Source organism: Capsicum annuum, chromosome 11 (genome assembly GCF_002878395.1).
Source record: "Capsicum annuum cultivar UCD-10X-F1 chromosome 11, UCD10Xv1.1, whole genome shotgun sequence".
NCBI classification, from domain to species: Eukaryota; Viridiplantae; Streptophyta; class Magnoliopsida; order Solanales; family Solanaceae; genus Capsicum; species Capsicum annuum.
In genome coordinates this window covers 99,324,618-99,396,706 of record NC_061121.1, presented here as the reverse complement: position 1 = coordinate 99,396,706, position 72,089 = coordinate 99,324,618, and the positions used below count along the sequence as shown (strand labels likewise).

At 36.2% G+C, this 72,089-nt stretch overlaps 1 protein-coding gene across 1 annotated transcript; it reads left to right on the top strand.

The window, feature by feature from the left end:
* Nucleotides 1-11,880: 11,880 nt before the first annotated feature.
* On the top strand, nucleotides 11,881-49,050 carry LOC107847466 (F-box protein At1g70590). Its single transcript, XM_016691738.2, has 4 exons — nucleotides 11,881-12,610; nucleotides 47,598-47,731; nucleotides 48,121-48,303; nucleotides 48,669-49,050. The coding sequence occupies exons 1-4, from the start codon at nucleotides 12,061-12,063 to the stop codon at nucleotides 48,837-48,839; spliced, it is 1,038 nt and encodes a 345-aa protein (XP_016547224.2). The 5' UTR covers nucleotides 11,881-12,060; the 3' UTR covers nucleotides 48,840-49,050.
* Nucleotides 49,051-72,089: the final 23,039 nt, after the last annotated feature.

Here is a 72,089-nt window from a genome sequence, read left to right as displayed (position 1 = left end):
ACAGAGGTTAAGAATGTTGCAATTCAGCATTCCATCGATAACACCATAGCTAACTTTTCCTCACCAGTTAGTGCAATACAATGTATGGAGCTTTTACAGAAAGAAAATCTCCCTGATCTCATATTACCAATAAACAATATTGAAGATCGAAATGAACTGCAGGTACATAGAACATACGGTTGTGGATTATTTCATATGAAATCTCTTTCACCCAATTAATGTTAGTATAGTGCTATAACAGTTTGTAGCTGTATCTGATACATTACTTGACTATTTGATACATTACTGAAAATCCCAATTTATATTTTTCAGGTGTCCTGTACTGTGATATCATCTGAAGTGTTTCAGGAGTTCATAGATAATATCATAGATGACATGTCCACACCAATCATTGTAATGCTAGTAAATTCAGATGATCTTTCACAAAAAGTCAATCTTCCTGATCCGTTCTTACAAACGGGCAATGTTGAAGATCCAAATGAACTGCGGGTACGGATAACACACGAGATTTGAAATATATATGTTATTAATTAGGAATATCTTTGTGTAAAAAAAGATTAAGCATGTTATATAATTTACCTGATACATTAAAGACACTGAATTGATGTTTTATGAAATGTATTAGACCATTATTAAATATAATGATACATAACAGTTTCACTAAACTGTATGGCTACTTTCTTATAATATGGCCACACAGATATAATGTTAACGATGTATTTACACTATAGATGTCATATGGGTTATTATACACATTTAATTTATATCTAATAATTTTTTATTTTCAGGAGTCTAGCAATGATAGTTCAACTAATGCGTCTTAGGAATCGATAGATAACATTATAGCTGGAATTTCCACACCAGTTGTTGCCATGAAAATAAAGTTTGTTAGTCCCACTGAAATCAATGACAATGAATATCAAATCCATGATACTCAATTTTAATCAGTTCTTCCTGAAGCAGAAATGGGTAAACAGGATGCCATTAAAACACGTGCACCAAGAAACAGGAAGCGAACTACAATATTCAGGTCATCATTTACAACTAAATTTGGTTCAAGTTGTAAAGGCAAAGAATTTGCAACAGTTGATTTACCTCGAAAGCATCCGTTTGATGGTTATCTTATTTTCCATGATATGCCGACGGGACTAATTGAAGAGTACTTTGATTGGATTGTTGAAGGATTATTAAAGTTTCATAAAAAGAAGTAAGATATTTTTATTTTTTTCATTATTATTTTATAATTTTAAAATCACAAAGAGTAATATAATTTCATTATATTCATGTAGGAAATTGAAAGACAACCATTATAAAGCTAATAAATTAGGAATTGGTTTTAGTTCGTTGGATTTTGTTGTTGCACAACCAGATTCAAAGAACTGGTTCTACACAATGTCTCCACCAAATACCTGCTGGAATGATGAGGTATTACAAAAAATATTACTTACATGTACAATAAACAGTTTCTGATATATATATATATACATTATTATGCATTCTGATACATAAATAATATAAAAAGTACATAACTGTCATTCTCAAATTTTATATACCAAATTAATTTTCTTACTTGAAAAGAATTTATGGATATCAACAACTTATTTATTTTGTTATTTTAAGCAGCATGTAGATGATATATTCTACTACCTTCGGAAGAAATCAAAGCAACAAAAGGATCAAGCACGTTACACCGCTGTTAATTGCTTGTTCAACACATACATCGATGCGACATACAAATGTTACTTTGAGGATGCAGCGGGTGATTCTCTCTCAACTCAAGATGATTATACAAAAATGTATTTTGTTGCAAGCAACGAAAAATCACTGATAAACATCATTAAAGGGTTCAACATATTGGCTGCTTTGCCTTAGCACTTAGTCAATGATGTATACATTCCTGTAAATTGTGATGAAAATTTTTACTGGGTACTATCTGTGATATCTTTAAAGAAAAGATATATCCAGGTGTATGACTCAATGTTGTCATCGCAACATAGAGAGCCATCACACTAGATCAAAAGGTTGTCTGTGATGCTGCTAACATATATTAGTTACAGTGGATTACTGAAAAACACTAAACGAACTGTATGGTCAAGTCTTGAAGCTTACACAGATAAGATGAGTAAAGTGACCGGTGATTTGAATGACACCCCATTTGATGTTGAACACGTTGAAGATATTGCACAACAAGTCAGTGAAAGTTTGTAATTATATCCTTATAGTTTTATATATCTAGAAATATTTCATCTTATTTTTTATTGTTGAAAATTTTATAAATTTACATAATTCAAGATGACACATTATTATACATTTCTTGTCCATGTGCATATGTTTTGATACAAAAATAATTCCCATATTATTAAGCATCTAACTAAATGATTCGTCATGCTTAGGGACTCTGGAGTTTTTGTGGCAGCTTATGAAGAATTTCTTAGTTACAGTGGATTACTGAAAAACACTGAATGAACTGTATGGTCAAGTCTCGAAGCTTACATAGATAAGATGAGTAAAGTGACCGGTGATTTGAATGACACCCTATTTGATGTTGAATACGTTGAAGATATTGCACAACAAGTCAGTGAAAGTTTGTAATTATATCCTTACAGTTTTATATATCTAGAAATATTTCATCTCATTTTTTATTGTTGAAAATTTTATAAATTTACATAATTCAAACTGACACATTATTATACATTTACCATCCATGTGCATATGTTTTGATACAATAATAATTCCCACATTATTAAGCATATAACTAAATGATTCGTCATGCTTAAGGATTGTGGAGTTTTTGTGGCAGCTTATGCAGAATTTCTTAGCGATCAAATGCAGATTCCTTCATCAAATCTTGATGCAGAATATCTTCGAAAGAGATATGCAACACTCCTATGGAACGATGGAGTTAAAAAGGCTAAGAAGATTTATTCCAGTGACCATGACGATCCACCAAGACCACGACCATTTTATGTCCCTCGGACTGATAAGTCTAATATTCTAGCCATAGAGTAGATGCGAGGTTGTTCCATAGTTATGTTGTTAACATTGTTTTTGTTTCTATCTTATTGGACTATATTAATGTATTTTCAGACACTACTTTTAATAGTGATGTTTTTGTGGCAGAAAATTTTCATTAATTTTTTTGAATCAATTAAAATTTAATTTATGATATGTTAAATTTTCTTCGACACATGAAAATTGATGAATTATATATGTGCAAATTTTCGACAAGTTTTGCAATAAGTTAGTTACTGTAAAGACTGTATCATACATAATTTTCTCAAAACTGCATGCAATCTATCATATTAATTCAAAGTGTCTCAGATCAAATCGGAAACATATTTAAAGCAAATTAATAGGTAAAACAAATATAAAAAAAAAAATTCACATTCAGTTATGATACATCACATAATCATCTATCATATATTTTGATGTTACAGTACAAATATCAACAATTCAGTTATTATAAAGTTGACTAATATAATCAATGTTTCCAATTACTTCTTGCAATGTATCATAATACAAGCTACGTTGTATCATGAATCCTAAACTAGCATCATTTATCTTTGTAAAGTTTTCAGTTTTTAGAGCAATTACATACAAGTGTTGTTTAATGAAACTAATTATACCGAAAAAAGGATAGTAAAATGAATAGCCTATCATGATAGAGTTGCTTTCTAATTTGCAGAACAATCTAAAAAGTTTTTGTACGTAACAGATTACTTAAGAAACATATTCAATAGTAAATAAAATTAAAATGAAAAGACAAAAATAAGCCACTAAAAACAAGCAATAATTCAAATTAAACATTGTTCCAACATTATTCAAACATAGCCAAATCAAAACCAAACTAACAGTGATGAACTAAACATAGATCGTTCAATGTATCAGGTAACCAAAACATCAGTTCTCCTTTGGAAAGAAGTTGCAAGTACATATATTGTGACCTTCTTGACCATATTTACTACAATAGTTTGTACTGGAGGATAGTTTTTCACTTTCTTTCTTACACCTACCCTTTTTCGGCCTACCAAGTGGTCTTTTATATTTGGGTGGTAAGACTTCTTCTTCTTCGACACATATAGGCACATGTCAATCCTTCTTATCTGGCATAGGTACTACTGGAACTTCATATGTCTTTACTAATGTCGCAGGCTTATAGTAATCAGAGAACCACGGACGAAACTTCGTAATATGTTTACTCTTCAACACTGCAATCGCGTGCGGACATGAAATTTCATCAATCTGAAATCTACAACAGTTGCATTTGTTAGCATCCAAGTACACAATGTATATTCTCCCAGATTCATAAACTGAATAATGATACTTTGATGCAGGCTTGACCTAACAAACAAAATTCACACACAAAAAAAAAATATAACATACAAAAATTTTTTGTTCAATAAATAAAACATAAAATAGGTAATTATTTACGCATACCGTCATTCTAGATGCTTTAACTCCATTAGATGTGAGGATTTCGTCAAACTTTCTCCCTAAAGTTGTTTATGTATATAAAACAATTTCTCTATTTTTACAGTTCCATGCTCCAAATAATTTTCTGACTTCTTCCAAAAACCTAAAATCGGCAATTTACATGCCTCCACTAAACAACCATTTATACATTCTGCAATTTAGATGTCATCATCCGGCCTCTATTTATAGAAGCATGAACTCTTGACCACTTCTCATATCCTGCATCATATAGATAATCTTTCACCCGATGATCAATTTTATCAACCTTCGACATAAGGTATTCAAAATCTTCCTTTTTGTACGCTTTGGCCATCGAATAAAACAGGTCGCTAAGTTTGTCCTTCCTCTTTCTAAAATTTGTAGAAATGTTCTTCCAAAGATGCCAAATGCATGCTAAATGAGGAACATTTGGATAGACAATGCTGACACTTTTAATTATTGTTTCATTGCGATCTGATATAATACACATGTTCTCACACTCCTCAAAAGCATTCTTAAATTGCTCAAAAAACCATGTCCATGCGGAATCATTTTTCAAGTCAACAACACCATATGCAATTGGTAATATGCAACCTAAAAGATATTATAAAGCATGATTTTTAACAAATTATTGTATCAGAATTTGTAATGATGTATCAGAATCTGTAATGATATATCATAAACTATATAGTTATGTACCATAATCTGTAATATATACAGTTATATATCAGAATCTGTTATGATGTATCATAAACTATACAGTTATGTATCATAACATATTATATATGTTATGCAATGTAACATAACAAGTATTAAAGATTATTTAACTTGATTAGTCATACCTGCACCATCAAGAGTGCTCGTAGAAAGAAAAGTCCCTTGGTACGGTCCACTCAAATGAGCACCGTCTACTACAACAACTGATCTACAATGCTTGAAACCATGGATCATTGGTTGTAAAGCTATAAACAAATATTTGAATTCATTATCTACAGCCTTACGCATCCTGATGTGTGATTCCGGATACACAGAGTTTAGCATATAGATGTATCTCAGCATTTGTGTATATCCATCAGCAGCTCCACCCCTAAGCATTTTTATAGCACGCTCTTTCGCATGCCAAGCTTTCATGTAATTGATGTCAACTTCATACACAACTTTTATTTCTTCAATAATATCTGTTGGAGTGTGTTTCCTCTTGTAGTTTACTAACTTTGACTTTGTAAAATTGCTAACAAAGTTAACTGTAGCCTGCAACTGTTTTAACACCCTATCATTCATTGAACATGCATGTTCATCATTGAATTTCTGAATTTTAAAAAGATCAGAATCCAACAAGCAAGATGCTTTTATGTACCAACTATAATTTTCATTACGACACTCCAACTAATAGTTGCATATAAATAAATAATCATAATTTTCTTTTTATAAAATATTTCGATAAATAAAAAATTATGTCTCAGATACTGTAAACAGTTATGCTACTTTAAACAATTCTTATAATAACATTCTGGCATTTGTTTGGTTTAAATCAATTCACCTTCATATAAGATATTATTTATGAATAATACAATCAAAACATATTTTACAATGTATCATAACACCAATACATAAACACCTAACACACACAAAAAACCAACAACAACATAGTTTATAATACCTTTTTTTATCTGATCTTGATGCTCAGAAATTAAAATTATAATCTAACGCATACTTTTCCATTACAGCTTTCAGAGTTTTCTTATCCTTATACAACTGCTTCACCTTAACTTCAGCGTTTTGGCAATCAGTGATGAATTTTCTTGTTTCAATTTTTGGTACATACAAAGAGTATTGATTATTCGACTCAACAACAGCAAGTGCAACTGCATCTGATTCTGTTCATTCGACGCACATTATCGCACCAGTTTCAACATCAAATTCTAGATTTTTAGTCGATTTATCACTTATTGTAATGTATAATGGATACATTACAAAATATGTGCAGATTTTTTTCAATTCAACATAAACCTTAACACCATTGTCGTTTCTAATAACCATTGGAGCCGTATTTCCATCAACAATATAACAAATATCTATATTTTTCTTTGCTTGATCTATCTCAAGTTCTGTCGCAATAACAGAAATCAACCTGAAATATGAAACACTTTAGCTAACTACAATTCCATCGCTCTTGTAATTTTCATAAATAATTTTATTTTATCAGAAACCAAAATGTCTCAGCAAAATTGAAATATTCATGACAAAAATTGTATGAAAGAATCGACAAAAAATTATTTTTTGGAAGCAATGGACTAAAACACAAATGAAAACGACATTCAAAATTCAAAAACAAAATGGTCTGTTACGTGATTTATGTATTACGAAACAACAATTCCTATTTTTTAGGGATTTGATTAATCATCCTTATGCTTAATTACCGTTCATTAAATAATTAACCGCATTTAATATGCTACTTATGTATCATAATACAATGTATCAGATAATCAAGTAATGTATCATAATTGGGATTTTCAGTAATTTTTTAAAATATTGGGAGAGAAGGTAATTATCTATGAAACACTTGGACTTTAAGTAATTTATACTTTTTTTTATCCCTCATAAGAATAGTCTTATAAAATTAGCCTCTTTTTTTTTTTTTATATATATAATATAATTACTTATTTGTCACTCTATATCTCAAATATTTCTAAACAATTTCATACTTATTTATCTTTCAACTTTTACTTTTTTTTTCCTTTGTTTTTTATCTTTTTATTTCTCTCTTTTTCTCTTAAAGTTTTTTTCAACTCTTACTTTTTTTTTCCTTTTCTCCTCTCAACCTTTTTTCCCCCTCTTTTTATACTCTTTTTAAATTTTTTCTCAATCCTGACTGTTTTTCCTTTTCTCCTTTCAAATGCTATTTATTTTTTTCTCTTTTTTATTTTTCTTTGATTTCTTTCTTTTTTTATCAATCTTTATTTTTATTTTATCTCTTTTTTTTCTCTAAAACCTTTATTTATTTTTATTTTCTCCCCTCAGCTTCTATATTTTCTTTTTTATTTTCTTTGATTTTTCTTTTTTCTTTTTTAATAATTTTCTTTATTTTTCGCACTTTTTATTATTTTTTTTCTTTTCTTCAATTTTTACCAATCAAGTTATGTTTCATGGTCACGAGTTGACACTATCATATTGTAAAAGCAAGACTTACGACTTTCAAACAACAAGTTACGTTTCGTGAGCAAGATATGACACTACCACATTGTGTTTTGATTTATGCGATCTTCTACAACCCTTGCCTTAGAGGCAAGACTTATCTCAAGGACTTTCAAACAATAAATTATTCCCCACGGGTAGGAGTTGACACTACCATGACATTTTTTTATTTATGAGATGTTCTACAACTCTTGTCTTAGAGATAAGACTTGGCCCAAGGACTTTCAAACAACAAATTATGTTCACAGGCAAGAGTTGACACTATCACGTTATGTCTTCATTTTGTGAGACGTTCTACAACTCTTGCTTTAGAGGCACGGCTTATCCCAAGATTTTTCAAATAAGTTACATACATTGGGCAAGAATCAACACTAACACATTGTGTTTTTCACTTATGAAATGTTCTATAACTCTTGTTTTAGAGGTAAGACTCAACCCAAGGGCCATCATACTGTGTATTGATTTATGAGATGCTTTATAACTCTTTCCTTAGATGCAAGACTCAGATCAAGGACTTTCAAGCAACAAGTTGTGCCCATGACAAGAGTTAACACTACCACATTGTGTTTTGGTTTATGAGATATTCTATAACTCTTGTCTGAGAGGCAAAACTTAACCCAATGACTGTCAAATAACAAGTTATATCCTACGGGTAAGAGTTGACACCATCACATTGTGTTTTGATTTATAATATGCTCTATAACTCTTGCCTTAGAGGCAAGACTTAATTCAAGGACTTTTAAACAACAAGTTACGCTCCATGGGTAAGATTTGACACTACCACATTATTTTTTGATGTTTGAGATATTTTATAAATCAAGGACTTTCAAACAATAAGTTATGCCCTATGGGTAAGAGTTGACACTACTACATTATGTCTTGATTTATGAAATATTCTATAACTCTTGCCTCGGAGGCACAAATTAGTCTAAGAACTTTCAAACAATAAGTTATGCCCCATAGGCAAGAGTTGGCACTCCCACATTGTGCCTTGATTTATGAGATATTCTATAACTCTTGCCTTAGAGACATGACTTAGCCGATAAGTTATGCCCCATGGATAAGAGTTGACACTATCATATTGTATTTTGATTTATGTGATGCTCTGTTAGTCTTGCCTCTAAGAAAAGACTTAGCCCAAGAATCTCCCAAAAGAACAAGTTACGCCCAATGGACAAGTGTTGACACTACCATATTGTTTCTTGATTATGAGATGTTCTATAACTCTTGCTTTAGAAGCAAGACTTAACTCAAGGATTTTCAAACAACAAATTATGCTCCACAAGCAAGACTTGACACTACCATATTGTGCGACACTACCATATTGTGCTTTGATTTATGAGTTGTTCTATAATTTTTGCCTTAGAAGCAAGACTTATCCCAAAGGACTTCCTAACAATAAGTCATGCCATTAAATTTACTTTGATGTAAAAAAAAAAGATACTTTTGCAGACTATCCAACGTTTTATTTATTAACAAAATATAATAGAAGTTGAGAAAAACAAAGAGAACAAACGAAATAGAGAAATTAAAAAAAATGACTGAGAAAAAAAACAAGCAAAAAATAAAGGGTAAGAAAAAAACGAAGAATTAAAAAAAATTAAGAAAAAAAAAATGAGTAGAAAAAAAATAAAAATAAAGAAAACAAAAATCAGTGGAAAAAATAAAAATAAAGTTTGAGAAAAAATGAGGGAAAAAAAAAGAGAAATGATAAAAATAAAAAATAAAAGAAAAATAAAGGTTGAAACAAATGAACTAAAAAGGAAAGAAATGAAGAAATAGATAATACATGAGGAAAAAAATAATAATGATTAAGACAGATGAATTAAAACATAAAAAATAAAAAAAATAAAAATTTAAAAGGTGAAAATAATAAAAATAAAAATAGAAATTGCGAGACAAATAAGTATGAAAAGTTTAAAAGCATTTAAAGTGTAGAGGGGCAAAAATGTACTTGTATTATACCTAAAAAGGAAGGAAGACTAATCTTTAAAGACTTTTCTTATGAGGGTAAAACATTTAAAGTCACCCACTATTGAGGCTATAACATCTAATTTCCCCAACAGATTGTGTTTGGATAATTTTTTTTAAGAAGTGCTTTGATGAGATAAATAACTAACAACGACATGTATCAATAGATTTTTACTACTAAAATTAATTTATAGAGAAAATTTATTTTAAATATATATTATAATATTTTTAAATACCCCTGAACTTTGATAAATGGTACAGATATATCCTCCGTCATAATTTAGGTACAAATATACCCTTGTCGTTAATAAAAAAATACATATATACCCCTGAACTTTGATAAATGATACAAATATACCTTCTGACATACTCCAGGTATATACCCTTGTATTAATGAAAAGGTACATATATACCCTTCTCACTAATGGCACGACATGTGTCATAATCCTGTTCATTTGACCTTTTTAAATTTAATTTATCACAACACACCTCAAAATAATTCTAATTTAACTCATAACTCGATCCAAATAATAACCCAAACCCGATTTAGTCTAATAGAAAGAGAAAAAGAAAATGAATATGCATGAATAGAGATGCGTCTTGGAGGTTCTATTAGATGAGTTCGGTTTTGGGTTATTATTTGAATCGGTTTGTGGGTTAAATTAGAATTATTTTCAGGTAGGGTGAGGATAAATTAAATTAAAAAGGGCAAATGAACAAGATTGTGACACGTGTCCTGCCGTTAGTGAGTAGGATATATTTGTACCTTTTCATTAACGACAAAAGTTTATTTGAACCTAAAGTATGACAGAGGGTATACTTACACCATTTATCAAAATTCAGGGATATATACGTACCTTTTCATTAACGACAAGAGTATATTTGTACCTAAAGTATGACGGAGTGTATATTTGTGCCATTTATAAAAGTTCAGGAGTATATACGCACCTTTTCATTAACGAAAAGGGTATATTTGTACCTAAAGTGTGACGGAGGGTATATTTGTACCATTTATTAAAGTTCAAGGATATATTCGTACCTTTTCCCTTTATTTAATTAAAAGTACATACTATAGAATTTTACATAAATATTTATATTACATAAATTTATTAAAAATATTAAATAACGATATTTTTAAATTTATTTAAATAAAATGAATGAAAATTAAATAATAATATATAAATTATAAAATAAAATAAAGAATTATGATGTAAATATGAAATATAAAATTTAAAATTAAATTTTAATTAAACTTATATGATATGTTAATTAATTAATTAATAAGGGATATATATATGTGTGTGTAATAGGGATAATTTTTGTCATGGAAAAAAATAATTTTCTCCTTTTCTACTATTTTGAAAAACAGAAATTTTCTGCTTCTTTCGAGAAGCAAAACTTGCTTCTGTTTTTTTTTTAAAAAAACACTTTTACAAGTTTACCAAACAACTATTTTAAATTTTTTTTTTTTTTTTTTTTAAAATAAGTGCTTCTTTGAGAAAATAAGCAATCCCAAATAGACGCTATATTGGTAAAATTATTTATGTGATGCATACATAGTAGAGATAAATGATTTTTTTTTTTGCATTTTCTATATTTTTTCTAATTTTATATTTTTTTAATAGAAGATCTTTATTTTTATACGTAAGAAGTCTGGAAAATTTGTTTCCTTTTTAAGTAAGAAAACAAAAGATATCATTTCCTTTTGTAGTCTAATCTTCTTTCTAATTTAATTTATGTAATATTATTCTTTAGTAATTCATTTCAGAAATAATGCTATATGTACATATTTAAAAATAATATAATTTAAAACTTTATATTTATACTTTATGAGAGATTTTTATGATTAATCAAATATTATGACATAATTAAAAGACTTATATTCTTATTTCCTATAAATATATTCTATTTATTTAAAAATAACATTGCATGAATTTTTTCCTAACTATGTTAGGTATTACAATATATTCTATTTATTTAAAAATAACATGGCATGAATTTCTACCTAATTATGTTAGGTATTACAATTTGAAACTATGGCGTCAAACAAAAACAAAGAGAAATTAATATAAATAATAATTCATCAAAATAATAATTAATAAAATAAATATTTCATTCGTTTTATTTTATATAATACAATTTCCTTTGAAATTTATCTTAAAAAGAATCTCAAACTTATTATTTTAGATATTTGACTAAGTAAATATAATTATCGTTGACTATCCTACTCACCGTTAAATAAATTCAGTTGAAAGAGTTGTGCACCCTATACAGCACAGTTGTTATTTTTCAACAAACCAAACATTGTGCTAAAAATCTCCACCCTTTGTCTTTCTCATTTTCTTCTTGGATTCCTTTGCATTTCAACAACCTGAAACCCTCCACCTCATTTCTTCTTTGATTCGAATTATTTCATAGTATATATTCGGGGATTCCAATCCAATGGCAGCTGTTTCACCTGAATACCATATGATTAATCAAAGAACATGGCCTTGTAAATCAGACGGTGGTCCTCGTTTCACCGCGTTTTCATTTGTAACAATAAATGACAACAAGCCAAGATTAAGACATAGTCTCACAAATCATAATTATCAATCGAATCAGAAAACTCAAAATTCCTCAGATTTCTCACAATTACCTGACGATGTTTTATTGAAAATTGCAGCTACATTTACTTTGCCGAATTTACGTGCGGCTTCACAAGTATGTAAGTCTTGGTGTGATGGATTAAAACCTTTACGAGAAGCTATGTTGTTTCTTAAATGTGGGAAACGGTTTAAACGTGGGCGTGGAGGGGTAAAAGCTGATATCAATAAGGCTCTTGAGTCGTTTCTTGAAGGCGCGGCTCGTGGATCCACGTTGGCTATGGTTGATGCCGGATTGGTTTATTGGGAAATGGGAAGGAAGGAAGAAGGGATTGCTTTTTATAGAAAAGCAGCTGTACTAGGTGATCCTGCTGGTCAGTGTAATTTGGGGATTTGCCTCTTGCAAGGTAATTAATGACTCACTACCTCAGTTTCAATTTGATTGTTTGATATTTACTTGACACGAAGTTTAAAAGAAGTAAAGAAAATGTTTGAATATTGTGGTGTTAAAATATGTAGAATGTACCAAATTATCCGTTAATCTTGTGGTCTTGGAATTAAAGAGTAACCAAGCAAGGGAAGTGACATTGAAACTGGCTGAAAAGGATAGTATGAGAAATAAATTGAAATGGAGGGAGTACTACTTTTTCTCAATTTTGTTCCTGGAATTAAGTTCTAACAATTATATTGCTATGTGAATGAGAGAGAAACATGTATTGTATTGTATTGTATTGTATTGAATTGAATTGAATTGAAAGAACATGCAACAAGGGCGTGTTAGCTGTGAATTTGGATAAAGTGTTGCCCTGACATATTAAAAGTCTGCTTATAGTTGTCTTAATTTATGGTCGTAGTCAATACTGGTGTCAACGGCATGCTTAAGCCCTTAAGCGAGGCTCAAAATATTCAGTGCTTCACTTCGCTTAGTGTGCGCTTCAGTGTGGTCATCAAGGCTCCAAGACAAGCTTTTTCTTGCGAATGAGTGTTTCCCAAAGAGGCGACACTAAACAATTGATATTTCACTTTATCGTAAAAAAATCAATTTCTTTTTTCGTATATTAGTTATTCATGCTTATAATTCTTAGCCTTGGACTAAACATATATATGTATATATATACACACACACACACACGTACACACATACACACACACGCACACGCACGCACACACACACATCTGTATGTTTTCTCCATTTGCACTTTGAGCCCCAATGAACCTTAGAGTTGTTTTGCACTTTCCACTTTTGATAACATTGGTATTAACAAAGTCTAAACTTTTAGTAAAAACAATCAAATTGGGAGGATGATCTTACCAGTGAATTAGTGACTGTATCCAGACAGCGAGAGTTGAACACATAGAATATAGAATGTAGACTATGGTTGGGTGCTTGAACGAATCACCTGTGGCAATTTGTTGTATAAAACACATATTATACAAATTTGGCACCTTCTTTGGTGCTATCAATAAAATGAATATCTTACTTGTTCCTGTAAAGAAAAAGATAGTAATTTTTGTATTTAAATGAGCACAATTTCTTTGGTCTATATGAGATTTTGCAGCCTTTGTTGGTCTTAATTCACCAATCCCTGTTTTTGTGTCTAGAGGTCTATGCTTTTGCTTCTTAAGCTATGTCCCTTTTTGATTCTTATTCAACATTAAGAGATAGTAAATTGTGCTTCAGATTTGGCTTGATTTATTAATGACTTAACATTTGAATCTTGTTGTGATACACCATTTTATCATTATCAGTAATTGAGGTGAGTTGTCCAACATTGAGAACATTTGGTGTATGAGGGTAGGTGATTCAAGTTGTTCATTTCTCTTTCCGTGAACTTGATCTTTGTTGAACTAGTGGTTCTTTTAGATGATTTGGTAAATGCAATGTATATTTATACGCCTCTGCTGTTGGCACTTCTTTCTTTAACTTCCTTTACAGCATCTTATCCCCACAGCTTCCTGATATCCTTACTGAACCATCTCTTTCACATCAATCATGCCCTAAAGACCATCAAATGTGCTTTTGGAGTACAGCCACAAGCCACCAGTTAACCAATAAACTATTATCCCAGGCCCTCCAGCTAATGTCAGTGTTATCACTTCCCCTATCTGTTGACCTCAAGGTTGTGCAAACTGGCATGACTTGATTGGTTCTGACCTGAGAGCCATTTATACCGGAGCTGTGCAAGAAAGTTTACACTGTTAGTATTTTAGAGCGATCACGTTAAGATGGGTTAAGAGAGCTATATCAGAGGAGTTTTAGCTGAAAAATTCGTTATAGTGAATTGAAAGATTAATCAAGGCCGAGGATTAGGTTAGAGGGGTTAGGAGGTGGTCGAACGATTTCTCTCTTTCTTTTCTGTGAGAGAGAATGATTCTAACTTAGAACATCTTATCTGTTCCCTATTATACTTATCAGTATCATTGTTATTGTTCTATTATCATCTTATTCTTCAAGTTAAGATTATAAGTGTCGCACCCCTTTTTTTTATCAAAAAAGATAAATTTCTTAGTAGCTTAGTTGGTTAGTTACCTGAACTTCCACCTTGTTGGTGAGGGTTCGATTCCCCACATTGTAATCCCCTCCCCCATTCCCTTTCCCCTACCCCCAATTAAAAAAACAAATAAAAAAAAACAAATTATTAAGTGACAAAAGAAATAATTTGTTCCAAAAAGGACTTTTAGTCAATCAAAATTCAGAGTCGGCACTTAGTATATTCTGGTGTGCCAAGTCACCTTTGGAAATACTTTTCAAAACAATTTTTTGACTCTTTCAAAACTGGTCCATGAACAGAGATTCCGGTTAAGGAATTCTGTTGACCGAGGGGAAGGTGTTAGGCACCCCTCGATCCCGTGGTTCGACCATGGTCGCTCTGTAGAGTATATCGTCTAGTATGACGCTATGAAATGTATAAGCCAACAAAACTCACAAAAAAAGAAAACAAACAACCAAACAGTTTAAAATTCAAAAAATAGTGTCCAGTCTAATTTATTACAAACTGAAAAAATGCTGAAATTAAAACCTAAACTATTCTATCTATCCTACACTATGCTTTACCTGATGGATCGGGTTTTGATCACGATCGGTCTTTCGCGTACAAGATACTTCGGGGCATACCCCGGTGGATAAGTACAAATGGCCTCGGGGCATTCCCCGGTTAAATGAATACATTTTTCAATTTCAAGCAACAAAATAAAACAATCTCAAGCACACACATTTGATCATTCCACAATCGCTAATTTCTAGAATTTGCCTACCCAACTTAGTACCCGTTTGGCCATGAAAATTACTTTTCTCCGGAGTTGGAGTTGAAGATGAAGTTGGAGTTGGAGTTGTGTTTGCCCATGAATATAAATTAAAGTTGTTTTTGAAATTTTATGGGTGAAAAAAGTGAAAACAAATAAAACTTGTTTTCACTTTTTCAAATAATTTTTCGAAATTGGAGTTGGAAAATTCATGGCCAAACGCAGCATGTTTTCACTTTTTTCACTAAAGTGAAATAATTTTCTGGAAAAAAGGAAAAAATTTCTATCAAATAGCTACTTAGTATTTGCCTACTAGTTTCGACCTAAAGCATGATACTATCACGTTTCGCATCAACAATGAATAAAAATACAACAATATTCACTTTTGTCGATTTTCAAGTCCCGCCTCCCTATTTCATTCTCAAAATAATTAACTAATTCTTCGACTATCAATTCAATTTTTCAAATCCAAATCCAACATCAACCAACACACAACAAAGATTCAAGCATGCTAAACACGCAAGTCATTCACACCCATAAAATTTAAGATAAAAATAAAGAACGAGAGGAGAAACGAACCTTAAAAAGCTTTCAAGTGTAATTGCTCATTTCGGCTAGAACCGCGATCGAAATCTCGAACCAAACCTCAACAAACCGTATAAATCCAGATTCGATCCAACCCTTTTTGTTCTATTTCCGCCAACCCAAACCAAAATCGCGAAGTAACGAGAGACCCGTACCTGAATTCGCACACCCCGTTACTGTTTCAACCGTTTTCCGGCGGACTTCGCCAGAATTGGACTGAAATGGATCAAACTTGGTCGATTTGGTCGGATTATGGGGTCGGACTGGTGGTGTTTTGGTCGGAAATCAAAGCTGGTGGCGTGTTGGTCAGAAACAGGAGCTGATGGCTCGCCGGAAAAATTTCCTCTCTTTTCGTCCCTTTCTCTCTCGATTCTCTAATCTTTCGCCCTCTTTCCGATTCTCTCCCTCTCTCGATTCTCTACTCTTTCAGTGTGTATGTAACTCCCCGTATGGCGGTGTGTGTGTGTATTTTTACTCTCTGTAGTGTGGGGTGTTGTGATTTGCTTGTGAGTATCAATTCTCTATCAACTGAAAAATGGAATCCCCTGTGTATTCTGTCGTATGTGAGTATATTGAGAGGCTATGTGTGAATTGTGAGAGTGATGGTGAGTGAGTATATGTAAGTTTTGTCAAAATGGAATCAATTCCAGTGAATGTGTCTTGTGCATCCGTTGAATGAGTGGAATTGTGAGTGGAAAAAAAGTGGGGTTGGGGGGTATAGGGTAATGGTTGTTAGGATAAGGTGTGAGGTGGATAAGTTGTTATTTTTTGTTATGCATTTGTTATTGAGAGTTGGTTATTTTTTTCGTTTTATGGAAAATTATTAAAATGAGGTGTGGTGTATGATAAGGCGGGTAAATGGATAAATTTGGTTTTTGGGAGGGACAAAATTACGTGTCTACATCATGCCCCTCTTGGATGTAAACACGAAGTGTTTTCAGACAAAGAAGTAGACAACGAGACCGAATTTTTGACTCGACCATTATTCAAAGGGAGGAAATAGAAGGAAGGAAAAAATGCAACCGATTCTTGATTTTAGACATCCTACTTACCCAGATTATGAAGGGACCGAGTCACAGATATCTCAAAGGGTTGGAAATGAAATGGACTATACCGAGTTGGAGAGTCGAGTGTGATCCTGTCGAGGTTCCGGTCCGCGACTCTGTCATTACATCAAAAAATGAAATTACAAGTTAAAAACATAAATAAAATTACAAAAGTCCTATCTATGCAGCTTTCCTTGGCTCTTGACTTGCTATTTCATCACCCTATTCTCCAGGCGGACTCCTGACTTGCAATTTCATCACCTTGTTACTTGGCTTTCAATTTCTTTATCCTGTTCTCCAGGTGGGCTCTTGACTTGCTATTTGTTCAATTTGTTGACTATCAATTTTTTCACCTTGTTGATTGACTTTCAACTTCTTCACCTTGTTGCTTGACTTTTCATTTATTCACCTTGTTCTTCAGGCGGGCTCCTGAAATCACATCAAAACTAGAAAGAAAATTATTCCACACAAAGGTTATGATAGAAATCTTACTTTTCAAAAATAAAGTGCCATTTTTCAAGAGGGTCTTAAATGATGCTTTCAATAACATGAATTAAATTTTTTGCCCCAGTTTATCATCAGAAAACTTTTGCGAATGTCAAATCCAATCATAACTACTTGCATGTTGCGATGATGAATCAAAACTCTGATGAAGAAATGCACCTCTTGAGAGGAAAATTAAATGACCAAGACTAGGAAGTGCGTTTCCTAAGAATTAAAGTGAGGAATTCTGACTAGAAAGTGCATCTTCTAGAGATAAAGGTTTAAGTAAGGTATAAGTTAGGAAGTGTGCCACTTGACAAATAAAAACTGACAAGAAAGTGCGTCTCCTAAAGGCTAAGTGCAATGACTCGACTAGAAAATGCGGCTTCTAGGAGTGAAGGTTCAATTTAGGAAGTGCATCACCTAATAAATAAAACCTGAATTAGTCAGATCAGGAGGTGCATTTCCTAGGGGTTGCATGAAGGACTCGACCAGAAAGTGCATCTTCTAGGAGTAAAGGCTTAAGTTAGGAAGTATGTCACCTAGCAAGCCACAACTTGAACTACCTTGACAAGGAAGTGTGTCTCCTAAGGGTTAAGTGGAATGACTCGACTAGAAAGTGCATTTTCTAGGAGTAAAGGCTTAAGTTAAGAAGTGAACCACCTAACAAGCGAAACTTGAATTACCCTGACAAGAAAGTGCGTCTCCTAAGGTTAACTACTCAACTAGAAAGTACATTTTCTAGGAATAAAGACTTAAGTTAGGAAGTGAACCACCTAACAAGCGAAACTTGAATACCTACCAAGGAAGTGTGTCTCGTAAGGGTCAAGTGGAATGACTCGACTAGAAAGTGAATTTTCTAGGAGTCAAGACTTAAGTTAGGAAGTGCATCACCTAACAAGTAAAATTCGAATTACCCAATCAAGGAAGTGCGTCTCCTTACAAATGCCACTTGAATTACCCTAAGGAAATGCGTCTCCTTACAATTGTCGCTTGAATTACCCAAACAAGGAAATGCGTCTCCTTACAAATGCCGCTTGAATTACCTAGACAAGGAAATGCGTCTTCTTACAAATGCCACTTGAATTACCCAAGGAAATGCATCTCCTTACAAATGCCGCTTGAATTACCCGAACAAGGAAATGTGTGTCTCCTAAAGATTAAATGGAAGGACTCAACTAGAAAGTGCGACTTTTAGGAGTGAAGGTTCAATTTAGGAAGTGCATCACCTAATAAATAAACCTGAATTACCCAGACAAGGAAGTGTGTCTCCTAGAAATATTGGATTGTGAGTTTAACCATGATTTTGATTACCAAACTTGTGCAGCAAACATTGCCCCTTGCATTTGTAGATATGAGAAATTACGGCCATTGATGTTTAGGCTTTGAAGTCCTTTTACAAATGCCACTTAAATTACCTAGACAAGGAAATGCGTCTCCTTACAAATGCCACTTGAATTACCCAAACAAGGAATTGCGTCTCCTTACAAATGCCGCTTAAATTAAACAAGGAAATGCGTCTCCTTACAAATGCCACTTGAATTACCCAAACAAGGAAATACGTCTTCTTACAAATGCCGCTTGAATTACCCAAACAAGGAAATGCGTCTCCTTACAAATGCCACTTAAATTACCTAGACAAGGAAATACGTCTTTTTACAAATGGCACTTAAATTACCCAAGGAAATGCATCTCCTTACAAATGCCGCTTGAATTACCCGAATAAGGAAATGTGTCTCCTAAAGATTAAATGGAAGGACTCAACTAGAAAGTGCGACTTTTAGGAGTGAAGGTTCAATTTAGGAAGTGCATCACCTAATAAATAAACCTGAATTACCCGGACAAGGAAGTGTGTCTCTTAGAGATATTGGATTGTGAGTTTTACCATGATTTTGATTACCAAACTTGTGCAGCAAACATTGCTCCTTGCATTTGTTGATGTGAGAAATTATGGCCTTTGATGTTTAGTCTTTAAAGTCCTTGATTTGAAGGTAACATGTGTTTCTATTTCATACAAAGAAAACTTGTGAGTTTAAAAACATGGTGGCTGGTTTGTGGCTTTAGCTTTCGCAATGATCGCTCTTGCCCTCATCACATTTAATCTTGCTTCCAACCATTAGCATATGTCATTGACTTGCTGCATCATTGACCTAAACTCAGAATATTAAGAGTGACTTTGAAATGAACACAATATCTCTGTTTTTGCTATGTTCCTCAGATAAATCCTTTGAACCTAGGTGTTTCTAGAGTTTCCAGACTTGTTTGTTGACAAAATTTTCTGCACGCTTGATTTTGGCTCACAATCATGTCTCTTTCATATGTTGGCCTTTTGTCTTGCTTTGCAATTGAAGAAGTTGGTAGCCAATTTTGAAATCTTTTCTCACTTGCTTTGACATTGATTTTACTCAAAGACACAAGAAAAATGATTTTCCATTGTTATAACTGACTCAAGAAAACAAAAATAAAAATATAGAGAAGAAAGAACAGACAATGAATGCCCTCACTGAAATAGAGAAAATAAAATTTTATCTGAAAGTGACAGTCAACTCTAATGATTATGACATGCATTTTGGATTAAGTTGCCTGATTTTTTCATCCAAACTTTCACCAATTGTTGTTGAGTTAATGGCCATGAAATTGAGTTACTTTCTTGGGCCAATTGCATTCAGAGACCTCATTCGGCTAGTGACGCCTTGAAAGGTTTTTGCTAACAAGCCTTTCTCATTTTCTTTCTCTCAGCTCACCATTGGCCTATGGTGTCCGTGAGAGTGACAGTTTTCACCAATGAGACTTTCTTATTTTAATTTCTCTCAACTTACTATCGCCTTACGGTGTCCATGAGAGTTTTCACCGACAAGACTCTCTCATTTTTTATTTCTCTCAACTTACCATCGCTTTACGGTGCCCGTGAAAGTTTTCACCAATAAGGCTCTCTTATTTTTATTTCTCTCCTGATTCCTTATGCTGAGGAAAACAAGTAGTACCCAAAATGTGTCATCATATCCATTGCATGCTTAGCCTTAACATTCTCAAAGATTGATCTGTAGGTCTTTCTTTTGTTGTAACTTGGCTTTCGGATAGGGTTAGCCCAAACAACACTTGAAGTGGGGTGGGACTTATAACTTTTGGAATTGACTCAAACAACAAAAATTAACTCATGCCCCAGTTTCTTTTGACTGAGCAATTCTAAATTGTTTATTGACCGAGTCCAGAGTAGGACTGCCTACGTTCTCACCTCCGAGAGAGGAGAATCAGGTCACACGTAGTTCCTGCAATTTGTTCTTTTGCTTGATTCTGATTTCTTTTTTTTTTTTATGACTCTTTTTTTCTCTTTGAGACCTTTTCTGACTCTATTTTTCTTGACACTCTTTTTTTTTTTCTTTGACACATTTTTGTCTTTTTTTTTCTTTTTGAAACTTTTCTGACTCTATTGTTTTGTCCGATACCTTTTCTTTTGAACTTTGCTGACTCTATTTTGATTCCAAAATAGGGGTATGAAAGAAAAGATGAAAATAAAGCTCAAATGGGGTAAATAAAGGATGACATCTCGTTTGGATAGCAGAATGAAATGCCTTCGTCATATCAATCCTTAAAAATGCAAGTAAAAAGCATGCAATATGAAAGTGGGAGAGGAAGATCATTTATGACACTTTTTTACAATATTAACTTAAATTGAGCATGTGTATCACTACTTCTTATACACTTGTCCAATATACAAATCCACCTTCATTGTACATCCCTCACATCGAATGACTCATGCTTTTGTGGAGCTGATTTTCTTTCTGTTCCTATTGATATAGGATCATGCATCCACTGTTTGACCCAATTGAGACATGCCTTTCAATTGATGACCAAGTTATTTTTGTGATTCTCAAAATAAATGCCTTAATTTTCAAAAAAGGCTTCAACTGGGTCACCAAATATCTCAGAACTCTACCAATTTTCTCAGATGATTTTCCTAACTTTAGCCCTTTGATTCAATGTTTCATGATTAAAACTGAATTTTAAGATCTGGCTGAAAATTCAGCCAGCATGTTATAACACTAGAATCAATATAAAATTGTATTGTGTAAAGAAGACAAACAAATAACTTAAAATAAAACAAAACGACCAGGGACACCACATTTCATTGAAAGGAAAGATAAAAGAGTTTAAACAAAGCCGACAAAGAAACAAAACAAGATAGATTCCGAACTACAACCCTGAAATAATTCGAAAAACAGAAAGGAAAACAAAACAAACTACCAACAATCCTTCCAAGCAAGGACATGATTGACTTCCCAATTGCTGAGCTCGACATCTTAGCCACTGATTTGCGCATCATCATGACTAGAGCTTTCATCGCTATCAAACACATTCTTTTCAACAAATAAGTTCTGGATCTCCATGCTTGACTTATTGCTTCCCACATATTGTGTATTATCGTGTGTTGGTGAAGGACTTTGTGTGACCTTTGTAGTGTCAATGTTTTGCACTACAATCAATTTTTCTCGAATCATCCTTTCTATTTCTCCTTTCAAAGCACTTCAACCTTCAACACTGTGACCCTGAACATCAGAATAATATGCACATAGTACATGAGGATGAAAATTTCTTGAATGTGGGTCGGGGTACCCCCAAGGAGGAGTGATCATGCCTAACTCTCTCAATCTCTAGAATAGACTAGTATATGATTCCCCAATTGGTGTAAAATTATCCTTTGACTTTTCTTTCTTTGCAAACTCCGGCCTCGGTTGAAACTTGGACTTAGAAATTCCTTGGTAAATATGTAGGGGTCGAGGACGATGTTGAGGGACCAATGCATGCCATTGTGGATAAGAAGACGGATGAGTATACAACTGTGCATTGTTCAAAGATACTGAGGAAGTGGAATGAAATATCTTGGATTTTGAAAAGAGGAACTTTGTTGCAAGTATGTGGATTTGATGTGTAAGCTCGGGTTTGAGACTGACAATATTGCTGAGTTGAACCTCTCAAGATCTGTTATGCCCCTGGAACGACAATAGATACGTTTTCCTTTTTCATCCCTTCAGTTTTCCTTAATTGACTGCAATATCGTCTATAATGTTTCACGACATCCTCATGTTCATCATGCCCCTCAAATTTTGATATCTCAAAGGTTGGAGGAAGGTTGACACTTGAAGACATGCCCCAGTTTTTATATGAAACATCTTCTTTACCCTCAAGTCCTAGGGAACTTTTCGTAGCATTTTTTGCACTTTTCATTTTTTCAACCATTTTCTCTTGCTCTTCTGGCATGCTAGGCTTGTTGGTAAGAAATTTTGGCTGTCTAATTAACTTAACTATAGGCTAAAGAGTATAGCAGTGATCATCAAGAGTATTGAACATAGACTCATTAGCAGATTGGGGAAGCACAATCGTTGGGTTGATAGCCAAAGTGGGGGCCTCAGTAGAAGGTTGAGCAACAAAAGCACATACAGTATGTGGTGCTGTGAATGTGGTAGGATTATACCAAGGAGCTAAAGAAAGAGTGGTGGAAGTATTAGGATGCATTTGACGTGGAATGGATTCTGAGGTATGCTGTGGTGCATCAACATAGTAGGAAACTGACTTTGTAATTGTGATGGAAAACTCAAGGTATTTGCAGGGTCAATAGTGGGGAATAAAGGAGGTGGAAGTCCACTGGCCCAAGCTCGATACATTTTCATCATTTGTTGTCTTAGCCTCACAATTTCTTGCTTTAAACTCTTATTTTCCTGACTCTTTGTTTGATTCATGATGTCACTCTCTATATCCTTGTTAGACACAACTAATTTTTCCTTGGATTTAGTGTGATGTGGAGGATCAACCAGAATACCACAAATCAACCACCTTAAACTAACTGAATAAGAGATAACAAATGCGTTAGAGTTCAACACTTTCTCAAAATCTTTTTCTCTTTTTTTTCTTTTGAAAAGATCACCGAACCCTAGAAGGGCGCCTACGTATCTCACTCCCAAAAGAGGAGAATCAGGTGTGCGTAGTTCGTGAAGTTTGACCAAAAAATGACCAAGAAAAGAAAATAACAAATTGTCATTAGAATTGAGAGTGCGGAAAAGAATGGTTAATGGAGCTATTAAGAGAAAGGCTTGTGGAGTCTGGGAGGAAGGAATAAATGAAATTTCTTTGTAGTCGTACTCAGGCTTTTCTTCCCACGACATTTTCCAGGTACGAACATTAGCTTTTGATTTATATGATGAAAGTAACCTATTGGTTATCGTTTTTGGCTTTCTGCAATTAAGTTCTTTTGCTTGTAATCTAAACCTTTTCCGCCAACGCTTTCTTAATATTCCAAAAACAATTGGAAATGGTTTCCGGCATGTAATATGCACCCCAAATTTATTAGCATAACATTTGATGGATCATGGAAGATATATGTCTCTTAATTTTAATTTATTAGTATGCTTTTTGAAACTCCGAGCTTCACACAGATGAGATACTAGCCCAGCCACCAAAACCAGTAATCATAAACTGGTTTATTCATACTACCAGCACTCTCCTTTCTGCAAATATGTGCATGTTTACCATTGGAGAATGGTAAACACAGATGAGTGCTTCACTAGTAATTTTAGAGATATTATTGAAGGTTTTAGCAAATTTGTAGCATAGCCATCTGGGAACAGTCATGAGGATTGTCTTTGTTGATATTTTGCTTTCCTTGGGTAGATTTTTATGTGTAGACTGAAGCATAAAACATGATTTGTATATAGTGATAATATCTTCACACTTTCTTGAGCCGGGGGTCTATCGGAAACAGCCTTTTTACTTCTTCGGAGGTAGCGGTATGGACTGTGTACATCTTACTCTCCCAGACCCCACTTTGTGGGAACAGACTGGGTTTGTTGTTGTTGTCAAAAGAATTGATGAAAATCTTTTTGAATTTTTTAGTTTTAAAATTCCTATACAAAATGAAACCTATGATTACCAAAGAAAAATCTTTTTGGGTTTTCGATTTTTAATTTCATACGAAAATGAAACTTGAAGCGAGTAAAGAAAAATCTTTTTGTAGTTTTATTTTAAAGATGTATTTGAAACACCAATTCTAAATGAAGAGAAGAATTTTTTTTTGAATTTTTTGAATAAGATCATTGAACTCACGAAGGGCTGCCTACGTATCTCACTCCCTAGAGAGGAGAATTAGGTGTGTGTAGTTCGTCCAGATTGGACAATTAGAGATTAAATAACCAACTAAACCCTGACTTGAGAGATACGACCGCAAACAAACGAGGAAAAATGCCAATAAAATCTTTTTTGGGTTTTCAATTTGATACTTCATATGAAAATGACACCAACAACTATGAAAGAAAAATCTTTTTGATATTTTCGTTATATAAAATGGACAAAACTTCTACCAATTTTTTCTTTTTTTCTTTTTGAGAAAGGTAACATATTTGTATATTTATATATAACCACATAAACGGTGTAACACCCCTTAATTACAGATTACAAAGTATAGAGCATTTGATTCTCTGTCATCTCACAAGGATTCTAATACATCAAAGATTGTTTCTTGATATTCTAAACATATTGCTTTACACCCAAAAAAGAACAACCCTAAGCATTTCATCTTAATCTTCTGGAGATGGTCGGCTTTGTTTTCAAAACATCTTTGGTTTCTCTCTTCCCAAATTGTCCACCAAATGCAAGCTGGAATAATCTTCCATCTCATTTTCTGAATCGTATTACTGCTTTCTTTGTTCCAGCATGCTAGAACATCAACTATATTACTTGGCATGGTCCATAGAATCCCCCTAAAGTTGAGGAACATCCTCCATAATTGTCTAGTCAGTTCACAGTGCAGAAATAGATGATTAATTGTCTCAGCTTTCTCCCCACAGAAAAAGCATTTGGAACATAGATGATGACCCCTCTTGCACATATTGTCCTCTGTGAGTGCTTTTCCTCTAGCTAATAACCAAGTAAAACAAGATGCTTTATAGGGAATTTTGACTTTCCATATCATCTTCCAAGGCCAACACTGATTGTTGAACAGGTTGAATTCTTTGTAGGCTGACTTGACGGAGAATTCTCCTTGCTTATTTCCTTGGCACTTGATGCTATCCTCCGAAGTTGTAGTCCCTGTAAATAACTGTGGAGTGTTGAAGAACTCTGTTAGCCTATCAATTTCCCAATCATTCAAGGATCTTCGAAAGATCAAATTGCACCCCTGGTTGCTCCATACCGCCCCTATTGTTGCTTGTTGTTGTTGAGATAAAATATGGATATCCGGAAAGTGTTGTTTCAGAATTCCTTGACCTAGCCATTTAACCTCCCAAAAGGATGTCTTCATGCCGTTTCCAACTTTAAAGCTTACCTTGTTCATGAGTTTAGGCCACAAATTTCTGATCGACTTCCACAGACTAACACCATAAGGGCCCTCCACAGTCTTGGTTGTCCATTTACCTTCCATGCCATACTTTTCCTTAATCACTTCTTTCTATAATGATTCTTCATCACTAGCAAATCTCCATTACCATTTCAACATCAAACTTTGATTTTGGGATTTCAAATTCTTAATGCCTAATCCCCCTTCCTTCTTGCTGATGGTGATGGATCTCCATTTAACCAGGTGATACTTCTTTTTGTCGTTGTGTCCTTCTTACAAGAAGTTCCTTCTCAATACATCTATCTTGCTCAAGACATTCCCAGGTAATGGAAATAATGACATCATATATGTAGGCATAGCATCAAGGACTGAATTGATCAAAACTATTAGTTTTAAGCAGACAAATCGCACATAACACTATGCAAATGATGTCTAGATTGCTACAGAAAAGAAGCAGGAGAATGAAAGAAGATAACCGAGAGAGAAAAACTTGTGCAGAGAATTGTACTTTCTGTGAAAAAGAAGTTACATAAAAGTGTTCTAAAAAAATTGAAATAGATAATGACCCTACTTTAAAGTCATGGTGCTAACCATGCTAATTACCTCTTTATAACTTAAAAAAGGAATACAGGAAATAAAATAAATAAATACTGCAGTCCTAAAGCAACTAATAACACTCTTTGCATTAAGAGCTGCAAATTCCAAGTTGTTGCCTTAGGAACTTAAAATTGCTGACAGGAAGGGGTTTCGTAAATGCATCTGCAAGCTGATCTTCGGATTTGCAATAAACAAGAATCACTTCTTCTTTTTTCTGCACATCCCTCAAGAGAAAAAGCTTAATGTTGAAGTGCTTAGTCTTCCCGTGAAACACTGAGTTATACGAAATAGCTGTTGTATCTTGATTATCAACATGAATCTCAGTATTAACCTTTTTTTCCATACGCAAATCAAAAAATATCTTTCTCATCCATATGGTTTGATTTACTGCTGCTGTTGCTGCAATGAATTCAGCCTCCGCCGTGGACTGTGCCACAATTTCCTGTTTCTTGGAACACCAAGAGAAAATTTTTGATCCCTAACTGAAGCAATATCCTGATGTACTTTTCATGTCAGCAGTGGACCTAGCCAAATCACTATCTGAGAATCCACACAACTTGAAATTCTCACACTTTTTGAATTTGACCCCATACTCGACAGTACCTTTGATGTATCTTATAATTCTTTTTGCTGCTTGCAAATGCATTTTAGAAGCACAATGCATAAACCTAGATAAAAGACTTACAACAAATAGAATATCGGGTCGTGTAGCAGTGAGATACATCAAGCATCCAATCAAGCTTCTGAAATTTCCTTCATCAACTTTATCAGTTCCATCCTCTTTGCTCAACTTCTCCTTTGGATTCATCGGTGTGCTTGTTGCCTTGCAATTTTCCATATGGAATTTCTTAAGTATCTCCGTAGCATACTTCTTTTGGCAGACAAAGATTTCATTGCAACCTTGCGTGATTTCCATTTCAAGAAAGTATGTCATTAGTCCTAGGTCTGTCATCTTAAAGACTTGCATCATTTTCTTCTTAAACTCTTCAACCAGCCGCACATTGTTTCCTGTTATCAAGAGATCATCAACATAAAGGGAAGCAAGCAATGAGCTGATCAGTTTCCTTGTGTTTGACATAAAGAGTAACTTTAGACAAACTTCAAACAAACCCCAAACTCAATAAGTGATCATCAATCCTGCTATTCTAAGCTTTTGGGGCTTGTTTTAATCTATAAAGAGCCTTTCTAAGTAGACATTTTTTCTTCTTTACCTTGCTCAATGAAACCCTCGGGCTGCTCTACATAGATTTCTTCCTGCAGTGCACAATTTAAAAAAACAGATTTGACATCTAGTTGGAACACTTTCCAGCCCCTTTGTGTTGCTATTGCTAGCAACATTCTGATGGTATCTAGTCGGGCTACTGGAGCAAAGGTATCCGAGTAATCAACACCGAATATTTGGGCATATTCCTTGACGACAAGCCTAGCCTTGTATTTGTTGATAGAACCATCAGAATTAAGCTTAGTTCGAAATACCCATTTTACTCCAATGACCTTTCTATCTTTCGGTCTGTCAACTAACTCCCAAGTGTTGTTTTTCTTGGTCATTACTATCTCCTGCTCCATAGCGTTTCTCCATTTTTCATCTTGAAGCGCTTCCTTGTGCCCTGCAGGCTCACAAACTGCCACATTACTTTGTTGGTAGATGTCAGAAAGTAATCTTGTATCTCTAACTGGAGGATCATCTACTAACTCATTTGCCATTGATTGGATGTCTGCTCTTCTGAAGCTTTGACTGAAAGCTGATTGTTTTTTCCAGTCCCATTTCTCTTCCTCATTGAAGTGCACATCCCGACTAATAATCATCTTCCCTGTTTGTGGATCATAAACTTTGTAGGCTTTGGAGGATGAGCTATAACCCACAAAGATTCCCAGAATGACCCTTTTATCAAGTTTGTCTCTTTGAACCTGTGGTACATGAAAGAAACAAACACAACCAAATACTTTAATGAAGCTTAGAGATGGTTTGAATCCATTCCAAGCCTCAAATGGAGTTTTACTCTCCAACGCTTTAGTGGGAAGCCGATTTTGGAGAAATTCGGCTGTATTAGCTGCCTCAGCCCAAAAACTTTTTGGCAACTCTTTTTCATGCAACATGCACCGCGTCATCTCCATTATATACCTGTTCCTCCTTTCACTAACTCCATTTTGTTGCGTAGTGTATGGAGTAGTAAGCTGATGAGAAATACCCTCTTCCTCGCAAAATTTGTTAAATTCTTCAGAAGTGTACTCTTTTCCATTATCAGAACGCAGGGATTGGATTCTGCAACCACTTTGATTTTCCACCATCTTCTTGAACTTCCAAAATATTCCAGCCACCTTTGATTTGTATTTCATGAAAAAAATTCAGCAGAATCTTGTATAATCATCAATGAATATAACATAGTAAAGACTACCATTAAAGGACGGTATTCTTTGAGGTCCTGCAACATCTGTATGAATCAATTGCAACCTTTGAAAAGTGCGCCATAATGCTTTAGGAAATGGCTTCCTATTCTGCTTACCAAATTGACAAGCTTGACGACTTGGTAAGCAATCAACAAGAGTTGGTAATCCTCTTGTCATATCCTCCTTCTTCAGTAACAATAGTGCTTGTAGATGACAGTGACCAAGTCTCTTGTGCCAGATTTTCGTTACATCTGCCTTCATGGAATAAACAAGTTGCTCCTTCTCTGTTGGGTTGAATTAAAGGAAAAACTCCTTCCTCTCATCTTCACGCTGAAAATTTCATTTCCAGCAGTGTCACTGATTTGGCAGTGATAATTTTCAAAGAAAAGTCTAAATCCTTTTTCCATCAGATGTCTTACACTTAGCAAGTTTTGATCAGGAACGTAAAGAACTTTAGAAATCTTCTTTATACCTGTGTCAGTCTTGATAGCTATGGTTCCAATTCCTTTGACAGGAAGATGGTCCCATTTCCTATCCTAACCTTGAAAATTTTAGTGGGCTTCAACTCCTTGAATAAGCTCATTTCATGAGTCATGTGATTAGTGCACCCACTATCAATTAACCAAGAATCTGTTGAGATCTTACTTGAGAAGCATGTTGCAGCAAAAAGAAGATCCTCCTCTTCTTGATCAACAACTTGAGCATTTGCTTCCTGCTGCGGGGCTTTACCTTTGCAAATCACCGCCTCATGTCCAAGTTGATTGCATTTCTTACATTTAGCATCAGGTTTTCTCCAACACTTGAATGATGGATGGCCTTTTCTTCCACAATGATGGCAAGGGGGAAAGTTTTTTTTCGCACTTCCTCCTTTACCTTTGTTGTTTGTTGATGTTTCTCCTTCACTCAATGCTTGATTCTTTTTCTTCTTCGGAAATTTGTCAACCTGGTGCTTACTGACAAGAGCCCCTTCTGTTGTAACATCCAGTCTCATGAGTCTTCTTTGCTCTTGAGCTTTCAGGGAATTGAGCAACTCCGTCAAACTAATTTTTTACAAATCCTTAGTATTTTCTAAGGTTGTAATTGTTGCTTCATACCTTTCAGGAACTGTTACCAGAATCTTCTCAACAATTCTTGAGTCGGCAAGTGTAGAGCCAAGTAGCCTCACTTTATTTGCAATATTAAGAAGCCTATCTGAATACTCCTTCACTGTTTCAGAATCCTTCATTTTTTGCAATTCAAATTCCCTAATTAAGTTTAGAACTTGCATACCTTTTATTCTCTCATCTCTAGCATACTCTTCTTTAAGATAATCCTATACTTTTTTAGCAGTTTTGAGAGACATTATTCGTGTAAAAACTGTTGACGATACAACAACAAATAGACATGCCTTGGCCTTCGATTTCCTTGTCTTCTTTTCCTTGTGTGCTTTAATCTGAGCCATGGTGGGATTATTCGGTAGGGTTGGAATATCGTAATCCTCTTCCACAGCTTCCCATAGATCTAAAGTATCCAAGTACGTCTCCATTCGTATTGCCCAAACCTGATAGTTATCTCCATCAAAGATCGGCGGACCGATTGGTGAGAAACTGGTTTCTGCATCCATGTCTTCTCCAACTCAATCATAGATCCCTTAAGATGAAAGCTCTGATACCAAATATTAGTTTTAAGCAGACAAATCACACATAACACTTTGCAAACGATGTCTAGATTGCTACAAAAAAGAAGCAGGAGAATGAAAGAAGATAACTGAGAGAGACTTGTGCAGAGAATTGTACTTTCTGTGAAAAAGAAGTTACATAAAAGTGTTCTAAAAAAAACAGAAATAGATAAGGGCCCTACTTTAAAGTCATGATGCTAACCATGCTAACTACGTCCTAATAACTTAAAAAAGGAATACAGGAAATAAACTAAATAAATAAATACTGCAGTCCTAAAGTAACTAATAACAAAAACTAGCCTACCACCCATTGAGAGATATTGGCTCTTCCAGTTAGCTTCTTTTTAAATTTCTCCAAGACCCCATTCCAAATTTCTATTGACTTACTTTTGGCCCCCAAAGGCATCCCCAAATATGTTGTTGGTAATTCTCCTATTTTGCCTCCCAGAATATCAGCCAGGGATTGAATCTGGTTTACCTTATTAACTGGAAAAATAAAAATTTTGGTCCAGTTAATATGTAAGCCAAAAGTAGCTTCAAACAAAATAAAGATTACCCTCAATATTGTCACCTGTTCAGAATCGGCGTCGCAAAATACAACAGTATCATCAACGTATTGTAGATGTGAAATCTCTAACTCGCTCTCAGTACTCGACTTTACCTTGAATCCCCGTATCCATTTGTTTGTCTGAGCAGTCTTCAGCAGGTCATGTAACCCCTCCATTGCAATGATAAAAAGGAAAGGAGATAGAGGATCTCCTTGTCTCAAGCCTCTCTGAGATTGAAAAAATCCCGCTGGTGAACCATTGATCAATATTGAGAATTTTATTGTGCTAATGCAGCACCTAATCCAGCTGACCCATCTACCACCAAATCCCAACTGCCTCAAAGTTTCCAGTAAGTAATTCCAGTTTAAGTGATCTTACGCCTTTTTAATTTCAAGTTTACACACAATTCTAGGTTCTTGGCTTTTAAATCTTGCATCCACACATTCATTTGCAATTAGAATTGCATCCATAATTTGTCTACCCTTGATGAAGGCCATCTGCTGCGCACCCACCAATTTGTTCATCACTTTCTTGAGTCTTTCGGTTAGTATTTTAGCAATAATCTTGTAAAAACTACCTATTAAGCTACGACAATAACAACAACAACAAACCCAGTGTATTTCCACACAGTAGGGACTTATTAAGCTACTAGGTCTAAAATCTTTCAACTCTTTTGCACCCACTTTCTTGGGAATCAGAGCCACAAAAGTGGCATTAAAGTTTTTTTCAAAAACACCTTATTCATAGAAGTTTTGTACTGCTGCAACCACTTCTGTTTTTACCACCTCCCAACATTGAGTAAAAAATGCCATGGAAAATCCATCGGGTCGTGGAGCTTTGTCTCCAGCACAAGACTTCACACTTTCCCAAATTTCTTATTCACCGAAAGGGCTTTGTAACAACTAATTTTCCTCTTGAGTAATCCTAGGGCAGTTACCAAGATTACCTAGAGGTCTCCAATTCTCCGTCTCAGTGTAAAGCTTTTGGTAAAAAGAAACAATCTCCCTTGTAATATTAGCTGGATTGTCCACAATATCCCCTTCAATTATCAACTTATCAATATTGTTATATCTCTTGTGAGCATTTGCAGTCCTATGGAAGAATTGTGTTTTTATCCCCTTGTTTCAACCAAAGAGCCCCAGATCTTTGTCTCCAGGCCACCTCCCCATGTTTTGCGATTTCCTCAAATTCAACTGATAAAGATGTTTTTGCATACAACTCTTCCTCGGTTAAGCTCCTTTGATCATGCATCTTCTCCAATTCTGCAAGTTGATAGAGTACACTAGCCTTCTGTAATATCAAGTTTCCCTGTAGCGTTTTGCTCCACTTCTTAAGCTTGTCCTTCAAAGCTTTTAATTTATAAGCCAAAACAAAATCAGGCCTCTTTTCACGCACAAATGAATTCCACCACCCTTTTACCGTTCATTGAAGCCTTCAGTCTGTAACCACCAGTTCTCGAACTTAAAATAGGATTTGATAGGATCCTAATTACCACATTGCAACATCACAGGGAAATGATCAGAAGTGATTCTGTGCATTGTTGCTTTTTAATAATTCTAAAGCCCTCATTCCAATCCATGGAAACCAGGAAAGGCAACTATTTCTCGCCTATCACCCTTTCTCCAAGTGTATTTTCCATCTGATAGGGGCAAGTCTATTAGAACCATATCTTCAATAAACTTTGAAAAGTCATTCATTGCCTTAGTGATTCTGTTTGCATTCTTCTTCTCTGATGGGAATCTGACAGTATTAAAATCCCCACACACCACCTATGGCCCGGTAAATAGTCCTCTGGCACCTGCTAATTCCCACCAAACCTCCTCCTTATCTGTCGTGTTATTTGGAGTGTATGACAAATGCCAATTGAGTTCTTGAGTCTTGTCAGAGAACTTGTATGTTATGGAATATGAACCCAAACTACTAATCTCCCCTTCCCATACCCTGCTATCCCATAATATTATAATGCCCCCTCTAGTCCCACTAGCCTCCAATTGTACATAATTGCCCCATCTATTAGGCCATAATTCTTTGATAATGGCACTACTATCACCTTCGACTTTTGATTCTTGAAAACATAAAACCTTAGCCTTCCACATGTGAGTTAAATTTTCAATCAACATTCTTTGTGATTGTTGATTCAACCCCCTAATGTTTCATGATATAATGTTGACTTTCATTGATCTTGCTTAATGAAGCACCCCGCTTTACTTCTTGTTCCATTGCTCACAAAACAGCTCCCCCTCTCAAGGCTCTTCAGTTCTTTGATTCCTTTCTTTTTTGGGGTTCTAGGTTCTTTGTTGCTTGTGTTGTTGAAACTCCATGTCGCTTGCTATCAATTTTCATGAAAAGCTCTAGTGTTTCCTTCTCATATCCATGAAATACCAACCCAAACTCCTTAGCCATTCTGATTATAATTTGGTGAACCGTTGTTGTTGCATCAAATTCCACACCCCTCTCATCAAAATCCTTTTTTTTTTTTTTTGAAATTTTTGCATTATGAAAGCTTTGCTAAAGAGAAAAATCTTTTTGATGTTTGTTTTTTTGACAAATGAGTCCAAAAGGTAATTTTTTTTTGAATTTTTGGATTGTGAAAAACTAAAGTCATAAAGAACTCTAAAAAAATGATACAACACTCTTTTTTTTTGACTCACTTCTTTTCTTTTTCCTTGCCTAAACACACACTCCTTTATTCTAGCACATGTTTTTCCCAAATCAGTCCATCAAATGACCCTGTTACCCTCAAAGATGCAACAATTAACACGTAAGAATGCTTTAGGGGTGAGTCTCCTACAAAGGACCAAGTGGGTCCCGCTAGGTTTCAATATGATCCAGATAAACGTGACCTAAAGGCGGACCTAGGTTGGGGTCCACTAACAAGGCTATTCGGGGGAGCGTATGGTCGATAGTGGCTGCGAGAGTGTCACGTCCCAAAAACCTCATGGGCGTGCTGGCTTCCGCTAACAACACTTGTCAGGAGAACCAATTCCCCGTACATTCACAATGTCTATAGACGCTGAAATAAAAAAATAAGCAACTCCAAATGCATGAAATAACCATCATCGCAAGGTAATTATCCAACAAGATATCGCATAACGATTAACGAAAACCATGGTAGTTTAGATAACAAATCTCTAACCCAAACCCCACACTAGACCATGTAGCATCTAAACAAGTTACATGAGTTCAGCGTTCGGGCATACAAACCCAACGAAAAGAAATACAATCTAAAAATAACTAAAGCTGGATGACAACCTCTACGAATAATGCAAAGGTTCACCTCAGCAACAGAATCCACAAGTAAAGACCGTCAGCCATAAGTCTCTCTCTGCAACCGTATCTGCAGATATGCAAGTAAAGAGTGAGCTATATGTAAATATAACCCAGTAAGATCCTCGACCCGCTACTTTAATACCCCTGGAACAAATGTTAGAAAATAAAAGATACACAAATAATATGTACATAATATCTCTCATAAGGTAATGTTAATAAGATCCAAACGGAAGTTCAAAAATGTCACTCTATATCTCGACTCAATCCACTCTCACGACTTGTCATAAACGGCAGTGAAGGTGATCGGCCTAGCACCCGACAAGTCCACGGCAGCATGTATAATGCCCCAAAAGTCTACTATGGCAGCATGTACAAACCCCTAACATATTACGACAGCATAAGTAATGCCCCTAACATATTACGGCAGCTATGTATGCCCCTAGAGACTATAGTGGCAGCGAAGAAAATATACTCAACGCCCCAACCTCACCTCACATTTCACCTCTAACTGATTCTCAATACACTTCACAAAATAAATACCCACAGCTAGTCAGAGGCACATATTCTACCAAGTTCACGCTTGTCCCAACTTATGGACTAGGCAGAAAAATATAATTTTTATAAAACAAATTTGAAAAGCAAGCATCAAAGCTTAAAGTCTCACTTACCTCGCTAACGACAATTTCTCCAACTTTGTAGTGTGTAGAACATCAACCGAATAACGACCAATAGGATCAATCTAAACAAAGTATTAAATAATAATATCAATTATATATACCGGGATCAATTCTCAATATCACTACTATAACTATCCAAGCATCTTATGTTTATCTCTTTCTTTCTTCTGCCACTCAAAAACTGTACATTTGTACATTAAGGAGATTTGCCCAGTCATCTTCATGTTACAAATTAACTTTATCTTAGAAGATTATATTTGTCTACTTACAAAATGGTTAAACTCTCTTTTCTGGTCTTTCCTTAAATAATAGAAAAAAAAATAATCTTCTTTCATCAACTTTTGGGTTATCCAACATGCTCATATAGTTTCTTTCACGAACTAGCAGTTAACGTGATAAAGACCAATTAATGTCAAGAAACAATTAGAAGTCCCGCAAAACTAATATGACCCCTCTACTCTCTCTTGGTCCTATTATCAATGATACTACACGTATCTACTGTATAGAAAAGAAAAGGTTGGGATGATTTTGTTATGCAGTGAGTGATTAGACAATCTTAATCATCAACCATTAGGCCTACTAACCATTACTACATGGTTGGTCCATTATTTTTTTTAAGCCATAGTTAAATACTTCTTAAACAAGAATCATAGCAACCTCTATGTAGAGTACACAATAACAATAAGATTTCATACCTGACTATGAATTTGCTATTATACGAGCTTTCTATCACCGCGCACGAACAACCAAAAACTTTCTTCAAAGCTATTTCTTTCCAGTTCAAAAGAAAAAGAGGGATTGAATAATTTCTTTAGTTGCTTTCTGTTTTTTCTTTCCTTTCCAACGCAGCTTGCTGCTGCTCTCCAAAATAATAGGATTAGAAAAGCCCTAGTAGAAGACTTATAACGTTATTAGCTGAAACTGAAGAAGGCTTTTGGCTTGTCCACTTTTAATTTCCTTAATTACCATTAATAATCGGTTATAATTACCAATTAACCCTTCATTGAAAAGAAATAATAAGCTGGCTATTACATTCTCCCCCACTTAAAATAACGTTCGTCCTCGAACGGGTCTAGAATCATACCTGAAGTGTCAAATAAGTGAGGATATCTAACTTGCATCTCCTCGAGGACTCCCAAGTAGCTTTTTCGGTTGGATGATTACGCCATAATACCTTGACTGAAGCTATCTTCTTCGACCTCAACTGTCGTACTTGCCTATCAAGAATAGCTATCGGGCTTTCCTCATAAGTCAAATTCTCATCAAGCTCGACATCCTCTAGCTGAATCTTATTGCTATCATCACTAACATACCGTCTAACCATAGACACGTGAAACACATGATGAACTGCAGACAATCTCGGAGGTAAAGCAAGCCTATATGCCACCAATCCAATTCGGTCCAAAATCTCATAAGGACCGATATATCTAGGACTTAGCTTACCCTTCCGGCCAAACCTCATAACTCTCTTCATGGGAGAAACTTTCAGAAATACTTTTTCCCCTTTTTCAAACTCCAAGTCACGGACCCTCTTATCTGCATAGGACTTCTGCCTGCTTTGTGACGTCTTTAGTCGGTCTCGTATCACTGCAACCTTCTCCAATGCTTGTTGAACTAAATCTGAACCCAATAACTGTGCTTCACCGGGCTTAAACCAGCCAACTGGTGAACGACACTTGCGACCATATAGAGCCTCATATAGTGCCATTTGAATGCTCGACTGATAGCTATTATTATAAGCAAACTCTGCTAAAGGCAACTGGTCATCCCAATGGCTACCAAAATCAATAGCACAAGCTCTAAGCATGTCCTCCAAGATCTGAATAACTCGTTCAGATTGTCCGTCGGTCTGCGGATAAAAAGCTATACTCAACTTGCGAACCCAATGATTTCTGAAAAGATCTCCAGAACTCAGTAGTGAACTGTGCACTTCGATCAGATATGATTGAGATAGGCACACCATGAAGCCGAACTATCTCCCGAAGGTAAATTTCTGCCAACTGCTTCGCGCTATAAGTAACTCGAACTGGTATGAAATGGGCAGATTTTGTAAGTCTATCCACCATCACCCAAACAGAGTCGTGCTTCCTGAAAGTATTTGGCAACCCGACAACGAAATCCATCGTGATCCTTTCCCACTTCCACTCTGGAATAATCAATTTTTGCATCACTTCGCTAGGTTTTTGATGTTCATATTTAACCTGCTGACAATTTAAACTAGTCACATGTTTCAAAATATCAACTTTCACACTTTTCCACCAGTACAATCCACGCAGGTCTTGATACATTTTCGTAGCACCAGGTTGGATGGAATATCGCGAGCTATGAGCCTCATCAAGAATTAGCTGTCTCACATCACCCACAACGGGAACACACAATCTTCTATGACGACGTAGCACACCTTCACCATCAATAGTAAAAGACTTAACACCGCTATTCAACACTCGATCTTGAATCCCAACAAGGTAGGGATCATCATATTGGCAAGTCTTAGCTTGCCCAACTAAGGATGACTGAACCACCATAACTGCAAGTAATTTGCCAGGCACGGTGTGATCAATTCGAACTCCATGATTGGCTAAAGACTGAATATCCATAACCAAAGGTCGCCTTTCGGCAACAAATCGGGCCAAGCTGCCCATATACTTCCTACTCAAAGCGTCTGCTACTACATTAGCCTTCCTAGGATGGTACAAGATAGTGAGATCATAATCTTTAAGTAGCTCTAATCACCGTCGTTGTCTCAGATTCAGATCTCTTTGCTTGAATAAGTACTGCAGACTCTTGTGATCAGTATAGATTTCACACGGCTCACCATAAAGATAATGACGCCAGATCTTGAGTGCAAATACGACCGCGGCCAATTCCAAGTCGTGAGTCGGATAATTTTTCTCATGGACCTTTAGCTATTGAGAAGCATATGCCACCACTTTACCATTCTGCATTAAAACCCAACCCAACCCAACCCAATTCGAGATGCATCACAATAAATAGTGAAACCACTCTCTGCCGTAGGTAAGGTCAAAATTGGAGCCGAAATCAATGCCGTCTTTAATTTTCGAAAACTTTCTTCACATTCATCCGACCATTTTAAAACGACACCCTTTTGAGTTAAGCGCGTTAATGGAGCAGCTACCTTTGAGAAGCTCTCTACAAACCTCCTATAATAATTAGCTATACCTAAGAAGCTACGTATCTCTGTAACAGTACTAGGTCGAGGCCAATCTCGGACTGCTTCAATCTTCTTTGGATCAACATGAATCCTATCTCTTGACACCACATGCCCCAAAAAGGAAACCGTGCCCAACCAAAACTCACACTTTGAGAACTTGGCATACAGCCACACTTTGAACTTGGCATACAACTTGTGTTCTCTAAGTGTCTGTAGCACAACTCTCAAGTGTTGTTCATGTTCCACCTCACTCCGAGAGTAAATCAAAATATCATCAATGAACACAATAAAAAATTGATCTAAATACAGCTTGAATACCTTGTTCATGAGGTCCATAAATGCTGCAGGTGCATTAGTCAGTCCGTAAGACATCACTAAAAATTCAAAATGTCCATTCCTGGTCCGAAAAGCCGTCTTAGTGATATCTTAGGCCTTGACTCTCAGCTGATGATAACCCGATCTCAAGTCAATCTTAGAAAAGTTGGTAGCACCCTGTAACTGATCGAATAGATCATCAATATGAGGCAAGGGATACTTATTCTTGATTGTCACCTTATTTAACTGCCTATAGTCAATGCACATTCTCATCGTGCCATTTTTCTTTTTCACAAATAACACAGGTGCACCCCAAGGTGACACACTAGGCCTGATGAATCCCTTATCAAGCAATTCTTGAAGTTGAACCTTCAATTCCCTCAACTCAGCAGGAGCCATACGGTACGGTGGAATAGAGATAGGTTGAGTCCCTGGCACTAAATCAATGCTGAACTCAATTTCTCTCATCGGAGGTAACCCGGGCAAATCATCTGGAAACACATCAATAAACTCCTGAACAATAACATTATTTATAAAAACTTGCTCTGCTCGAGTGTCATGAACGGTAGCGATAAAACCCAAACACCCACAGTTAATCATTTGGCGGGCTTTTTCATAGGATATTATCTTTCGCCGAGTCACAGGAGTCATACCTTTCCACACAAAAGGTGTTTCTCCAGGAATATCAAAACGTATAAGCTTAGCATAACAATCAACCAAAGCGTAACATGATGCCAATCAATTCATACCTATAATCACATCAAAATCAGTCATTGGCAACACAAGTAGATCAACTATGGTGTCCTTACCCTGAACAAATATCACACAATCTCTATAAACTCTGAACAAATATCACACAATCTCTATAAACTCTATCCACTGATAAGGTCTCCCCCATTGGGGTCGTAATTATATATGGCTCAACAAGTCTCAATCCTTCTCTCTAAGAATAAAGCAAAAGATGGGGACACATACGAATACGTAGAACCTGGATCAATAAGAGAATAAGCCTTATGAGAGTTTACAGTGATAATACCTGTGACCACTGCATTAGATGCCTCGATGTCCTGTCTAGCCATAGAAAAGAATCTCGGTGGTCCACCTGTTGTCTGCGAATCCTGAGTACCCTGTCGACCCTGTCCACGAGCACCCTATGGAGTGTTCCTCGCTGGCTGGGTGTGAGCATGAGTTCCTGCAACATCTCTCTGTATCTGAGCAGTAGTTTGACTAGAACCAGAATTTCCCTCAGGACAAAACTTGGCAATATGCCCTCTTTCACCACAAGTATAACAGGGATCGCCAACTCCAAAACAACGTCCACTATGATTCCTGCCACAATTAGAACATTTCGAATGCTGCCCGGACTGAAAGAAACCGCTACCATTCCTCTGTGTCTGTTGCTGCTGCCCCTGTCTAGCTGGATAACTATTCCTCGAGGATTGGCCCACCGACTCTGACTGCGTTGGCCTAGACTTTCCACGATCAAAACCACTCTTGTTCCCAGACGTAGCACCACTAAATCCACCTGAGTTATGTGCCTTTTTGTTTTCTCGATTAATCCTTTCCATCTTATAATCGGACTCAGAACGGAGAGCAGTGTCAAACACCTCAGAATAGGATCCATTACGCATATCGCGTATCACTGGACCACGATAACGAGCCTCAAGTCCATCCACAAATCGTCTTATCTGCAACTAAAGATGGGACATACCTGGACAACTTAGTAAACTTAGCTTCGTACTCAGTGACTGTCATGGATCGCTGTCGTAACTCATTAAACTGGCGTCTCATGTCATCTTGTTTGCTCAAGGGAATCAATCTGTCCAAGAACATAGCTGAAAACTCTGACCAAGTGATTGGTGGTAGTCCTGCCTGTCTGCCCCTCAAAATAGAAGTCCACCTAGCCTTGGGCGACCCCGAGAATAGAAAAGTGGTAAATTCTACACCATGATTCTCCTTCAGTCCCAAGGTAGTCAGTATCTTCTCGCATCGATCTAAAAACTTTTGAGGCTCAACAGAAGATGATGTAGCATTAAACTCCGGTGGCATAAGATCCATGAAATTCTTCAGGGTTGCCTTCCAGCTGCAACCGAATGATCAACTGGTAGGGTGCCTGAGAGGTTGCAACATTCAACTGAACTTGTGCTTGCGTCTGCGAAATAGTCTGAGGAGCTGGAGTTCGACCCTGATTAGGCACCAATCCCTCAAGTACATTCAAGATTCTTACCACCACGTCTGCTGGCAATGTAACAGTAGGTGCAACAACTGGCACTGTAGCTGGAGTATCTCGATCAACTTGGTCTTGTGCTTGCTGAGAAGCCACAACTTGGGGCTGGCGCCCGTTCCCAACTCCAGACTGAGCACCTGTCTGCATCCTTGTTCGAGGCCTAGTTGGATGAGACCCAACTCGACCACCCCCACGCGTAGGATCCTGTCCAGCACCACATCCAGCAGGTGCATTAGATCGACTAGCGGAGGAAGAACCACGTCTCTTAACCATCTGCGAAACAATATTTAAAGGTTAGAATTAATTCAACTCAACGCACGAATAATGAATAAAAAGGGGAAACTTCCTAGATGTTCCGTAGCCTCAAGTTCATAAGTATGGGCGCCTACATATCCATGGACAAGAATCTATTAAACACTGCTCCATGACCCGGGACCTAAAGCCTAAGCTTTGATACCAACTTGTCACGTCCCAAAAACCTCATGGGTGTGACTGGCTCCCGCTAACAACACTTGTCAGGAGAACCAATTCCCCATACATTCACAATGTCTATAAACGCTGAAATGAAAAAATAAGCAACTCTAAATGCATGAAAATAACCATTATCGCAAGGTAATTATCCAACAAGATATCGCATAACGATTTACGAAAACAACGGTAGTTTAGATAACAAATCTCTAACCCAAACCCCACACTAGACCATGGAGCATCTAAACAAGTTACATGAGTTCAGCGTTCGGGCATACAAACCCAACGAAAAGAAATACAATCTAAAAATGACTAAAGTTGGATGGCAACCTCTATGAATAATGCAAAGGTTCACCTCAGCAACAGAATCCACAAGTAAAGACCGTCAGCCACAAGTCTCTCTCTGCGCAACCGTATCTGCAGATATGCAAGTAAGGAGTGAGCTATATGCAAATATAACCCAGTAAGATCCTCGACTCGCTACTTTAATACCCCTGGAACAAGTGTTAGAAAATACAAGATACACAAATAATATTTACATAATATCTCTCATAAGGTAATGTTAATAAGATTCAAAAGGAAGTTCAAAAATGTCACTCTATATCTCAACTCAATCCACTCTCATGACTTGTCATAAACGGCAGTGAAGGTGATCGGCCTAGCACCCCGACAAGTCCACGGCAGCATATATAATGCCCCAAAAGTCTACTACGGCAGCATGTACAAACCCCTAACATATTACGGCAGTATAAGTAATGCCCCTAACATATTACGACAGCTATGTATGCCCCTAGAGACTATAGTGGCAGCGAAGAAAATATACTCAACGCCCCAACCTCACCTCACATTTCACCTCTAACTGATTCTCAATACACTTCACAAAATAAATACCCACAGCTAGTCAGAGGCACATATTCTACCAAGTTCACGCTTGTCCCAACTCATGGACTAGGCAGAAAAATATAATTTTTATAAAACAAATTTGAAAAGCAAGCATCAAAGCTTAAAGTCTCACTTACCTCGCTAACGACAATTTCTCCAACTTTGTAGTGTGTAGAACATCAACTGAATAACGACCAATAGGATCAATCTAAACAAAGTATTACATAATAATATCAATTATACTTTTCGGGATCAATTCTCAATATACCTACTAGAACTATCCAAGCATCTTATGTTTATCTCTTTCTTTCTTCTGCCACTCAAAAACTATACATTTGTACATTAAGGAGATTTGCCCAGTCATCTTCATGTTACAAATTAACTTTATCTTAGAAGATTATATCTGTCTACCTACAAAATGGTTAAACTCTCTTTTCTAGTCTTTCCTTAAATAATAAAAAAAAAAATAATCTTCTTTCATTAACTTTTGGGTTATCCAACATGCTCATATAGTTTTTTTCACGAACTAGCAGTTAACATGATAAAGACCAATTAATGCTAAGAAACAATTAGAAGTCCCGCAAAACTAATATGACCCCTCTACTCTCTCTTGGTTCTATTATCAATGATACTACACGATGCAGTGAGTGATTAGACAATCTTAATCATCATCCATTAGGCCTACTGACCATTACTACATGGTTGGTCCATTATTTTTTTTAAGCCATAGTTAAATACTTCTTAACCAAAAATCATAGCAACCTCTATGTAGAGTACACAATAACAATAAGATTTCATACCTGACTATGAACTTGCTATTATTCGAGCTTTCTATCACCGCGCATGAACAATCGAAAACTTTCTTCAAAGCTATTTCTTTCCAGTTCAAAAGAAAAAGAGGGATTGAATAATTTCTTTAGTTGCTTTCTGTTTTTTTTTCCTTTCCTACGCAGCTTGCTGCTGCTCTCCAAAATAATAGGATTAGAAAGCCCTAGTAGAAGACTTATAACGTTATTAGCTGAAACTGAAGAAGGCTTTTGGCTTGTCCACTTTTAATTTCCTTAATTACCGTTAATAATCGATTATAATTACCAATTAACCCTTCATTAAAAAGAAATAATAAGCTGGCTATTACGGAAAGCTTTCCACCCACTCCATACACCCGGCGGCTCCCCCTCCTAAAATAAGGGTGACTCAACTAGAGGTCGTGTACAAACGTGTACTACAAAACTTGTTGCGACATAAATGACTCGGGTTATGCACATGATGACAGATATAAAGCGGTAACACATAAGAGAAAAACTGTAAACATGTAGCACGTAGGCACTCAACAATGATAAAATAATAACACAAACAAAATATTTATACACCTATAGTGTCAAACTAAGCCGATACAACTCAAAATAAAGCTCGAATTCTGAAAAGTCCCCAGCAGAGTCGTCAGAGTTGTCACACCCCCTTTTTACCAAAAAGAATTGAAATTAAATTTCAAAATGTTTTCATTATTAAGTGACAAAAGAAAACAATTTGTTCCGAAAAGGACTATCAAAATTCAGAATCTCCACTTAGCATATTCTGTTGTGCTAAGTCACCTTTGAAAATCCTTTTCAAAACGATTTTTTGACTCTTTCAAAATTGTTTCACGAACAGAGATTCTGATTAAGGAATTCTATTGACCGAGGGGAATGTGTTAAGCACCCCTCGATCCCATGGTTCGACCACGGTCGCTCTGTAGAGTATATCGGCTAGTATGACACTATGGAATGTATAAACCAACAAAACACACAAAAAAAGAAAACAAACAACTAAAAAGTTCAAAACGCAAAAAATAGTGTCCAGTTCAATTTATTACAAATCGAAAAAATGCTGAAACTAAAACCTAAACTATTCTATCTATCCTATACTATGCTTTACCTGATGACTCGGGTCTTGATCACGATCGGTCTTCCGCGTACAAGATACTTCGGGGCATACCCCGGTGAATAAGTACAGATGGCCTCGGGGCATTCCCCGGCTAAATGAATACATTTTTCAATTTCAAGCGGCAAAATGAAACAATCTCAACCACACACATTCGATCATTCCACAATCGCTAATTTCTAGAATTTGCCTACCCAACTTAGTATTTGCCTACCAGTTTCAGCCTAAAGCATGATACTATCACGTTCCGCATCAACAATGAATAAACAATACAACAATATTCACTTTTATCGATTTTCAAGTCCCGCCTCTCAATTTCATTCTCAAAATAATTAACTAATTCTTCGACTATCAATTCAATTTTTCAAATCCAAATCCAACATCAACCAACACACAACAAAGATTCAAGCATGTTAAACACGCAAGTCATTCACACCCACAACAATGATAAAATTCAAGATAAAAATAAAGAACGAGAGGAGAAATGGACCTTGAATTCAAGCTTTCAAGTGTAATTGCTCATTCGGCTAGAACCGCGATCGAAATCTCGGACCAAACCTCAACAAAACGTATAAATCCAGATTCGATCCAACCCTTTTTGTTCTATTTCCGCCAACCCAAACCAAAATCGCGAAGTAACGATAGACCCGTACTCGAATTCGCACACCCCGTTACTGTTTCAACCGTTTTCTGGCAGACTTCGCCAGAATTGGACTGAAATGGATCAAACTTGGTCGATTTGGTCGGATTATGGGGTCGGGCTGGTGGTGTTTTGGTTGGAAACCGGAGCTGGTGGCGTGTTGGTCAGAAACCGGAGTTGATGGTTTCGCCGGAAAAATCTCCTCTATTTTCGTCCTTTTCTCTCTCGATTCTCTAATCTTTCGCCCTTTTTCCAATTCTCTCCCTCTCTCGATTCTCTACTCTTTCAGTGTGTGTATGTAACTCCCCGTATGGCGGTGTGTGTGCGCGTGCGTTTTTACTCTATGTAGTGTGTGGTGTTGTGATTTGCTTGTGAGTATCAATTCTCTATCAACTGAAAAATGGAATCCCTTGTGTGTATTCTGTGCGTACGTGAGTATATTGAGAAGCTGTGTGTGAATTGTGAGAGTGATGATGAGTGAGTATATGTAAATTATGTCAAAATGGAGTCTATTCCAGTGAGTGTGTGGTGCATCCGTTGAATGAATGGAATTGTGAGTGGAAAAAAAGTGGGGTAGGGGGTATAGGGTAGTGGTAGTTAGGATAAGGTGTGAGGTGGATAGGTTGTTATTGAGAGTTGGTTATTTTTGTCATTTTGTGGAAAATTATTAAAATGAGGTGGGGTAAATGGATAAATTCGGTTTTTGGGAGGGACAAATTTACGTGTCTACAATAAGTTCTAGATTTTGGGCTTTCTTCTAGAGCCGAACACAAGGGAAAGATCGTTGTTTTTACTGGAAAGGTCGTTTGTGAAGTAATGGATGCACTTTAAGCATTCCTTTGGTTATGTATCATATATATTGCTTCCAACAAACAGAAAGACTTGTATGGATCAGGTTCATAGGGGCAGATACATTCAAAAGGGATATATTTTAGCGGCTCAATTGTATTACTATTGCTGTTTCTTTTACTTGGTTTATTTTTACTATTTTTGCTATCAGTACTTTTTTTTTTTAATACGTAGTATATTTTTACTACCATAGCCTTTACTCTTGTATTTGTCAAACCCTTTTTTGGTAATGCTTTTCTTGAGCCAAGGGTCTATTTGAAATGACCTCTCTATCTCACAAGGTAGGGGTAAAGTATGCGTATATCCTTCCCTCCCCCCACCCCAATTGTGGGATCACACTAGGTTTGTTGTTGCTGTTGAAATATAGTTTAAGGGGGGAAGTAACGAGTAGTACTAATAGTTGGGAGACATTTAGTTGTGGAGCCCCTCATAAAATTTAGTTGGTTGCAAGTTCCCCTTCAACTGTTGAAAATTGTGAACTTTACCTTCTCGTAGAGAACCATTACGTGCAAGGGTGGAGAAACTCAGAAAGCAAACAGATTTTTGGAGGACCTCTGCAGCACTTATACGTGAGTATAATGCTCAAGAGGCTACCTACCTTCAACAATTTAAAACAGCCACCTACCTTTAACAATTTAAAAAAAGCTCAAGAAGCTAGTTTTCCTTTTTTTGGTTGGTTGGGAGTGGGGGTGGGTCTGTGGAACAATGTGTTTTCTGGAACAGAATGTCTCCAACTTTGGACGGTTCTTGTCGAAGAAAGTTGTGAAAAAAGGAACTTTTTAGTAATAACTGTAAAGACGGGAATAGTTTAAAGAGTTACAGCGGGATATAGGAGAAAATAGAACCTTTTTATGATCATAACTGGCAAGTCATTTTAAAGTAGATTTTTAAAGTATATATCAGATCAGTAAGTGGGATAAGATTCTCAATAAGTACTAAAGAAATAAAATTTAGTGCCGAAATCACCATTGGTAAAGTAGTCTGAGCAACTTACAAAGGGAAGGGGGGAGTTTTGTAACTAGTAATTGAAAGAGGGAGGGGGGGGGGGGGGGGGTTGAGGGAGTTTTGAAGCTAGTAACTGAAGATGAGAAAATACATTTAAATTTCAAGACTAGCTAAGACAAAAATGAAATTGAAGAAAGGATTAAGTATCTAAACAGTATACAAGCAATGACGGTGCTTATGGTTAAATAGTTTTGTCAGGTATAAGTTATGAGTTAGTTTTGATATTCATATCCGTTCCAATAATTTGGACGGTATCAAGTAGTTCAGTGCTAGGTTTACTCAAGATAGTGAGAAAATAATAATAGTTTAGTATAGTAATATTAGGCCACTTGGTGGGGTTATTTGAATTGGGATCCAGGTTGAGTTTAGGAATTATTAAGTTATTAATTAATTAAATTCCAACCAATAGGATAGTGCCACATATTAAATGAAAATAATAATAATTTTTGTAAAAGTTTCTGTTAAGGGGAAGGGTAAATAGAGCCAAATAGGTGGATGAAGGGGTATTTTAGAGCCCAAAGGTGGAAGGAGGGTATTTTAGGATCATTTTCAATACTTGAAGGGTATGTTTGACCGTTTTCCGAAAAATAAGTAACACCTAAAGCAAGATATTGTCAAATACAACTCATACTTGCACCCGATATGATCACATTTAATTAGAAATGAAGCTGAAAGAAATAAAAACATAGAAGTCGACGTTAATGCTAAAACATGAACTGCTAGATCTTGTTTGTAGAACTTGCGAGTAATCTTTCAGTAGCGACGAGCAAGTCCCTTTTTGCAGTAGGTTATATGGGTCTGGAAGGATTGGGATCTTAAGACCCATATTTTATCCATCAAATATCAATTTTTGAAATGGATAATATCCTTACCCAATTTTTAATTGGGCCGGTTGGATGGGTTCGTGCTTTTGAAAGCTGTTTGCCATTACTCTACCCACCCGAGACTTCGCGTTTGATTTGCACTCACAGAGTTCTATGTCAAAAGTTTATTGACCACAAATGGAAGCATTTATTTTACAAGGTTTAGCATTAACTTTTATTACTTTTGATTATGGTGTCTATGTGCGCAGTAATGACCTCTATACTCTATGCAGCTAGTCCACCGGACAATGAGGAGGCTATTAAATGGCTGTACAAAGCTGCCATTGCAGGCTATGTTCGAGCTCAGTACCAACTTGCCCTTTGTTTACATAAACATCGTGGCCTGAGTAGGAATCTTCATGAAGCGGTATGAAAATTTTATTTGCTTAACCGTTATCTTCGTATAGTAGATGTACAATGTTACTTCGATTAATATTGTTCAAATTTTAGATCATATCATACTTCAAGGTTCTGGAATTTTGGAATTCTTAACTGTCAAGTTAATTAATTGAAACAAGATTTAATTGATAAATTCTAGAGCAGCTAGCATTATCAGTTAGCAAATATAAGGGGATTCTTTATCATACACAAACTGGAAATTTGAAAACGTTATCCTCAACTAAAAGAACTGTGAAAAGTGGTCCTGAACTTGGCTTCATGGGACTGCTTAAAGTTATTCGTATTTGACTTTCTGTACAGATGACAGGATTTGTCGTTGACAACTTTGCTTCTGAAAGTGTCTTTTTTGAAATGCAGGTAAGGTGGTATCTGAAGGCAGCAGAAGGTGGATATGTCCGTGCTATGTACAATATAGCAATATGCTATTCAGTTGGAGAAGGTTTAGTTCAATCTCACAAGTTAGCAAAGAAATGGATGAAGCGAGCAGCTGACCGAGGGCATAGCAAAGCCCAGTTTGAGTATGGACTGAACCTATTTTCGGTAAGTAGTACCTACATAAATTATACCACTGCACTACCCCAACCCTTCTCATCTTCTATATAACTAGTGTATGAAGAACGATACTCCCTCTGCATCCATTTTCCATTACTCTTATTTCTAGTCATTAAAAAAGAAAGTTTTCTACATTTAAAAACAATTTAACTTTAAACTTCTCATTTTATCCTTAATGAACATGATTTTATAGCCACATAAATGGTGTGACATGTTTAAGACCTTAGATTTTGAAAATCTCTTTCTTTTCCTTTTGTTTCTTTTTTTGAAAATCTCTCTTTCTTTTCCTTTCATTTCTTTCACTCACTTATCTCTGAACTTATCGTGACTCTTGCTGTACATACCTTGAACAGGAAGGGAACATGACGAAAGCTGTGGTGTATTTGGAGCTTGCCACTCGTGCTGGTGAGACAGCAGCTGATCACGTCAAGTATGTTATATTTCAAGAGATGTCCACCACTTGTCGTGACAGAGCCATGCTTCTTGCTGATAATTGGCGTCCTTTGCCTTCTTCATCCCGCTGATTGAGTTTCCTTGTTTTTTTGCCTAGGCATATTTTCTCTAGCCAAGACGGTGTGTAAATATACATAGTTTTTCTTGTAAATAATTTTTCACTTTAGAAGTTACCATTTCTTTACGGATTGTTGAGCAAGGGTATGGAATATATAGTTCCAAAAATTGTACTACAAACTTGTAAACGAGCATGTCCTTGAAAGACTTTCTTCACTCCTTCAAGTACCTTATTTCTGGCATATTTCCAGAAGCAAAGCCTAAAAATTCTTGTCCACTAAAAACAAAAATAAAAATGGATCACTTCGTTGAATTTTTTTTTTTTTTTTGGTTTCCATTTGGCATCCGGTATCCACATTGAAGTCTGACTAATCTGGATTCGCGCCAGGTAGGGTCTCATTCGGGGGATAGCGCTCTCTATCAAGGATTTTTTCAGGCCCAAGGCTCGAACCCGAGACTTCTAATTAAGGGAGCTGCAGCATCATCCATTCATCATTGAAAGTTAAATCACACTTTTACTTGTTGAAAGTCATCCATTCATCATTGAAAGTTAAATCACACTTTTACTTGTTGAAAGTTAAATCACACTTTTACAATTAATTTAATATATGTTCAATGACAGATACACGTCAAACAAAGGATAAACACAACTATGGGATGCACTGTTGAAGCTAATACTATCAAATTCAAACAATGGCATCAGAATAAACAAGAATTTACTGTTATTCCCTTAGATAGCACCAGAATCACAAAGCATTTAGTTAGTAGTTCAAGGGCGTATGCCATCAATTTCTTGTGCTCAGCAATATGGACTGTACCCATAATAAGTCTTTTCCTCCAATCAAATGTTTGTTGTTTTTTCAATTTCCTGTGCGACAATATAGACTATACCCATAATAAGCCTTTTCCTCCAATCAAATGTTTGCTATTTTTCGGGTTTAGTAAAATTGTATTTTACAACAAGAACTTCAAACACATGTTCAAGCTAACATATGAACAATCAAATGAAGCTGTAATTCTTTATTCACAACTTTGAACTTCAACAGTAAGTTCAACCTAACTTATAAACATCAACAAAATGAAGTTCAAATTATTTTCTGAAAAATAGCAAATCGAAACGTTTAGAAAAAGATGAAGATTGGAAGATTCAAGTCCACCGAATACATGGTGTGTCCTTAAACAAATTATTCCCCTCAAGTACCCGAGGTTATGAAATATATTCTCCCAGGATAAAATGAATTACTTTGACAGAATAGCGGTACCTCAAACTCTGTCGAACTACGAACGCACTCAACGACAATAAATCACACTAGAGTTTTTCAAGAAAGAGGAGCATTTTTACTTCAAAATTTCATGTCTCTACCTGAGGAAAAAATAAGGTATTTATAGCCATCAGGGTGTTGCTTCATGAAGGGAAGCAATGGTTCAGCAAGGCACAACCCTTCATAAAGGTGCAACTCTTCAAAAAAGGTGCAACTCTTTAGAAAAGTTACAAACCCATTGGAAAGGTCATAACCATCCAAACCGAAAAGGTACCTATTCAAATTGCATCCTTTCTCTTGGTGTCTTTTCGAAAAAATACCTATTCATTTTTCATTCACATCTCTTAAAAACTAACAATCCCCCACATGAATGGGGAATGACTATTTTATAAAAAATTTAAGGACAAGTGTGTGATTATAAGCAAAGACTAGTTGCATCTGGATAAGTAGGTTTTCCTTTGAACTTTTCGTAGTAAATTTGCATTGGATGCACTCAGTCAGTCGGTAGATATGATATCTTTGAAACGTCGAGCTTTAATGTATACCTAGACAACATAAGTCACACAACTAGCTTTTTACCATCTATGGTTCTCACGGTTTTGTTCATTTCAGCCATGAACACAACCTAATTTCATGAAAGCTTAGAGAATGTCTTTACTATCATCCTCCTTGAAGCAACTTCCACTTCACCATCACATAATTGATTCGTAAATGTTTAATCATATAAATCAAACTATTTGGTCAAACCTGTCAAGCTTAGAAATCTTTAGAAAACTTCAAACCATAAGCCTTATCCTTGTTTCCTGAACATTGTCTTCATCATGAGAATGAGTTGTGTATATTGACAATGTTGAACAATCAGTTACAACTTTTTTTGATTTCCTTGAATCTAGCTCTTGGATCTCCAGTCTGTTAGGTAGAGTTATTGCCATAATGACTTGTCCTAGGCTGTAAATGCATTTCCTTTGATGATCTCTCAACTCCTTCTCTAGATATGTCTTTTGTAAGTGGATCCAACATATTATCCTTTGACCTTACAAAGTCAATCGTGATAATTTCACTGGAAAATAATTCTCGAACAGTATTATGTCAACGTCTAACGAGATTTACCGTTATACATCATGCTCCCTGCCCTGTTTATTGCCGCTTGACTATCATAGTGTATGCATATTGGTGCCAAAGCTTTGAGATAATAAGGAATATCTTCCAAGAAATTTTGGAGCCATTTAGCTTCTTCACCAATTTTATCTAATGTGATAAATTCAAATTTTATTGTAGATCGGGCAATACATGTCTGTTTGGATGATTTTCAAGAGACTGCTCCTCTACCTAAAGTAAGTACATATCCACTCATGAATTTTACTCCATTTGATCCAGTCATTCAATTTGCATTACTATATATTTCAATTACTACTTGATATTTGTTATAATGCAAACATAGTCTTGAGTATGTTTTAGATACCCTAAGACTCTTTTCATCGTCATCTAATAAATTTAATTGAGATTACTCATGTACCAACTCAATTCACTAATAGCTCATGCTATGTCTATGACACGACCCAAATTAGGGCCTAGTCATGTTGGGCATCTCAAGTCCGATCCAGACCAGAGACTGCCCCCAATACCTAATTATAACCGCCCTGTATCCTTTGTCGGATGAATTTCAAATATATAACAAGATAGAACAATTATAGTTGAAAAAAATTTAATAAAGTTCATAACCATAACTATCCAAACATCCAACCAAGCATCCAACTGGTGTCAGCCCCAATACCAATATCAATGCCAGGGATGACACCAATAGCGACACCGCCCATGCCCATAATAGTCATACAAAGCCTCTAACCAAAAATAAAGAACATCCTATTGGGACATGCCCCCTACCATAGCCAAAATCAAAGTCTAATAAATAAATAAATATATGAAAAGAAGTCCATAGCATGAAATGGAGTTTTCCAGAGTATGGAAGCTCATCACTTCAGTCTGACCCAAATGCTGTCCCCAAATCTAAGTCACTGAGCAGGAGGAGTAGTATGGCTGATTCCTGCACCATTTGGGGATACATCACCCAAAGATCGGTTAGTGGATGAACGCTAATATGTACTCAGGAGTAAGGATAAAATAATGCCATTATTTAAAACAAAAGTAAATAACCATATGCAATTACATATATATATATATATATATATATATATATATATCATGCCGGGGAAGAAAACTGGGTTTAGCATGAATTTAAAACCTTTAACTTGGGATTGTGTAGCACCATCATCCTAAATCCACCTTACGGGCTATATGGGTTCAGCTCCCACTGCTGAAAGGGTCCCGATACGTGTTAGCTGCATGAGTCAAAGAAAAAACTGAGAGGACTAATACATCTCCCAAAATATAAGTGTGACATGATATACATAGTCTCCAAGACCAACCTCGTATCGGCAAATGTGAGTTTCCAATTTTGGTCCCCCCGGAACTGCCACCTTCCATGGCTTTGCTAGCACATCCCTCTTTAAGCCCATATTAAAATCATTCACATACAACCAATAAATTACCAAGGAGTCCTTTTAATTAGGTATTAACCATTAGTATCATCATACCAAAACTAGAGCTTGCAAGTCAGTCCATTTGTGCCATACCAAACCCATTAAACAAATTTAAATCCAAAGTTTCTATTTGAACCAATACCATGGCCACCAAGGCCTTTACAATCTATTTGAAACTATTTAAACTAATTTAGGTTCCATTACCTTTTATGCAATGCAATGATTTCAATAATAGTCAAACTATGTGATGAAAACATTCTCATTGGTATTTTAACAAACATGTTGAGGGTATATAGTTTCCAAAGTCAAAACCAAGTATCAATTGACCATTTCCATGCAACCACATGTTCAAATCACAATTATAACATAAAAACCATAAGTAAAACATAGGAAAACACTATCCAACTAAGAACAACCAAAACCCTTCAATATATACTTCAAAACCCAAAACAATACCACAATAATGCCATAAAAATCATTCATTAAAACATGCTTTTAGTTGAACTAACAACGAGGGAGGAGTAACATGCCTTAGAAACCAAGGAAGTCAGAGAGAAACCACCCTTAAGAGCCTTAATGGATTGCCTTGAAGAAAACCCTCTTTCTTGAACCAAGATCTTGAGAGAGATTTGAGAGAGTTTAGTGAGTGTTTGATTGAGAATGATAGGTTAATGAGGCCTCCAAAGGTTTTTTATGTTGTGGGGTTCAAAAGGAGTTAAGAGAGAAAATATCCAGAATACCCCCAACTTAAACTATAAAAATCTGTAGGTGGGTATGGTTGGACCTTTCAACTTGTATCCACATTATACGAGTGGTACCCTCAACTCGTAACTTAATCAGAAAGCTGGACACCATATTCTGTCCAACATACGACTCACTTGCCCAACTCGTATTATCTCCATATGACTAGTACCATTCCAGTCGTACCCTAGGTAGAACATCCAAGGCTAGATACTAGACAACACACGATTGGACTCAACCCTCTCATTACATCAACATATGACTCATCACTACCGATATGTAACTACAACAGAATCCCAACCAACATACATGAACACCTTACAAGTTGGGTCACCTGAACTATACCTATGTCATACGACTAGTATGGTGAGTTGTATGATAATCAGAAAATCAAAGACTCAAGAAATTTGTAAGGGCAAGAACCCGAGGTGTTTCAATTCTCCCCCACTTGGATCATTCATCCTCAAATTATGGAACAAGGCAGTACAAGTATGATTAAACCCCCAAACGTCTCTACTCTTACCTTTAAGATAGAAAATAAATCACCAAGTAATTTACCTTTTTACCTTTAATAAAGAAATAAAACAAAGATGCAAGGAAATCAATCTTTTCTTTAAATAAGTTAGAAAATAAGGATGTTATGAAGAGTACATACCTTACGCATGAATTTCTGAAGTAAAAAACGAGAATGGATACTTGGACTTCATGTCTTCTTCAGCTTCCCATATAGCCTCTTCCACCTTGTGGTTCCTCCATAGAACCTTTACTGAGGAAACATGCTTGGTCTACAATCGATGAATCTGACGATCCAAGATTTCAATCGGGATCTTCTCATAAGATAGGAAATTTGAAATACCAATATCCTTGATAGGAACAACCTGTGATGAATCACCAATACACTTTCTCAACATAGAGACATGGAATACCGGGTGAATGGAGCTCAAGATAAAAGTAAACTCTAACTCATACACAACATTGCCAACCCTTCTTAAAATCAAGTACAGACCAATATATCGAGGGCTGAGCTTTCCCTTTTTCCCAAACCGCATTACTTTCTTTATGGGAGACACCTTCAAGAATACCTTATCCCCAACCTAAAACTCTACCTTTCTTCGCCTCACATCTGCATAGAACTTTTAGTGACTTTGGACTACCTTAAGCCTATCCCAAATCACTTTCACCCTCTCCACAGCTTGATGACCCAAATCCAGGCCAAACATATCCACCTCACCAAGCTCAAACCACTTAATAGGAGACCTAAACCTTCTACCATACAACGCCTCAAATGGAGCCATCCCACTGCTAGAGTGGTAGTTATTCTTATAGGTAAACTCTATAAGAGGAAAATGCTCAACCCAACTACCACCATAGTCAATTATGCATGCACGATGCATATCCTCCAACGTCTGAATAGTTTTTTCCACTTGCCTATCCAACTACAGGTGAAAAATAGTACTAAGACTCACCTTGGTCCCCAAACCTTTCTGAAATGACTCCCAAAAGTGCAATGAAAATTGTGTACCACGATCCGAGATGATAGAAATAGGTACCCCATGCAACTTCACAATCTTATGGAGATACAACCTCTCATAATTCTCAGCCTTAAAGTTAGTTCTCACTGGTAAAAAATGAGCAAACTTTGTCATCCTATCCACGATGACCCAGATCGAATCAAATTAATTTTAAGATCGAGGAAAACCAATAACAAAATCCATGTTGATCACTTTCCACTTTCATTCAGGCAGTTCATAGCTTTACCTGGGTGGTAGTGAAGACTCATATTATAATCCTTGAGGTGCTCAAGCCATATTCTTTTCCTGAGGTTAAGATCTTTTTGAGTAAACACATACTGAAGGCTCTAATGATCATAAAAGATATCCACATACACTCCATACAAATAGTGATGCCAGATTTTCAACGTGTAACGACCTAAAAATTTGATAAAATATGTGAAATTTGTGATTTTATGTGATTTGACTATTTCACGCCTCCTTATAGTTGAATATGGTATTTCTAGAGTGTGGGAGTGATTGGAATTATTTTTGATGCATTTTGGTATCATTTATGTGATGTTGTGGTTTTTGATGGCTTTGAGAGCCTTATTTTAGACTTATGGGTATATCTTTTGATCCGTGCGTTGGATGGCCAAATGAACTGCGCCAGAAGCTCCAAAATATCAATTTTAGGCTAGGCGGACCTTTGGTTTGGGTCTCGGTGCACCTGATCTCATTTCAACCTATTGATAAAAAAGTTGAAAAATTGAAAATATGGGTGTGGGACTCACATTTGATCGAAACAACCTTGGATAAAAAATACAATTTTGACAGCAGATTCAAAATATCGATTTTAGGGTGTTAGCATGTTTGGTATAATTTTATGACTTTTAAATCTCATTTCGACCCTTGGTTTAAAAAATTATAATTTTGAGTTTCGGAGGTCAACTTTGTGAAAATAATATTTTTTTTAAAAATTTGATGTTGCCAACGCATCCGGAACATCGAATGTAATATGGTTGCATAATTTATTTGCATTTATCGAACTCCAAATGAATTTCAGGCACCCCGTCGAAATCCGGGGTAAATTTGAAGTGAAAAATCTAGTGCAATACTAGATTTTTCTTCAATATAAATCTCTTTATTTCCTATTTTGCTCATTTTTCATCTTGCCTCTTGAGAGTTAAACCCTAAAATTGGGAAGCTAGATTAACACCTATTTCTTAATTTTATTATGGATTTAAGGTAAAAATTCACCCCTTTTCTTAGTAATATCTTAATTAATTTCTTAAAACCCCCAAAATCTTAGGGCATGCTTTTAAACCCAAAGTTTACTCCTTTTCACTTGAATAATATTTTTATCTTATAATTACTAGTTTTTCATCAATTTAACTTTCTAAACAACTCCGATTCTTCGATTTGAACCTCATTTTTGACTCTATTTAACTTGGGTTTTTAGATGTAGATTTTTAAAAATATGGGAAACATATTTTTGAAGTAAAGTTCAACTTTTGCCCTTCTTTTTTGGAAATCCATTTCGGGGGTCTATTTTGGCCTCAAACCAAAAGTAGTCAATATAGATGTCATTGGTTTTGTTCTGAAGTGTAGATTTTATATTTGATATTTTTAGTAGAGTTTGATATTGTTTGTGAAAAGTAAGGTCGTGGGTTCAAGTGTAGAGGACCGATTTTAGCTTTCGAGGTAGGTTATGGCTTAACTCTTTCAGACTGGGTTGGGTAGTAAATGATGGTACAAAATGCATGTTGAGGGTAAGAACTAATCATGAAAAATGTCTATCTATATGTGGTGCCCGTGTGGGGGCTTATATGTGATGTCATTGTCGAAATTAAGATATTATGTGATATGTGTGACCGTGTGGAGTCCTATGTGATATTGATAGCCTTTAATACATATAAATAATTGTATTGTGTTGTTAAAATTCTTAATGTGTTACCATTGATGTATTGTGATTATATTCAACTTTATTGGCAAATGAGACATGTGAAAATTCATGGATGATACAAAAATAATGAGTAGATATTGGCTCATGTGGTTGTGAAAATGTATTATTTTGGTTGGTTGTGGAAATATATCATGTGGTTGTTTGTGAAAATACTCATAGTGATTGGTTGTGAGCATTACATCTTTATATCATACTCATTCATGAAATATTGGTACCACCATGGCTACATCTGAGAAACACTAGCAACATCTTTTTAAGAGTTATTGTAACACCTTATAAAACCCTTTTTGAGAAATGTGTCGAAAAGGAGATATGAGATATGTGGATTATATATGGGTTGACGAAACTCCATGGTCCCTATGTCGGGAAGCTTTAGCTCCGTAGGTGTATACGGGGATTGTGCAACAATCCCGGAGGTTGTACGATGACCTCATGCATCATCACCATTATCATATACATTGCACTTACTTTATTATGTTATGTTGTGTTGTATTGGCTTAATGACTTGTCATCTATGTATATATCGTATCTTATTTTGCTTATATTTGATGATCTTGTATATGCATGTCTCCCTTTGTTCTTCTTATATGTGATATAATACGTATTTTTGTTCTATCTTGGTGTGATGTTGAAATATATGTGAGATATATTAGAACTGTTAGTGCAAGCAGTGTGGGCTACCATTGTGTGGTTATTTTCTGATTGCAGGTGCCATGCCCTTAATGTATATTTTGTATGCTTTATTTACTACTTTGCTTGGTCGACCTATGATACCTACTGAGTACAAGTGAACCGTACTCATGCCTACTGCGCCCTTTCGATGCAGGTCCTAGCAATTGATTAACTCAAGCAATTGTTGGAGCTTCCAAGGTAGTAGTTGGACATTCATACATCCAAAGTTCACGTCTATCTTTTTATAGTAGTTATGTCTTTATTAGTATTCAAAGATAGTTATTATTCCTTTGTGGTTATTTTTCTAATGTATTTGGCTCTTGGATTGTATTAGTAGTTCTTACACTATTGACACCTAGTTTTGGGCATGATTGGTATTTTTGATAAGTTATTTCCGCATTGTTATAATTACTTATATGGTTCGACTTTATTCTAGAAGCCTTACCTTGGAATAGTTGTTTTTTCTCTTTTTTGTATCAGTTTGGGTGATAAGCTTACTTGTCAAGGTACGTCGCGACAAGTGCCATCATGACCTTTATTTTTTGGTCGTGAAAAATTATTATCAAAGCAGCCAGGTTTCATTAGTCTCAATGGTGTAAGAACGAGATGCATAATAGAGTTTTGCGGATCGGTACGTAGATATTCGTATCTATCTTTGAGAGGCTATAGGATGTCTTTAGGAAACTTTACTCATTTTATTCTTTATCATGCTAAGTTCTTTCATACCTTGTGTTCTGAGTTATGTTTTACTCTTTCTATGCGAATGGAGTTGCTTATACCTCTTATCAGTTGAGAGATGCAGCGAGAGTTTACTGAAGGTCGTTTGTCAGTTGTAGACCTTATAATTCTCCCGAGATGACTTGGGATCAGTTCACCAAGGCTTTCCTAAAGAGATTAGTGCCTTTCTATTTGAGAGATTGTAGTGGGAAGAGTTTAATCATTTGGAGAAAGGCTCCACGACAGTTGTTGAGTATGAGGCACAGTTCCATGCCTTGTCCAGATATTCCTATGATAGTATTTCTATCAAGTTTGAGAAGATTCAAAAGTTTGTAAAAGGTTTGGATGTCTCCCTTTAGTTGGCTATGTCTCAGATAGTTGTGCTTAGAGCTTTCTTTTAGAGTATAGTGGATCACACTAAGTTGACAGAGGGTATTTTTTATGTATCTCAGGGTGGCGCCAAGAAGGTGCATCATTTTTGTGAGTTCAGAGGTCAGTCTCCCCATGGTAGAGATTTTAGTAGTTCTCATGGATAGTGTACACTAGTATAGGCGGCCTTATAGAGTTCAGGTATTGGACCTTCTAGTTCAGTAGTTCACAGTGGGCGTTCAGGCCTAGTTGTGTATTCTCTTATTGAGACTGATCGTAGAGGCTGCTATATCTGTGATGATATTGGCTATATGGCCAAAGACTGTTCTTTTCGTGTGTTTAGAGCTACTCTTATTTCATCTGTGAGGGGTAGGGGTTCTACCAAAGGTGCGAGAGGTAGAGATGGTAGAGACTATAGTGGTGGTCGTAGGGCTACCCAAGAAGTTGGTGGTCGTGATCAGTGTTATGCTATACCATCTAGACCTGAGGTAGAGTCTTCTGATATTGTGATTACACGTATCTTCCTCATTTATTTCAGACCTACATCTTTATTATTTGATCTCGCATCGACTTTCTCCTATGTGTCTGTGTATTTTGCTTTGGGTTTTATTTCTGTTAGTGAGACTCTTTCCCTGCCTATTTGTGTATCTACCATGGAAGGTGATTCTTTTGTGGTGGATTGAGTGTACTGATATTATGTTATTACTTTTATTGTGCATGAGACTTTTGGTAGACTTTCTTGTGTTAGATATGGTTGACATTGATGTTATTTTGGGCATAGATTGGTTGTTTCCTTATCATGTTGTCTTAGATTATTTTGATAAGACTATGACTTTAGCTTTGGCTAGTGTGACAATGATAGCTTAGAAGGCTGTACTTCATTCGGATCCTAAAAGGATTATATCTTATGTTCAGTGTTGTAAATTGGTTGAGAGGAGATATTTATTTTACTTGGCCCATATTTATGACACCAGTGTTGTTTCGCCTCCTTCCTTAGATTCTATCCATATTGTCCGTAAGTTTATGGATGTGTTCCCTACTGACTTGCTTGGTATGCATTCAAATCGAGATATTGATTTTGCTATTGATGTTGAGTCAGGCATCAAGCCCATTTCTATTTCTCCTTATAGGATGGACCTAACAAAGTTAAAGGAATTGAAGGATCAGTTGTAGGAGTTGTTGGATAAAGGATTTATCTGACCTAGTGTTTTTCCTTGGAGTGCGCCTGCCTTGTTTTTGAAGAAAAAGGATGGGTCTATGCGGATATGTATTGATTATCGATAGTTAAATAAGGTGATGGTTAAGAATATGTATTCTCTTCCCCGCATTGATGATTTATTTGATCAGCTTCGGGTGTTGTAGTGTTTTTGAAGATTGATTTAAGGTTCAATTATCACCAATTATTAGAGCTTTGCATATTTTGAAGACTACTTTTGGACTCAATAAGGTCATTATGAGTTATTGTCATGTCTTTTGGGTTGACCAATGCCTCTACCGCATTCATAGAGTAGATAAACCGAGTGTTTTGACTGTATCTTGACTTTTTGTTATTGTATTTATAGATTATATCTTAGTTTATTCCAAGAGTGAGGTTGAGCACGAGGAGCATTTGTGGATTGTACTTTAGAGATTAAGGAATGAGAAGTTGTATGCTCAATTCTCTAAGTGCGAGTTTTGGTTGGAGTCTATTTCTTTCTTGGGTCATGTGATGACTAAGAAAGGTATTATGGTTGATACAACTAAGGTTGCAGCGGTTCTTGATTGGGATAGACCTACTTCACCCATCGAGATTCAAGAGTTTTGTTGGCTTGGCCAGGTATTATCAGTGTTTTGTTGAGAGTTTCTCTTTCATTTCAGCTCCATTAACCAAGTTGACACAGAAGAAGATTTCCTTCTAGTGGTCCGTTGCTTGTGAGGTAAGCTTTCAAAAGCTCAAGGATTTGTTGACTTCAGCTCTTATATTGGCTTTGCCCAAGGAGGGCGTGGGCTTTATTGTCTATTGTGATACTTCAGATGTTGGGATAGATGTTGTATTGATGCAAGAGGGCAAGGTAATTGTGTATGCATCTTGTCAAGATTGAAGCCTCATGAGAGGAATTATCCTACCCATGATTCGGAGCTGTGAGCAGTTGTGTTACCTTAAAGTTGTGAAGGCACTTCTTGCATGGAGTCCGTTGTGAGGTCTTCTCAGATCATCGTAGCCTTTAGTACTTCTTTACCAGAGAGATCTTCATATGAGGAAGCATCATTGGCTTGAGTTGCTTAAGGATTATGACTTGACTATTCTCTACCATCAGGGTAAGGCTAATATGGTTGCGGATGACTTGAGCCGGAAGTCGACTAGCATGGGTAGCTTGGTGCATCTTTTGACTCAGGAGAGGCCGTTGTCCTTAGAGGTTTAGTCTTTGGATAACTTGATGGTTAGGATTGATATTTTGATATCGATGCGTGTTTTGGCATTTATGGAGGCTAGATCTTCTTTGATGGAGCAGATTCGAGCTCATCAGTTTAATGATATTGGATTGAGGTTGATTCAAGATAAGATGTTGAGTGGTTAGGTTAAGGAAGCTTCACTTGATTCAGACAGAGTTTTGAGGATTGGGGGTTGAGTTTGTGTGCCGAGATTGGTGATTGGATTTGGTTGATCTTGGAGGAGGCCTATTGTTACATATATTCTATCCATCTAGGTGTGACTAAGATGCATCATAATTTGAGATAACACTACTGATGAGGTGGTATGAGGCGAGATATAGTGTATTTTGTGGCTCGTTGCCTATGTTGTCAGTAGGTGAAGGATGAGCATATGAGACTTGGTAATTTACTTCAGAGGTTACGCGTTCCTGAGTGGAAGTGGGAACGAATCACTATAGACTTTGCAACTAGTTTGCCTCGTACATCTCATGGTTCTTACAGTGCTTGGGTTATCGTGGATCGATTGCCAAGTCAACTCATTTTATTCTGGTTCGAGTCTCATTCAGTGCTGAGAGGTTATCCCCTATCTTCATTTGTGAGATTATGCGTCTTCATGGTGTATTGGTGTCCATTATTTTAGATCGAGGTCCTATCTTCACATCTCATTTTGGAAGACGTTTTAGGATAATTTGGGTACTTGAGTGGATCTTGGCACAATATTTCACGCTCGAATTGATACCAATCAGAGCAGACTATATAGGTTTTGAAGGATATACTTTGCGAATGCGTGATGGATTTTGGTGGTCAGTGGGGGCAGTATTTGGCTTTAGCAGAGTTTGCATATAATAATAGATACCATTCAAGTATTGATATGAATCCTTTTGAGGCATTGTATGGTAGGCATTGTCGCTCTCTAATTGGTTGGTTTGATGTTTCAGAGATAAGACCTCGAGGTATGTACTTGCTTTGTGAGTCTTTGGATAGAGTCCAAGTCTTTCAGGATAGACTTAGAGTGGCTCAGAGTATGCAGAAGTGCTATGCTGATCGTAGACTTCGTGCCTTGAGATTTGGTGTTGGTGATCATGTTTTCCTTCGAGTTTCACCTATGAAGGGTGTAATAAGGTTTGGGAATAAGGGAAAACTTAGCCCCAGGTATATTGGTCCATCTGAGATTTTTTGAACTATTGGTGATGTGGATTATGAGTTGGATTTGCCCCCTTATCTATCAGTTGTTCATCCAATTTTTCATGTTTCTATGCTTCGTTTCTATATTCCTGATGAGTCTCCTGTCATTCTTTGGGAGTTAGTTCAGTTAGATGAGCGGTTATCCTTTGTTGACGAGCCAGTTTCCATTTTGGCTAGGGATGTTAGGTGGTTGCTGATACGCCCAAATTACACCTCTCTTATGAGAGAGTAAGCGGTCGTTGTCAAATATATAACCCAACTAGGTTGGGGTCGAATTCCACAGGAAATATGGTGCTAATTAAGTTGTATGCAGATTAGTTGCCTTTTAATCATTCGTTTCCGTAAAATAAATAGGGGGGATTTGATTCAGTTCACAAATTAATGGTTTCAGTTTAACGAGATGAAATAAGTGTAGTAGTATTCAAATTCAGAGAAAGAGCAAGCTAGGGTTATGTCCACCTTGTAGTTTTCAATACTTTCTAACTCTGGGCTTTATGAATTCATACATGCATCATGCTTACAGAGAAATGTATTGTATTTAATAACATAATCCTAGTGTTTCTCAACCATCAAGGACTAATTCACTTTAGTTCTCTCGAATCAAAAGCGTTTACCAAAAACAATACGAAATCTTCAAGTAGTTAATCCTTCTAAGGCATTAACATATGAAATAGGGGTTGGTAATCCTATTTTCTTATTACTACTCTCCTTTCCTTTCTTTCGAACAAGTTGCGTTTTAAGGCATATCCTCTATGTTTGCAACCACGAGAATTCAAGATAAATGAAGAGGGTATGATATAAACAAATCAATGCATAATGAATTCAAAACCCAAAGTAATAGATTGTATGCTACAAGGCTTCGATAACCCTAACTAATAAACTTAGCTACTCATGAATAAAATAAAAATCACAATAGAAATATTCATCATACCAAAAACTAGAAGACGATCTTGGTGTACGAATACTGAGAGAAAGAGCAAAAAACATTTTTCTATCTCTCTCAAGCTAAGCCACCCTTCTCAACTCTCTCTCAAAAATAAAATACAGAATAATCCAATCCTCTAAAAATTCAGCCATAAGGCTTTTAATAACAACCTTCTCTAATAAATTGCTACTGAGTCCTCAACTATTTAAAATATTGAGTTTGCCTGGGAAAAAGTTCCCATATATCATATTCAGTCAAAAAGCTACTTTCCTTTTATGTGAAGTTTCCTCTGCTATCCACAGGTCCCCAAAGTGCCGTGATCTTCCTCATTAGTACCTCTTTTACTCTCTCTTGTGTCATATGCCATCCACATTCCATAGTCCCATAATGTCTTCATCTACCTCATTAATACCTGAAATCATGCTAATCACATCGGTTAGCTCAATTACATAGAAGAAGAGTAAAAACATAAGAAACTAGGCACTTTGTTCTCTAAACATAGCTAAAATATGGATAAATTATGGTGCTTAGATGTATAAATACACCTAAGATCAGTTGTACTTTAGAGTTATCCCTGTAGTTAAGGTTCAGTGGCGACATCAACTTGTAGATGAGTCTGATATGCATAGTTCCTATCCATAGCTTTTCATTGATTCAGGTATTTCTTTGCCTTAGTTTGAGGACGAACTAGATTTTTAGTGGTGGATGATGTAACGACCTAAAAATTTGATGAAATATGTGAAATTTGTGATTTTGTATATTTTGATTATTTTACCTCTCTCTGTAGTTGCATTATGGTATTTCTAGAGTGTGGGAGTGTTTGGCACTATTTTTGATGCATTTTGGTATCATTTATGCGATATTGTGGTTTTTGATGACTTATTTTATACTTATGGAGATATCTTTTGATCCGTGTGACAGATGGCTGAACGGACTGAATCAGCAGCTCCGGAATATCGATTTTAGGCTAGGTAGACCTTTCGTTCGGGTCTCGGTGCACCCGAGCTCATTTCGACCTATTGATCGAAAAGTTAGAAAATTAGAAATATAGATGTGGGACCCATATTTGGTCGAAATAAGCTCGGATGAAAAATACGACTTTGCCAATAAATTTAGAATGTCAATTTTAGGGTGTTAGCGTGTTTGGTATGATTTTACGGCTTTTAAATCTCATTTCGACCCTCGATTTGAAAAATTGTGATTTCGGATTTCGGAGATCAATTTCGTGAAAATAGTATTTTTTTTTAAATATGATATAGCCAATGCATCTGAAATGTCGAATTTAGTATGGTTGCATAATTCGTTTGCATATATCGGATTCCAAACGAATTCTGGGCACCCCATTGGAATCAGAGGTGAATTTGAAGTGAAAAATCTGGTGCAATACTAGATTTTTCTTCAATATAAATACCTCTTTTTGACCTGTTTTGCTCATTTTTCATCTTGCCTCTTGAGAGTTAAATCCTAAAATAGTGTAGGAGCTTAAAAGTAAAGTTTGTGGGAGCTTGGGAAGATAGATTAACACCCATTTCTTGATTTTATTATGAATTTATGGTAGGAATTTACCTCTTTTCTTAGTAATTTCTTGATTAATTTTCAAAACCCCAAAAATCTTAGGGCATGATTTTAAATCCAAATTTCACTCCTTTTCATTTGAATAATATTTTTATCTTATAATTACTAGTTTTTCATCAATTTAATCTTCAAAACAACTCTGATTCTTGATTTTAACCCAAATTTCAAAGATTTGACCCGGTAAAACTCAAAAATGGTTTTTTATTCAATTTGAACCTTGATTTTGACTCGATTTGACCTGAATTTTCAGTTGTAGATTTTTAAAAATATGGAAAACATGTTTTTGAAGTAAAGTTTTGATTTTATCCTTTTTTGGAAACCCATTTCGGGGGTCCGTTTTGACCCCGAATCAAAAGTAGTCAATATAGGCGTCGTTGGTTTTTTTTGATGCATAGATTTCATATATGATATTTTTAGTAGAGTTCGATATTATTTGTGAAAAGTAAGGTCTCGAATTCAAGTATAGCGGATCGATTTTGGTTTTCGAGGCAGGTTGTGAGTTAACTCTTTCAGAATGAGCTGGGTAGTAAATGATGGTACAAAATGCATATTAAGGGTGAGAACTAATTTTGTTTCTATCTATGTGTGGTGCCCGTGTGGGGGCTTATATGTAATGTAATTGTCGAATTTGAGATATTATGTGATATGTGTGACCGTGTGGGGTCCTATGTGATATTTATAGCCATGAATACATATGAATAGTTGTATTGTGTTGTCAAAATACTTAATGTGGTACCATTGGTGTATTGTGATTATATTCATACTTTATTGACAAACGAGAAGTGAAAATTCATCAATGATACAAAAATAATGAGTGGATATTGACTCATGTGGTTGTGAAAATGTATCATTGTGGTTGGTTGTGGAAATATATCATGTCGTTGTTTATGGAAATACTCATAGTGATTGGTTATGAGCATTACATCTTCATATCATGCTCATTCTTGAAATATTGGTACCACCGTGGCAACATCTGAGAAACACCTACAACACCTTTTTAAGAGATATTGTAATACCTTATAAAACTCTTTTCAAGGAATGTGTCAAAAAGGAGACATGAGCTATGTGGATTGTATACGGGTTGATGAACCTCCATGTGTCCTATGTCGGGAAGCTTTGGCTCCGTAGGTGTATATAGGGATTGTGCGGCGATCCCAGAGGTTGTTTGACGACCTCGTGCATCATCATCATTATCATTATCATATACATTGCATTTACTTTATTGTGTTAGTTTTTTTGTATTGGCATGTTGACCTGTCATTTATGTATTTATCGTATCTTATTTTACTTGTATTTGATGATCTGTATATGCATGTCCCCCCTGTTCTTCTTATATGTGATATAATATGTTCTTTTTGTTCTATCTTGGTGTGATGTTGCAATCTATGTGACATATATTAGAATTATTAGTGCAAGCAGTGTGGGCTATTGTTGTGGGACATTTTCTGGCTATAGGTGACGTGCACTTAGTGTATATTTTGTATGCTTTATTTTCTACTTTGCTTAGTTGGCCTATGATACCTACTGAGTACAATTGGACCGTACTTATGCCTACTGTGCCCTTTCGTTGCAGGTCCTAGATCGAGTGCGCCTCAGTTTGATTGACTCGGGCGATTGTTGGAGCTTCCTAGGTAGCATTTGGACATTCATGCGTCCGAAGTTCACCTCTATCTTTTATATTAGTTATGTCTTTATTAGTATTTAGAGACTGTTATTATTCTTTTGTGGTTATTTTTCTGATGTATTTGACTCTTAGATTGTATTAGTAGTTCTTACACTATTGACACCTGGTATTGGCCATGATTGGTATTTTGTATAAGTTCTTTCCGCATTGTTATGATTACTTATATGGTTCGACTTCATTCTAGAAGACTTACTTTGGGATATTTCAGTCTTTTCCTCTTTTGGTATCAGTTTGGGTGATAGGATTACTTGTCAAGGTACGCCGTGACAAGTGCCATCATGACCCTCATTTTTGGATCGTGACACAATGCGTACAACACAACTAACAATTCCAAGTCATGAGTCGGATAGTTTTTCTCATGCACCTTCTGCTATCTAGAGGCATAAGCTATCACCTTTCTATGTTGCTTCAGAACACAACCTAACCCCACATGGGATGCATCACAGTAGACCACAAACCCATTAGTGTCTTCAGGAAAAGTTAAATTCAGAGCCAAAGTTAGATTATCCTTCAGCTTCTCAAAACTAGCTTATCCTTCAACTTCATAAAACTACCCTCACAAGTATCAAACCATAGGAACTTTACCTTCTTCTAAGTCAATTTAGTCAATGCGGCAGCTATTGTTGAAAAAATCTTAACAAACCTCATGTAGTAACCCGCTAAACCCAAAAATCTCTGAATATTAGTTGGAGTCGTGGGTTTAGGCCACTTCTTCACCACTGCAACTTTTTGCAGATCCACCATGATCCCTTCACTAGAAATGATATGACCCAGAAAAGTGATAACGTTCAACCAAAATTCGCATTTTTAAAATCTGGAATACAACTGTTGCTCCTTCAAGTTCTGTAATACAATTATAATACACCAAAATGTCATCTATAAGAACAATGACAAACAGATCAGAAACTGATAGAAAACCCTATTCATCTAATCTATGAATACCACAAGGGCATTGGTCAACCCAAAGGACATGTCCAGAAACTTGAAGTGCCTATATCAGGTACAAAAGGTAGTCTTAGGATATCCACCTCTCGAATCTGTAATTAATGATATGTGGTTCGAAGATCAATCTTGGAGGAAAACTTAATATCCTGCAACTGATCAAATAAATCATCTATCCTTGAAAGAGGATACTTATTCTTTACTGTTACCTTGTTTAACTGCCGGTAATCAATACAAATTTGAAGGAAACCATCCTTCTTACGCACGAATAACACCGGTTCACCTCACGGGGACATACTAGGAGGATGAAACCCTTGTCTAAAAGATCCTTGAGTTGCTCCTTAAGCTCTTTTAACTCAGCTGAAGCCATACTATATGGAGGAATAGAAATTGGACTGGTGTCCGAATAAGATCAATCCCAAAATCAATCTCCCTATCACTAGGAACACCAGTAAGATCATTAGGTAAGACCTCAGGAAATTCATTTACCACCGGGACATAATTCAAAGAAGGACCCTCCAAGTTAGAATCTTTAAACCAGACTAGATAATAGATACACCCCTTGGAGATTAATCTCTGACCTCTAAGATATGATATTAACCTTCTCTTAGGAGCTAGGGAACCACCTTCCCACTCAATAATTGATTCATTAGGAAATTTAAATACGACCTTATGGGTCCGACAATCTAGAGACGTATAGCATAAGTGCAACTAATCCATCCCTAATATGACATCGAAATCAACCATATCTTAGTTAAACAGATACACGACAGGGTCTTTTCTACCAACAGATACCATACCCCTCCTATAGACTCTTCTAGCAATCACAGAGTTCTCTACCGAGGTAGAAATAGAAAAAAGTTTGAAATATACTCGGGACCTAAACCAAAATGCACAACCAAAAATGTGGTCACATAAGAGAAAGTGGACCCCGGATCAAGTAAATAGTACACATCACAAAAAAATAGTTTTAACATAACAGTCATGACATCAGGCAATACCTCGAACTGCTGTCGGGTAGTGAGAGCATAGAGACAGTTCTGACCAGCGTCGAAACTAGATAGTGCACCCTTTGGTGCCAGAGCTAATGGTGAAGAAACTGGAACCTTATTCGCCCCCGAATCAACCTTGTCCATTGGATAGTTATTAATCATGTTCCCTGGCTGACTACAGCTAAAGCACTTATCCCTTCCTTTTTCATAATAACTCTGATGCAACCTACCATAGAACCTACAGGAAGGATATGATAGAGCTGACTGGGCATCACTATCCTGAGATTGGGCACCCCATGCCCTAAAGTTATCACCATCTTGGACATGCCTGCCACCGGATGACTTTGCGTAGGGAGCACTAGCTGTCGATTAAGACCCAGAGTTGCCTCACTTATTCCTGGGCCACTTCCCACCATCCCTGCTACTCTTCTGTTGGCTACCACCTTGCTTAGAGAACCTAAATTTCTTGCTCTGCCTCTCTCCTATCTCAGCTTGCTCTTCTTCTCTTTCTCTACCTATTATATGTACATTATCAACTTGGAGATATCCATGTCCTTGATCAACAAGGCAAACTTACTCTCCAATAGCAAATCTCTAGACAACCCGGAAGCAAGCTTTCTCATTTTAGCTCTCATGCTAGAAACCATCTCATGCTAGAAACCATCTCCGGAGCATACCGAAATAACTGGTGAAACTTCAAGGCATACTCTTTGACTGAAATTTTGAATTGCTTCAGATTGACAAACTCTTTCGCCTTCGCTTCCTTCAACTCCTGAGAAAATAAGCGGTCCAGGAAAGCATTAGAGAAATCCTACCATAGGGACAATTCATCCTCCTCACCCCTTGACCGATCCCATTTCTCGTACTACTGGTATGCCATATCTTTCAGCTGGTAGGGGAAAACTCCATGCTCTCCACATTCATAGCATGTATAACTTAAATTTTTTTTTTCATTTCATCTAGAAAACCCTGAGGATACTCCTCTACCTTAACACTGGTAAAGGTCAGAGGGTTCAACCTTATGAACTGGCCAACCCTTGTGGTCTTAGAAGATTGAGTAATAGATACACCACGCTTAACCTAAGAAGTTACCATCTGAGCTAACATATAGATAGATTGGTAAAACTCAGCATTCATGAAGTCGGCCTAAGGGGCTCAAGAAAGACTGGAGGGAGCTGGTGGAACTCCAAAATAGCAATCATGAACTGGACCCCTAGACCGAGTCTGGACCTTATAGGTAGAATGGGTCCTATTAGCATTGTCCACAGGTAGGACAGAACAGTTTCCCTAAGCTTTAGATCATCGATGAGGCATGATCTAAAAAGTAAATAAACAAAAAATAGAGAAGATTTCTAGACTTAAACTCTATACTTGAAAATAGAACATAAGAAAAAGAAACATTCCTAAATGCTTTATAACCTCTCCTTATGAGTGTGGCGTGCTGCACACCCTTAAAAGAGACTCTACTCGACATGGCTTTGTAGACCCTCAATTGACAAGAAGCTAGGGCTCTGATACCAATCTGACACGACTCAAACTAGGGCCTAGTCATGTCAGTTATCTTAAGTCTGACCCAGACCGAAGACCGCCCCCAATACCCAACTATAACTGCCCTGTGTCTTATGTCGGATGAATTCCAAACATATAACAAGATAGAAAAATTATAGTTCAAAGACATTTAATAAAGTTCATAACCATAACTATCCAAACATCCAACCAACTATCCAACTAGTGTCAGCCCCAATACCAATACCAATGCCAAGGCTAACACCAATACCGATACCACCCATACCCATAGTAGTCACACAAAGCCTCTAACAGAAAATAATGAACATCTAGTCAGGACATGCCCTCGACCAGAGCCAAAACCAAAGTCCAAGAAATAAACAAAAAATAAAAAAAATCCATAGCATGAAATGGAGTCTTCCAGAGTATGGAAGCTCACTACTTCAGTCTGACCCGAATGCTATTCTTGAATTTAAGTCGCTGAGCAAGAAGAGTAGTATGGCTGGTTCCTGCATCATTTGGGGATACAGTGTCCAAAGATGGGTTAGCGGGTGAACTCTAGCATGTACTTAGGAGTAAGCATAAAATAATTCCATTATTCAAAACCAAAGTAAATAAACATATGAAATCATAAACATACATATATATACCATTCCATGGAAAAGAATCGGGTTTATCATGTATTTAAAACCTTCAACTTGAGATTGTACAGCTCTACCGTCCTAAATCCACCTATGGGCTATATGGGTTTAGCTCCCCATGCTGAAAAGGTCCCGACGCATGTTAGTCGCACGAGCCAAAGAAAAACTTGAGATGATAAGTAAATCTCCCAAAATATAAGTGTGACATGATACACATGATCTCCATGACCAACCTCACATCGGCAAACATGAGTTTCCATTTTTGGTCCACCATGAGACAACCACCTTCCACAGCTTTGCTAACACATCCCTCTTTAAGCCCATATTAAAACCATTCACACACAACTAACCAATTACTAAGGAGTCATTTTAATTAGGCATTAACCATTGGTATCGTCATGCCAAAACTAGAGCTTGCAAGTCTATCCATTTGTGCCATACCAAAGCCATTAAACAAATTTAACTCCAAAGTTTCCGTTTGAACCAATACCATGGCCACTAAGGCCTTTCCAATCCATTTGAAACCATTTAAACTAATTTAGGTTCCATTACCTTTTATTCAATGCATGGATTTCAATATTAGTCAAACTATGTGATGAAAGTATTTTCATTGGCATTTTAACAAACATATTGAGGACATATAGTTTCCAAAGCCAAAACCAAGTATCAATTGACTATTTCCATGAAACCACATGTTCAAATCACAATTATAACATAAAAACCATAAATAAAATATGGGAAAACTCTAACCAACCAAGAACAACAAAAATCCCCAACATATACTTCAAAACCCAAAACAATACCACAATAATGCCATAAAAATCATTCATTAAAACATGCTTTTAGTTGAAATAACAATGAGAAAGGACTAACATGCCTTAGAAACCAAGAAAGTCGGAGATAAACCACCCTTAAGAGCCTTAATGGATTGCCTTGAAGAAAACCCTCTTTCTTGAATCAAGATCTTGAGAGAAATTTGAGAGAGTTTAGAGAGTGTTTGATTGAGTATGATAAGTTAATGAGGCCTCCAAAGGTGTTTTATGTTGTGGGGGTTCACAAGGATTTAAGAGAGAAAATGTCCAGAATACCCCCAACTTAAACTGTAAAAATCTATAGGTGGGTACGGTTTGACCCCTCAACTTGTATCTACATCATACGAGTGGTACCTCAACTTGTAACTTGATCAGAAAGTTGGACACCACATTCTGTCCAATATATGATTCACTTGCCTAACTCGTATCATCACCATACGACTAGTACCATTCCAGTCGTACCCTAGGAAAAACATCCAAGGCTAGACACTGGACAACACTATTGGACTCAACCCTCTCATCACATTAACTTATGACTCATCATGACCAACCCATAACCACAACAGAATCCCAACCACTAGCCACTAGACACTTTATAAGTTGGGTCTCCTTACCGGTACCTATATTATACAACTAGTATGGTGAGTTTTATGATGATCAGAAAGCTCAAGACTCGAGAAATTTGCAAGGGCAAAAACCCAGGGTGTTTCAGTCTAGTTGCATACTATTCATGATATACATCAAACTTTCCACCACTCTTGCTAGTCTAATTGTGAGTCAGTTTCACCTTTATTCTTTTGAAGTGCAAAGGTCATGTCTAATGGAGTCTTAGT

Bases quoted from the DNA above. Each gene is read 5' to 3' on its own strand.
- LOC107847466 (XM_016691738.2), top strand. From the start codon at position 12,061: ATGGCAGCTGTTTCACCTGAATACCATATGATTAATCAAAGAACATGG. The intron at 12,611-47,597 runs GTAATTAATGAC...TACTCTATGCAG, and splicing joins GGGGATTTGCCTCTTGCAAG to CTAGTCCACCGGACAATGAG. The intron at 48,304-48,668 runs GTAAGTAGTACC...TACCTTGAACAG, and splicing joins ATGGACTGAACCTATTTTCG to GAAGGGAACATGACGAAAGC.